This window comes from Microcebus murinus, chromosome 16 (assembly GCF_040939455.1).
Source record: "Microcebus murinus isolate Inina chromosome 16, M.murinus_Inina_mat1.0, whole genome shotgun sequence".
NCBI classification, from domain to species: domain Eukaryota; kingdom Metazoa; phylum Chordata; class Mammalia; order Primates; family Cheirogaleidae; genus Microcebus; species Microcebus murinus.
The window spans coordinates 55,537,577-55,608,482 of NC_134119.1; the positions used below are offsets into that span (position 1 = coordinate 55,537,577).

General features: G+C 55.4%; 1 long non-coding RNA gene, 2 other non-coding genes and 4 pseudogenes across 3 annotated transcripts; all 7 read left to right on the top strand.

Annotated features, from left to right (window-relative positions):
- Window positions 1-8,726: 8,726 nt before the first annotated feature.
- Window positions 8,727-8,845, top strand: LOC142861258 (5S ribosomal RNA). The gene has a single exon (XR_012912625.1). It is a non-coding gene; the product is annotated as a 5S ribosomal RNA (ribosomal RNA).
- A 2,452-nt stretch (window positions 8,846-11,297) lies between these two features.
- Window positions 11,298-11,416, top strand: LOC142861372 (uncharacterized; annotated as a pseudogene).
- A 14,107-nt stretch (window positions 11,417-25,523) lies between these two features.
- On the top strand, window positions 25,524-25,642 carry LOC142861403 (5S ribosomal RNA). Its single transcript, XR_012912644.1, has one exon. It is a non-coding gene; the product is annotated as a 5S ribosomal RNA (ribosomal RNA).
- An 8,724-nt stretch (window positions 25,643-34,366) lies between these two features.
- On the top strand, window positions 34,367-34,840 carry LOC142861170 (uncharacterized). The gene is made up of 2 exons (XR_012912556.1): window positions 34,367-34,593; window positions 34,711-34,840. It is a non-coding gene; the product is annotated as an uncharacterized LOC142861170 (long non-coding RNA).
- Window positions 34,841-40,569: 5,729 nt separating this feature from the next.
- LOC142861399 (uncharacterized) lies at window positions 40,570-40,691 on the top strand (annotated as a pseudogene).
- A 5,098-nt stretch (window positions 40,692-45,789) lies between these two features.
- Window positions 45,790-45,908, top strand: LOC142861326 (uncharacterized; annotated as a pseudogene).
- A 3,377-nt stretch (window positions 45,909-49,285) lies between these two features.
- LOC142861390 (uncharacterized) lies at window positions 49,286-49,404 on the top strand (annotated as a pseudogene).
- Window positions 49,405-70,906: the final 21,502 nt, after the last annotated feature.

Genomic DNA, 70,906 nt, shown 5'->3' on the forward strand with positions numbered 1-70,906 from the left:
GGTTGGGTTTAGGGTTACTGTTAGGGTTGGTGTTAGGGTTAGCTTCAGGTTTAAGGTCAGGGTCAGGGTTGTGGTCCTGGTGAGGTTTAGGTTTGGTGTTAGGGTTAGGTTTGAGGTTAGGGTTAGTGTTGGGGTTAGGCTCAAGGTTAGGGTTTGAGTTGGGGTTAGGTTCAGGGTTAGGGTTAGGGTTAAGTGTTAGGGTTAGGGTTAGGGTTAGGGTTACGATTCGGGTCTAGTTCAGGTTTAGGGTTGGAGTTGGTGTTAGGGTTGGCGTAGGGGTTCGGGTTAGTGTTGGGGTTAGGGTTAGGTTTAGGGTTGGTGTTAGGGAAGGGTTAGAGTTAAGCTTAGAGTTAGGTTTCGGCTTAGGATTATTGTTAGGTTTAGGGTTAGGGTTGCGGTTAGGGTTAGGGTTAGGTTTGGCGTTAGAGTGAGGCTTAGGGTTGGGTTTAGGGTTACGGTTAGGGTTAGGGTTAAGGGTCGGTGTTATGGTTAGAGTTAGGGTTAAGTGTTAGGGTTAGGATTAGAATTAGGGTTTGGTTTAGCGTTGGGGTTAGGTTAAGGGTTGGGATTAGGGTAGCATTAGGGTTAGGGTTGGTGTTAGTGTTAGGGTTTTTTTTCGGGTTAGGGTTAGGGTTGGGGTTAGGGTTAGGGTTGAGGTTAGGGTTAGGTTTAGGTGTAGGGTCAGGGTTAGGTTCAGTGTCAGGTTTTGTGTTGGGGTTAGCGTTAGTGTTGGAGTTAGGGTTAGGTTTGGTGTTAGGGTCAGGGTTAGGGTTGGAGTGTGGGTTATGTTTGGGGTTAGGGTTATGGTTATTGTTGGGGTTAGGTTTAGGGTTAGGTTTGGTGTTAGTGAGGGGGTTAGGGTTAGGGTTAGAGTTAGGGTTGGGTTTAAGGTTAGTGTTAGGTTTAAGGTTAGGGTTGGGTTTAGGGTTAGGGTTAGGGTTAGTGTTAAGGTTATGGTTAGGTTTAAGGTTTGGCGTTAGGTTTAGGGTTAGGTTTAAGCTTTTGTGTTAGGGTTAGGGTTAGAATTAGGGTTAGGCTTAGAATTAGGTTTAGGGTTTGTGTTAGTGTTAGTCTTAGGTTTAGGGTTGGGGTTAGGGTTATGGTTATGGTTAGGGTTTGGCTTACAGTTAGGGTTAGGGTTACGGTTAGCATTAGGGTTAGTGTTAAGTGTTGGTGTTATGGTTAGAGTTAGGGTTAAGGGTTAGAGTTAGGATTAGATTTAGGGTTAGGATTAAGGTTAGAGTTGGGGTTAGGTTAAGGGTTGGGATTAGGGTAGCATTAGGGTTAGGGTTAGGGTTAGGGTTAGGGTTGTTGTTAGGGTTACGCTTAGGGTTGGCGTTAGGGTTAGGGTTGAAGTTAGGGTTAGGTTTAGGTTTAGGGTCAGGGTCAGGGTTAGTGTTGGGGTTAGCGTTAGTGTTGGAGTTAGGGTTAGGTTTGGTGTTAGGGTCAGGTTTAGGCTTGGAGTTGGGTTAGGTTTGGGGTTAGGGTTATCGTTGGGGTTAGGGTTAGGGTTGGTGTTAGCGAGGGGGTTAGGGTTATGGTTAGAGTTTGGGTTGGGTTTAAGGTTAGTGTTCGGTTTAAGGTTAGGGTTGGGTTTAGGATTTGGGTTAGGGTTAGGCTTAGTGTGAGGGTTAGGGTTAGGGTTAGGTTTAGTGTGAGGGTTAGGGTTGGGTTAAGGGTTAGGGTTAGGGTTAGTGTTAAGGTTATGGTTATGGTTATGGTTAGGGTCAGGGTTAGGCTTAGAATTAGGTTTAGGGTTAGGGTTAGGGTTAGGGTTAGGGTTAGGGTTAGGTTTAGGGTTAATTGTTTGGTTTAGGGTTAGGGTTAGAATTAGGGTTAGGCTTAGAATTAGGTTTAGGGTTAGTGTTAGCGTTAGTGTTAGTTTTAGGGTTGGGGTTAGTGTTATGGTTGTGTTTAGGGTTAGGCTTACAGTTTGGGTTAGGGTTACGGTTAGCGTTAGAGTTAGGATTAGGGTTAGGGTTAGGTTTGTTGTTAGAGTTAGGTTTATGGTTGGGTTTAGGGTTAGGATTCGGGTTAAGGTTTAAGTTTGGGGTTAGTGTTAGGGTTAGGGTTAGGGTTAAGGGTTATGATTTGGTTTAATGTCAGGGTTAGGTTTCGAGTTGGGGTTAGGGTTTGGGTAGGGTTTAGGTTTAGCGTTGCGGTTAGGGTTCGGTTTAGGTTTGGTGTTAGGGAGCGGGTTAGAGTTAGGGTTAGAGTTAAGGTTGGGGTTAGGGTCAGTGTTAGGGTTAGGGTTAGGGTTAGAATTAAGGTTAGGGTTAGTGTTAGGGTTGGGTTAGGGTTAAGGGTTCGGATTAGGGTAGCATTAGGGTTATGGTTGGGTTTAGGGTTTTTGTTAGGGTTAGGAGTATGGTTAGGGTTACGTTTGGGTTTAGGGTTAGGGTTAGTGTCAGAATCAGGGTCACGGTCAGGGTCAGGGTTAGGGTTGAGGTTAGGGTTAGGGTTGGGTTTAGGGTTAGGGTTGGTTTTAGGGTCAGGGTTAGGGTTGGGTTTAGCATTAGGGTTGTTGATAGGGTTCGGGTTTGGTTTAGGGTTATATTTGGGGTTAGGGTTAGGGTTAGGGTTGATGTTAGGTATTGGGTTAGGTTTAGGGTTAGAATTAGGTTTGGAGTGAGTGTTAGTTATTTTTAGGGTTATTTTTTGGGTTAGGGTTAGGTTTAGGGTTAGGGTTGGGGTTAGGTTTGGGGTTAGGGTTACTGTTATGGTGAGTGTTTGGTTTGGGTTTAGGGTTACGGTTATGGTTAGGGTTAGTGTTAAGTGTTGGGGTTCGGGTTAGCGTTAGGTTTAACGGTTAGGGTTAGTGTTAGGGTGAGGTTTAGGTTTCGAGTTGGGGTTAGGGTTGGGGTTAGGGTGACGGTTAGGGTTGTGTTTAGGGTTAGGGTTAGGGTTAGGGTTACGGGTTCAGGTTAGGGTTAGGGTTAGGGTTACGGGTTGAGGTTTGGGTTAGGTTTAGGGTTAAGGGTTAGAATTAGGGTTAGGCTTAGAGTTAGGGTTAGGGTTTGCATTATGGTTATGGTTACTGTTGGGGTTAGGGAGGTGTTTAGGGTTAGGTTTAAGGTTAGAGTTGGGGTTAGGGTTAGGTTTAGGTTTGAAGTTATAGTTTGGGTTAGGCATGGGGTTATTTTTAGGGTTATGGTTAGGGTTAGGTTTAGGGTTGGTGTTAGGGTTAGGGTTAGGTTTAGGGTTAGAATTAGGGGTAGGCTTAGAGTTAGGGTTAGGGTTAAGGTTAGCATTAGGGGTAGGGTTAGGGTTGGGGTTAGTGAGGGGGTTAGCGTTTGGTTTAAGGATAGGGTTTCGTTTAGGGTTACGGTTTGGTGTAGCGTTAGGTTTAGTGTTGGGGTTAGGGTTAGGGTTAGGCTTGGTGTTAGGGTTAGGGTTGGGTTTATGATTACGGTTAGGGATAGGGTTAGGTTTAGAATTAGGGTTAGGGTTAGGGTTGGGATTAGGGTTAGGGTTAGGGTTAGGGTTAGGTTTATCCTTAGGGTTAAGGTTTGGTTTTAGGGTTAGGGTTAGAGTTAGGGTTAAGGGTTAGGGTTAGGGTTAGGGCTGTGTCAACTTACTGTCTTAAGAAGGATAGACAGGGCGCTTTGTGAAACTAGTTGTGTCCACTCTCCCACGGAGACAGGCAGGCACAGTGCTTTGTGTAACTGGCTGTGTCCACTCACCCATTGGATAGGGGTAGTCAGGGCGCTATGTGGTACTGGTTGTGTCCACTCACTCACGAGAGACAGGCAGGCTGGGTGCTGTTTGTAACTGGCTGTGTCAACTCCCCCAGGGGAGACGGGCTGGCACGGCGCTGTTTATATCTGGCTGTGTCCACTCACCCATGGGAGACAGGCAGGCAGGGCACTGTGTGCAACTGGTTTTGTCCACTCACCCACGGGAGACAGGCAGGCAAGGCGCAGTGTTGAGCTGTCCGTGTCCCCACAAACATGGGAGATGGGCAGACAGGGCGCAGTGTGGAACTGGTTGTGTCCACTCACCTACGGGAGACAGGCAGGCAGGGCGCAATGTTGAGCTGGCTGTGTCCCCACACCCACATAAGAGGGTCAGACAGGGAGTGGTGTGGATCTGGCTGTGTCCACACACCAACGGGAGACAGGAATTCACGGCACTGTGTGGATCTGACTGTGTCCACTCACCCACGGGAGACGGGCATTCAGGGCGCTGTGTCGAACTGGCTATGTCCACACACCCACTGGAGTCGGGCAGGCAGGGCTCTGTGTGGATCTGGCTGTTTCCACTCACCCATGGGAGACAGGCAGGCAGGGCGCGGTTTGGGACTGGCTGTGTCAACTCACCCACGGGAGATGGGTAGGCTGGGTGCTGTGTTGAAATGGCTGTGTCCACACACCCACGGACAGGCTGGGTGCTCTGTTGAAATGGCTGTGTCCATACACCCACAGAAGAAGGGCAGGGAGTGTGCCCTTCTTCTGGAACTGGTTGTTTCCACTCACCCACGGGAGACGGGCAGGTAGGGTGCTGTGTTGAACTGGCTGTGTCCACTCACCCATGCATGACGGGCCGGCAGGGCGCTGTGTTTAACTGGCAGTGTCCACACACCCAAGGAAGATGGGCAGGTAGAGCGCTGGGTTTAACTAGCTGTGTCCACTCACCCATGCGTGATGGGCCGGCAGGGCACTGTGTGGACCTGGCTGTGTCCACTCACCCACGGGAGACTGGCAGGCAGGCCACTGTGTGGAACTGGCTGTGTCCACACACCCACAGGACATGGGAAGGCACGGCGCTGTATGGAACTGGCTGTGTCTACACACCCACGGAAGACGGACAGGCAGGGCGCGATGTGGATCTGGCTGTGTCGATACACCCATGGGAAACGGGAAGGCAAGGCGCTGTGTGGAACTGTCTGTGTCCTCTCACCCACAGGAGACGGTCAGGCACAGCGCTCTGTGGAACTGGCTGGTTCCACTCACCCACGGGAGATGGGTAGGCAGAGTGCTGTGTGGAACTGGCTGTTTCCACTCCCCCACGGGAGACGAGCAGGCATGGCGCGGTGTGGAACTGGCTGTGTCCACTCACCGATGGGAGATGGGCAGGAGGGAGCTGTGTTGAACGGGATTAGTCCACACACCCTCGGAGGTGGGCATGCTGGGTGCTCTGTGGAACAGGCTGTGTCCAAACACCAATGGGAGACGGAAAGGCAGAGCGCTGTGTGGAACTGACTGTGTCCTGTCACGCAACGGAGACGGGCAGATAGGGTGCTGTGTGGAATTGGCTGTGTCAACACACACATGGGAGATGGGCAGGCAGGGTGCTGTGTGGAACTGGCTGTGTCTACTCTCCCACGGGTGACAGGCAGGCACGGTGCTGTGTTTAACTGGCTGTGTTCCCACGCCCACGGGAGACGGGCAGGAAGGGCGCTGTGTGGAATTGGCTGTGTCCACTCACCCACGGGTGACGGGCAGGTCGGCGCTGTGTGGAACATGCTGTGTCCACTCACCCAAGGGAGACGGGGCAGGCAGGGCGCTGTGTGGAACTGGCTGTGTCCACTCACCCAAGGGAGATGGGCAGGTAGGGTGCTGTGTGGAACTGGCTGTGTCCACTCACCCACGGGAGACGGGCAGGCACGGTGCTGTGTGGAACTTGCTGTGTCCACTCACCCATGGGAGACGGGCAGGCACTGCGCTGTGTTTAACTGGCCCTTTCCTCTCACCCACGGGATACGGGCAGGAAGGGCGCTGTGTGGAACTGGCTGTGTCCCCACACCGATTGGAGATGGCCAGGTAGGGTGCCATGTGGAATTGGCTGTGTCCACTCACCCACGAGAGACAGACAGGCAGAGCGCTGTGTGAAACTGGCTGTGTCCACACACCCACGGGAGACGGACAGATTCGATCTTCTGTTGAAATGGCTGTGTCCACACACCCAAGGGAGACAGACAGGCAGGGCGCTGTGTGGAACTGGCTGTGTCCATTCACCCACGGTAGACGGGCAGGTAGGGTTAGGGTTAGGGTTGGAACTTGCTATGTCCACTCACCCACGTGAGACGGGCAGGCAGGGCGCTGTGTGGAACTGGCTGTGTCCATACACACTTGGGAGACGGGAATGAGTGCGCTGTGTTGAACTGGCTGTGTTCCCTCACCCATAGGAGATGGGCTGGCAGGGTGGTGTGTGGAACTGACTGTGTCCACTCACCCACTGGACACGGGCAGGCAGGGTGATTCGGGAACTTGCTGTGTCCAAACACTCAAGGGACAGTGGCAGGCAGGGTGCTTTGTGGAACTGGCGGTGTCCAGAGACTCATGGGAGACGGGAAGGCAAGGCACTGTGTTGAACTGGCTGTGTCCACTCACCCACTGGACATGGGCAGGCAGGGCGCTGTGTGGAACTGGCTGTGTCCCCTCACCCTTGGGAGACGGGCAGGCAGGGCGCTGTGTGGAACTGGCTGTGTTCCCCGCCATGGGAGACTGGCAAGTAGGGCGCCATGTTGAACTGGCTATGACCACGAGAGCTCAAAGGACGGTCAGGCAGGGAGGTGTGTGGAACTGGCTGTGTCCACTCACCCATGGGAGACGGGCTGGCAGGGCGCTGTGTGGATCTGGCTGTGTCCACACACCCACTGGAGACGGGCAGGCAGGGCGCTGTGTGGATCTTGCTGTGTCCACTCACTCACGGAAGACCGGCCGGCAACGCGCTATGTGGAACTGGCTATGTCTACTCACCCACAGTCGACGGGCAAGCAGTGCGCTGTGTTGAACAGGCTGTGTCCACTCAGCCACGGGAGACGGGCAGGTAGGGCGCCGTGTTGAACTGGCTGTGACCACGAAACTACGAAGGACGGGCAGGCAGGGCGCTGTGTGGAACTGGCTGTGTCCACTCACACACGAGAGATGCGCATGTAGTGCGGAGTGTGGAAGTGTCTGTGTCCACACACTCACGTGATAGTGTAATGCAAGGCGCTGTGTGGAACGGGCTTTGTCCAGACACTCAAGGGAGATGGGAAGTCAGGGCACTGTGTGGAACCGGCTGTGTCCACTTAACCACGGGAGATGGGCAGGTAGGGAGCCGTGTTCAACTGACTGTGACCACGAAACCAAGAAGGACGGGCAGGCAGGGCGCTGTGTGGAACTGGCTATGTCCATCACCCACGGGAGACGGGCAGGCAGCGCGCTGTGAGGAACTGGCAGTGTCCACCTACCCACGGGATACGGGCAGACAGGGTGCTGTGTGGAACTGGCTCTATCCACTCAGCCATGAGAGCCGGGCAGGCAGGGCCCTGTGTGTATATGGCTGTGTCCACACAACCATGGGAGACGGGCAAGAAGGGCGCTGTGTGGAACTGGCTGTGTCCACTCACCCACGGGAGACAGGCAGGCAGCGTGCTGTGTGGAACTGTCTGTTTCCACTCACCCAGGGGAGACGGGCAGGCAGGGCGCTATGTGGATCTGGCTGTGTCCACACAACCACAGGAGACAGGAGGGCAGGGCGTTGTGTGGATCTGGCTGTGTCCACACACCCAATGGCGATGGGCAGGCAGGGCGATGTGTGGAACTGGCTGCGTCTACTCACCCAAGGGTGACCGGCAGGCAGGGCCCTGTGTAGATCTGGCTGTGTCCATACACCCACGGGAAACAGGCAGGCAGGGTGTGGTGTGGAACGGGCTGTGTCCACAAAACCACACGAGATGGGCAAGCAGGGCGCTGTGTTGAACTGGCTGTGTCTACTCACCCATGGGACACAGGCAAGCATGGCGCGGTGTGGATCTGGCTGTGTCCACTCACCAATGGGAGACGAGCAGGCAGCGTGCTGTGTGGAACTGGCTGTGTCCACTCACCGATGGGAGAAGGGCAGGCAGGGCACAGTGTGGATCTGGCTGTGTCCACTCACCCACAGGAGATGGGCAGGCAGCGCGCTAGTGAAATGACCTCAATGAAGCTGGAATCCAATATCTAATCGCCGATTTTTAGCGAGTCCACACGCCAGGGTGGTCGGGGTCCAATGCAGCCCCGGCGAGGCCCAGGCCCCTTGGACTGGGCCACAGGAGGACACAGAGCAGGGTCCCGGCACCCACGATAGCGGTGCGGGCAGTTCCCCAAGGGCTTGGGCGTTTTCCAGAGGTAGGAGATGGAGGGGACTGATTTCTTCAGCGCCCCACAAACCACGCCACCCCACCCCACCCATGGGACACATCCCGAGAGAGAGAGACGCCCCATACACTCGCTCCCCTCCCCCGTGCGCTGTGCCCCAGCCCTGGCCCAGGGGAATAGGCGGCCGCCGGGCCACAGGGTGGGGGTCGCAGCTGAAAGGGGTTGTGGGGGAGGGCGGCCCCTGGCTGGGGTCAAAGGGCGAGCACCCCACGCGCGTAGCATACGCAGTCAGCAGCAGCTGCGCGCTGGGGGTGGGGGGCGGGGAGGTGAAGGAGGCCAGGTGAGGAGAGGAGGAGGGCTGTAATGTCTCCACCTTGGCGGGTCCAGCCGTGGAGGCGCATTTTGTGTGAGTGTGAGTGAGTGAGCGTGAGTGTGAGTGTGAGTGTGAGTGTGAGTGTGTGTGTAGAGAGACAGCCCCCCACCCCGTCCCGCCGCTCCCTGCCCGCCCCGCCCCGCCTGTCACCCCCGTCCCTCCGAGCCTGCCAGACCCAGCCAGCGAACTCAACAGGCCCGGCCCGGCGCGGGGCCTGGGGCGGGAGGAGGCGGCGGGGAAGCGCAGAGAGGCTCGGCTTCTTGAGCGGGGCAGGGGCGCCCTCCGCCGTCCACGGCCACACCACCCCGAACGCGCCCGATCCCGTCTGGTCTCGGAAGCTAAGCAGGGTCGGGCCTGGTTAGTACTTGGATGGGAGACCGCCCGGGAATACCGGGTGCGGTAGGCTTTTTTTTTTTTTTTGCCTCGTGTTCTGTCCCCATTCGGAGAGCGCGGCGGCAGTGGGGGGTGGGGTCACCCCCACCCTCAGCGCCCGCCACGGTGCCTGGCGCCCCAGCCCGCACCGTGGGGCCTCCTCTTGTCCCGAGCCGCAGCACCGCCGCCACGCGGCAGCAGGCGTGGCATCTGGACTGTCCGGTCTCAGACCAAGGGTCTGCTCTGTGGGAACCGACACGCTGGAGGAAACCTTGAGAGTCTGAGAGGGGAGGGAGTTGCAGAAGAAGGCCAGGATGTCATTTTGAGGGAGTTGTGACCAGAACTCGTCCTGTTGATTTTGGCGTTCTATGGGCTACACGTAGGAATATTTGGTGGTGGCACCGGATGTTGGGGGATGCACAGTCACACCCAGACGTGCTCGACAGGCCTCCTTTTCCTTTTCTTTTCGGAGTCATATTTTTTAAAAAAAAATGCCTCTTGGCCGGGCGTGCTGGCTCACGCCTGTAATCCTAGCACTCTGGGAGGCCGAGGTGGGCGGATTGCTCGAGGTCAGGAGTTCGAAACCAGCATGAGCAAGAGGGAGACCCCCATCTCTACTATAAATAGAAAGAAATTAATTGGCCAACTAATATATAGATATATATATACAAAAAAAATATTAGCCGGGCATGGTGGCGCATGCCTGTAGTCCTAGCTACTTGGGAGGTTGAGGCAGCAGGATTGCTTGAGCCCAGGAGATTGAGGTTGCTGTGAGCTAGGCTGACGCCATGGCACTCACTCTAGCCAGGGCAACAAAGCGAGACTCTGTCTCCAAAAAAAAAAAAAAAAAGGCCTCTTACCTCCATTATTGCATTTTTTTTCTCTCTCTTTTCAAGCAGATTATGGGAGTACAAGTATTAAGGTTCCATGTATTGCCCGTGCCCCCCTCCCCACTGTTGTCTTAGCAGCCTATGGTGGGGGTACCAATGTTAAGGTCAGGTACATTGCCCTCTCCCCGCCTCCCCCCTCTGGTCAGAGCTTCAAGTGCGCCCATCCCCCAGTCGGTGCGCAACCACCGCATTCCTAATGGGTGTGTATGCCCATCCCCTCCCCCCACCCGATGAAGGTGATTCCTCTACGTCCACTTAGGTGTCCATGGGTTCCTACCAATTTGTCGGTGAGCACGCGCACGTGGTGCTCCTGTGTCCATTCTTGGGATACCTGGCTTACTGGAACGGGTTCCAGCTCCGGCCAGGAGAACCACGAGAGGTGCCCTCTCACCGCCGTTTCTCATAGCCGAATAGCACTCCGTGGTGTCCACGCGCCACATTTTATTAATCCACTCGTGGATCGATGGGCACTCGGGTCGCTTCCACATCTTTGCAATTGTGAATTGTGCCGCCACAGACACCCGAGCGCAGGTGTCTTTTGCGTAGGCTGCGGCCTGGCTCTTCTGAATGCCGCTAGCTCGCCACCCACCCACGGCTGAACCTGGTCAGGGTACTTTCTCTAAGGAGCAGACTCTGATCCGGGCGGGCTACCGGTGTCTCTGTTTGCTCGTTTCTTTCTTCCATTTCGGGAAAGGCTTCCTTACTGGGTGTGGAAATCTCCTATGCCTTTCCTCGCCTATTCTGTCAGCTTTCAAATTCTCTTTCAGTTGCCACCCTCACAAACGTCTTAGGAACGTCTTTACGGTGATTTCGTTAGTGAAATGACCCTCAATGAAGCTGGAACCAAATCTCTAATCGCCCATTTTTAGCAAGTCCACACCCCAGGGTGGTTGGGGTCCAATCCAGCCCCGGCCAGGCCCAGGCCCCTTGGACTGGGCCACAGGAGGACACAGAGCAGGGTCCCGGCCCCCACGGTAGCGGTGCGGGCAGTTCTGCAAGGGCTTGGGGGGTTTCCAGAGGTAGGAGATGGAGGGGACTGATTTCTTCAGCGCCCCCAAAACCACCCCACCCATGGCACACATCCCGAGAGACGCCCCTACACTCGCTCCCCTCCCCTATGCGCTGTGCCCTGGCCCTGGTCCGGGGCGGATAGGCGGCAGCCCACACGCAGGGCGGGGGCACAGCTGAAAGGGATTGTGCTGGAGGGCGGCCCCTGGGGGCCAAAGGCGACCGCCCGCGCATGCGCAGTCAGCAGCGGCGCACTGGGGTTGGGGGTGGGTAGGTGAGGGAGGCGAGGCCAGGAGAGGGGGGCGGCTGGAGGTCTCCACCTAGGCGGGTCCAGCCGTGGAGGCTGGAGGCGCATCTGGTGTGTGTGAGTGTGTGAGTGTGTGTGTGTGAAGACAGCCCTCCACCCCGCCGAGCCCACCACGCCCCGCACCCCAGTCCCGTGGAGACCTCCGGACCCGGCCAGCGAACTCAACAAGCCCGGCCCGTCCCCGAGTGGGTCAGCGCCGGCGCGGGGCCTGGGGCGGGAGGAGGCGGCGGGGAAGCGCAGAGAGGCTCGGCTTCTTGAGCGGGGCAGGGGCGCCCTCCGCCGTCCACGGCCACACCACCCCGAACGCGCCTGATCTCGTCTGATCTTGGAAGCTAAGCAGGGTCGGGCCTGGTTAGTACTTGGATGGGAGACTGCCTGGGAATACCGGGTGCGGTAGGAATCTTTTTTTTTTTTTGCCTCTTGTTCTGTCCCCATTCGGTGAGCGCCGCGGGAGTCTGGGGGTGGGGCACCCCCATCCTCAACGCCCGCCAGGGTGCCTGGCGCCCCAGCCCGCTCCGTGGGGCCTCCTCTTGCCCTATGCCGCAGCACAGCTGCCGAGCGGCAGCAGGCGTGGCATCTGGACTGTCTGGTCTCAGACCAAGGGTCTGGTCTGTGGGAAGCGACACGCTGGAGGAAACCTTGAGAGTCTGAGAGGGGAGGGAGTTGCAGAAGTAGGCCAGGATGTCATTTTGAGGGAGTATGTGACCAGAACTCGTCCCGTTGATTTTGGCGTTCTATGGGCTACAGGTAGGAATCTTTGGTGGTGGCACCGGATGTTGGGGGATGCACAGTACCTGGGACTACAGGCATGTGCCACCATGCCCAGTTAATTTTTTCTTTTTTTTTTTTTCCCCGCCCCCCCCCAATTTTTTCTATATATTTTTAGTTGGCTAACTAATTCCTATTTTTAGTAGAGATGGGGTCTGGCTCTTGCTCAGGCTGTTTTGGAACTCCTGACCTTGAGGGATCCTCCTGCCTTGGCCTCCAATAGTTCTAGGATTACAGGCGTCAGCCACCGCGCCTGGCCATGTTTTTTTTAACACAAATAGAGTACCTTGTATATACTTCCTCTTTTTCACTTAACAGTAGATCTTGGAGAGATTTCATTATCAGTATACATAAATATTCTTTTCTTTTTTTTTTTTTTTTTGAGACAGAGTCTCACTTTGTTGCCCAGGCTAGAGTGAGTGCCATGGCGTCGGCCTAGCTCACAGCAACCTCAAACTCCTGGGCTCAAGTGATCCTCCTGCCTCAGCCTCCCGAGTAGCTGGGACTACAGGCTTGTGCCACCATGCCTGGCTAATTTTTTCTATATATATTAGTTGGCCAATTAATTTCTTTCTATTTATAGTAGTGACAGGGTCTCGCTCTTGCTCAGGCTGGTTTCGAACTCCTGACCTTGAGCAATCTGCCAGCCTCGGCCTCCCAGAGTGCTAGGATTACAGGCGTGAGCCACCGCACCTGGCCTACATAAATATTCTTAATTAAAAATTTAAAACTTCCATGGCATAACCCATTGTATAGCTATATCATAATTTATTTTTTTTATCAGTTCTCCTCTGATGATCATTTAAGTTGTTTTAAGGTTCTAGTTATCAAAAATGATGCCTCAGTAGACATTCTTTTCTGTCCATTATCATTGCCTCTGTGTGTGAAACTGTCAGATAAATTCCTAGAATTAGAATCACTGAAGCCAAGGCTATGTGTATATATGCATCAATGTATAACATCCGACCAACTTTGTACATATACATTTCTGACATCATTATTATTGCATTTTATTATAATTTTGCAATTTATAGAGAATTAGGAAACAGAAAAACTGTATTTCCAAAACATAGAGTTGATTTGCCAGATGCATGATAATGTTTCAAAGTACAAATACACCTAATTTTAATTAGGTGAATATTGCTAAATGAGGGGGAAAAAATAGTTTCCAAAAATGTATAGGTCTATGAGTTTGTCTGAAATTACAAAACTGGCTAATTTTAAATGGCTAAGCACTTAACTTCAACAAACTGTTTGGAATGCTATTTACAATTTTTTTTTTTAATTGTGGTAACAAGTTTACATAACTGGAACACCATTTTTATTCGTTCCTTTCATTTGCCAACTTCAAGTTTTTGCGAAAGCCACTGAGATGGATTTCACCCCCTGGTACTAAGATGGGAAGTTGCAGGTAATTTTATCCTGGTGAAGTCTCTATGGAAATAAGACAAACTGTCCTTATGAAGCTTGGACCAGCGTGGGGACAGCATTCAGCTACTGGTAATGTGATCACTGCAGGATTGTGGCGTTCTCAGAAGGTGCATTTGTCTTCTGCCTCAGGTCGGGTGGAAACAGGCAGAGTGCTTGGTGTTAAGGATTTGGTGCTAGTCTGTTCTGCTTCTCATTTTATTCATCTCATCTCTGGAGCTATTTTATTTTTTTATATTTTATTTTATTATTTTATTTTTTATTGTATTTATTTTATTTTTATTTTATTTATTTTATTTTATTTTATTTTAATTTAGACAAAGTCTCGCTCTGTTGCCCAGGCTAGAGTGAGTGCCATGGCGTCAGCCTTGCTCACAGCAACCTCCAACTCCTGGGCTCAAGCGATCCTCCTGCCTCAGCCTCCTGAGTAGGTGGGACTACAGGCATGCGCCACCATGCCCGGCTAATTTTTTCTATATATATATTTTTAGTTGTTCAGCTATTTTTTTTCTATTTTTAGTAGAGATGGTGGGGTCTTGCTCTTGCTCAGGCTGGTCTCGAACTCCTCAGCTCAAGCAATCCTCCCACCTTGGCCTCCCAGAGTGCTAGGATGACAGGTGTGAGCCACCACGCCTGGCCTCTACTCTTTTTTTTTTTTTTTTTTTTTTGAGACAGAGTCTCGCTTTGTTGCCCAGGCTAGAGTGAGTGCCGTGGCGTCAGCCTAGCTCACAGCAACCTCAAACTCCTGGGCTCGAGTGATCCTTCTGCCTCAGCCTCCCGAGTAGCTGGGACTACAGGCATGCGCCACCATGCCCGGCTAATTTTTTTTTTATATATATATCAGTTGGCCAATTAATTTCTTTCTATTTATAGTAGAGACGGGGTCTCGCTCTTGTTCAGGCTGGTTTTGAACTCCTGACCTTGAGCAATCCGCCCGCCTCGGCCTCCCAAGAGCTAGGATTACAGGCGTGAGCCACAGCGCCCGGCCTGGCCTCTACTCTTGAACTTGAGTCCATGCTAACCAAGACAGCACCACCACTTCTCTGTAATATCAAGACGTGCTTCTAACTGGCTAAAATTTTTCCTCCCCCCCCCCTTTTTTTCTTTTCAATTAGGAGGAGCTGCTAATCTCTCTTAGCCCAACTGAATGCGACAATTTTTACCAGTAGGAAAAGATGATATTTGCTAGTTGCATAGTTGGCATGTTAACTTTTTCCCCCGTCATCTCCTGTGTCCGTATTCAGATAAATCCTTTGATTTTAGGCTATTCCTTCCCAGGGTCCTGATTGAACCAGTGTGTCTCCATATTTTGTTCCTAGCCCCTTAAGTTATCCTTGGAATCTGAGTCTCACAGCAGGGACACAAAAGTGCCATTTAAAACGAGGGAAAGAACAAGAAATGTAGCAGGAACAATGCAGAGATGTGTAATCATCTCACCGCTTCTCAGACTTGGGACTAATCGTGACCTTCATCCTGGGGACCAAGTCCCTGCACGCAGACCCCAGGGCCCAGGCTGTAAAGACATTTTCCAATCCCACCTCTGCCAATGCGCAATCGGACAACCTGCGACATCAGCTTGCATCTATGCAAAAATAATAACGTTGGGCGTTTTTTTTTTTGTTTGTTTTGTTTTGTTTTTCCTGGAAAGATGACCCGTATGTTTAATCAGTTTCAGTATGGGAACCACAGTCAGGTTGGATGACAAGCCACATAAAAGCTCCACTTAAATGGCGGTTCTCAGTTTTCAGGGCAGAGATTTCCTGAGCTGCATTCTCCGCGTGGCAGCTGTTCCCTGTCTCTGTCCCTCCGATCTGGGCGATCAAGAAATGAGGCCACTTGGAGTCCTGTGTTCTTTCACGTTCTAGGGTTGCGTTTCGTGAGCAGGGTCTTCTCAGACTGAAAGGAACGTTCTTCAGGGTAGAGCTCTGCAGTTTTCTACCTTCTTGGAAAAACCTCTTCAAATTGCATTTTCAGTTTTGACCGCCTACGCCTCAATAATTGAAGCCCATTGGGTTTTGCATTAACAGGCTTCAGTAGTATTTAATTATTAAGTATCTATTTTAAACACCATTGGTTACGTTCCATTTATTAAGCACCATTAAAACAGAAATGCCGCCTGAATACACCCCTGTGGTCTCTCCAGGAATAAGAATAACCTGATACTTGCTCAGGTCTTTAGGGTTTTTAAAAACCTTTTTGCAGGCTGTGCGCGGTGGCTCACACCTGTAATCCTAGCACTCTGTGAGGCTGAGGCGGGAGGATTGCTTGAGGTCAGGAGTGTGAGACCAGCCTGAGCAAGAGCGAGACCCCTGTCTCTACTAAAAATAGAAATTAATTGGGCAACTAAAAAATATATATAGAGAAAATTAGCCGGGCATGGTGGTGCATGCCTGTAGACCTAGCTACTTGGGGAGGCTGAGGCAGGAGGATCACTTGAGCCCAGGAGTTGGAGGTTGCTGTGAGCGAGGCTGATGCCACAGCACTCTCTCTAGCCTGGGCAACAGAGTGAGACTCTGTCTCAAAAAAAAACAAACATAAAAAAAAAACAAAAACAAAACCTGTTTGTATACCTTATCTCATGATATCAGTAGCATGGAATTTTTGGCTTGTTTTCGCTTTTGATTTTTACAATCACCATTTGACAGAGGATGAAATCAGGGCTCAGAAAGAGAAAGGTGAAGTGGCTTGTTCAGAACAGCTGGTATGTTGTAGAGCCGGGTTAAGAATCCGGTTCTGACTCTAAAACCCGATCTCTCACCCCTGCCCCAAATGGTCTCTGCATGGGGCAGCTCAAGTCCATACGGACCAACACATCAGTATGGGATTTCGGGGTGCCTTGCATAACTGAGTAATGCATACAGCACCTCATTTACTATTCCACAACCCTCTTCGGCAACTAGAAATCCCATTCTGCAGATGAGAAAACAGGCTCATAGATGTTAAATATCTTGCATAAGATCGAAAGTTATTAGATTGTAGAGTTTTTTTTTTGTTTTTTGTGGTTTTTTTTTTTTTTTTTTTTGAGACATTGTCTCGCTCTGCTGCCCAGGCTAGAGTGCTGTGGCATCAGCCTCGCTCACAGCAACCTCAAACTTCTGGCCTCAGGCGATCCTGCCTCAGCCTCCTCCCGAGTAGCTGGGACTACAGGCATGCGCCACCATGCCCGGCTCATTTTTTCTATATATATTTGTAGTCATCCAGCTCATTTCTTTGTATATTTTTTTTAGCAGAGACAGGGTCTCACTCTTGCTCAGGCTGGTCTTGAACTCCTGACCTCAAACAATCCTCCTGCCTCAGCCTCCCAGAGTGCCAGGGTTACAGGCGTGAGCCACTGCGCCCGGAGGCTGTAGAGTTTGGACTTATTTCTGCAGAATAATATGTCCTATGTATGCTGCCTTCCAACATGGAAGTCAGAACTGTGGTTATTTGCCCTGCCTGCTAAGGTACAGGCAGGACTGTCACACGTTTGGAACAATTGCAAGCAAAACTGATTAAAGTCGGGCTTCTAAAAAGACAACATGCAAAAGGCTTTTGCAAAAAAGCTCCTATCCATTGGAGTCAAGTGACTGGAATAACAAAAGATGGGGACTCAGCTAATTTGTTTCTTTGCTCCAGCAAAAGACTGAACTTTTGATTAGAGCCAGCAAATAGGAAAGGAGTCACTAGCTTGCACAGAAGCTGGGGGACATGAGAGTGAGGAAGAAATTGCACTGTGCCTGTCATCACTGTCTTTCCCCAAGCCCTAGTGGCATCTGGTCACTCTCTTCTACACTGGGGGACTTCTGCAATTTGAGTCCTGCATCAGCCAGCTGTCATTACCCTAAGGATGTGCAACAATTAACCCCCAAATCTCAGTGGCAGGCAGCACTGAGCACCGACTTCCACAGACTTGCGACTTTGTGGATTGGCTGGGTGGCTTCTCTTGTCTTTCAGCCTCCACTGGGGCCAGTGGGTGAGCCTGGACACGCTCTCAGATCGGATGGGATCTTTTCTTATTTTTTTCCAAAGTGCAAATAGCTTTATCAACTGCTTCGATTGTAAAACAAAGTTTTTTCCAAAGCTCATGGGTTAAAAAAAAAAGAGTCTGTTCTGTGATCATGTTTTCATTGGTTCCTATAAAAAAAAGTGAAGGCTAAAGGTCATGAAGTGCATGCAAGTAAATCCATTCAGTTTCAAAAATCATGACGCTTGGGCCAGGCACGGTGGCTCACGCCTGTCATCCTAGCACTCTGGGAGGCCATGGCGGGAGGATCGCTCAAGGTCAGGAGTTCAAAACCAGCCTGAGCAGGAGCGAGACCCCGTCTCTACTAAAAATAGAAAGAAATTAATTGGCCAACTAAAAATACATAGAAAAAATTAGCCAGGTATGGTGGTGCATGCCTGTAGTCCCAGCCACTTGGGAGGCTGAGGCAGGAGGATTGCTTGAGGCCTGGAGTTTGAGGTTGCTGTGAGCGAGGCTGATGCCACAGCACTCTAGCCCGGGCAACAGAATGAGACTCTGTCTCAAAAAAAAAAAATAATAATGTTTGTCTTTGACTTTTCTGTTAAACAGTTGTTTTTCTAAGAAATCGTGGTGATATTAAACAATGGATTTTTTACAAATGTCTTGAAACTCTATATATAGCTCTGGACGTTTTTCTCATCTGTACAATCTCAGACTCTGCTGAGACTGGTGGTGTAGACCAGCCGCCTTCTGAAGCTGGAATGTTGATGTTTCTCCCCCCCCCCACTCCCCTTCTCTGAGGAATCATCCGGATTCTGTCTGATTACCTGGAGAGATGGAAGCTCATCATCACTGGTCCACTGTGACCTCCGGATTATTGTACACGTCCATCCGGAAGTTTCCTCCCAGCCCTGCATGGCACCACGAGAGACTCAGACCAGCACAGTGTCGTGGTGTGTAGGAGCTTCCAAAGTATTTTTCAATATAGAAAGAGGAGCAGAGGTATCTTGCATCTGCCTGTTGCCGATGGCTTTGGCGTTCTGCAGACTTGGGGAGGGTTTGGAAATGAAGCCTCCCTGCAATAATGAAATCCCCCGGCAGGGGGCAGTCTCTCACGCAGCTCGAGGCATCCTTTGCAGACATGTGGGTTTAAGCAAAGAAGAAGAATGCACGAGAGAAGTCGCTTTAATTAGGCTTCCTAAAGGGGAGCCAACTTCCTGGCTATCCTGCAGGCCGTCCTTTGCCTGCAGGAAGAAGGGTCATTTTGTTCTGGAAGGCGAGATGTCCCTCGTCCCTTTCTCTCCCCACCCCCCCCACGGCCTTTGGGTCTAGTTTGTGAAGTTCAAGGGCAGAAGGGGGTTCATCTTAGAGTTAGCCTTTCTGACTTTTTTTTTCTTTCTCCTTTTTCTTTTTCTTTTTTCTTTTTTTTTTTTAGCCATAACAGACACAGCGGTAGAGACATTCGAACCCAAAGCCGCCAGACTTGGCGACTTTTCAGATTTGTCGAAAGGGCCCCCTGCTCTGAGGATGGGTGAGGCAGGAAAGAAGGATTCATGCCAGACGTCTGTTTTGCTTCCTCCTGTGTCCTGGGCACTGTGATGAGCCTGCTGGGCGCAGTGTTTAGTCGCCGCCAAGCCCTGCAAGGGGCACGGGCCTTTGGTCGCCACTCACAGATGGGGAGATGGAGAAGAGTGAGCTGGAGGTGCTTGCTGTGTGGCCCTGAGCAGGTCGTGGGACCTTTCTGGGCCTTGCCTTGCTCATCTCTGGAACAAGGACGTTACCAAGAGCTCCAAGGTTTTCCCTTGCCTGAGGGCAAAGTCAAACCAAAGGCCGTGGAGCCGCTGCCTCAGTGGGGCTGGGTGGGGGTGGCAGTGTTGGTGTCATCGTCATTGTTGATGTCATTGTCACTGTTGGTGTCATTGTCGATGTCATTGTTGCTGTTGATCTCATTGTCACTGTCAATGTCACTGTCGATGTCATTGTCACTGTCATCTTGTCACTGCCTATGTCATTGTCACTGTCATTGTCATTGTCACAGTCATTGTCATTGTCACTGTCGATGTCATTGTCACTGTTGTCAGTGTCACTGTCGTTATCATTGACACTGCCGATGTGATTGTCACTGTTGTCATTGTCACTGTCGATGTAATTTTCACTGTCATTGTCACTGTCGATGTCATTGTCATTGTCACTGTTGATGTCATTGTCATTGTCACTGTCGATGGCATTGTCATTGTCACTGTCGATGGCATTGTCACTGTTGGTGTCATTGTCATTGTCACTGTTGATGTCATTGTCATTGTCACTGCAGATGTCATTGTCACGGCTATCATTGTCACTGTTGATGTCATTGTCACTGCCGATGTGATTGTCACGGTCATTGTCACTGTCAATGTCACTGTCAATGTCATTGTCACTGTCGATGTCACTGTAGATGTCATTGTCACTGTAGATGTCATTGTCACTGTCATTGTCACTGTCGATGTCACTGTAGATGTCATTGTCATTGTCACTGTCATTGTCACTGTTGATGTCATTGTCACTGCCGATGTCATTGTCACTGTTGTCATTGTCACTGTAGATGTCATTGGCACTGTCATTGTCACTGTCGATGTCATTGTCATTGTCACTGTCGATGTCATTGTCACTGTTGTCATTGTCACTATAGATGTCATCGTCACTGTCATTGTCACTGTCGATGTCATTGTCACTGTGGATGTCATTGTCACTGTGAATGTCATTGTCACTGTCATTGTCACTGTTGTCATTGTCACTGTCATTGTCATTGTCACTGTTGATGTTATTGTTACTGTCGATGTCATTGTCACTGTCATTTTCACTGTCGATGTCATTGTCACTGCCTATGTCATTGTCATTGTCATTGTCACTGTCGATGTAACTGTCACTGCCGATGTCATTGTCACTGTTGTCATTGTCACTGTCGATGTCATTGTCACTGCCGATGTCACTGTCACTGTCATTGTCACTGTCGATGTCATTGTCACTGCTGATGTCATTGTCACTGTCGATGTCATTATCACTGCCAAAGTCATTATCACTGTTGTCATTGTCACTGTCATTGTGATTGTCACTGTTGATGTTATTGTCACTGTAGATGTCATTATTAATGTCATTGTCATTGTCACTTTTGATGTAATTGTCACTGCCGATGTCATTGTCACTGTCATTGTCATTGTCACTGTTGATGTAATTGTAACTGCCAATGTCATTGTCACTGTTGTCATTGTCACTGTCGATGTAATTGTCACTGCCGAAGTCATTGTCACTGTTGTCATTGTCACTGTCGATGTCATTGTCACTGCCGATGTCACTGTCACTGTCATTGTCACTGTCGATGTCATTGTCACTGCCGATGTCATTGTAACTGTCAATGTCATTGTCACTGTCGATGTTATTCTCACTGTCGATGTCATTCTCAATGCCAATGTCATTATCACTGTTGTCATTGTCACTGCTGATGTCATTGTCACTGCCGATGTCATTGTCACTGTTGTCATTGTTACTGTCGATATCATTGTCACTGCCTATGCAATTGTCACAGTTGTCATTGCCACTGTAGATGTCACTGTCGATGTCATTGTCACTGTCGATGTCATTGTCACTGTCATTGTCACTGTTGATGTCACTGTCAATGTTATTGTCACTGTCATTGTCACTTTCATTGTGATTGTCCCTCTTGATGGTATTGTCACTGTCAATGTCATTGTCACTGTAACTGTCGATGTTATTGTCACTGTCGATGTCATTGTCACTGCCAATGTCATTATCACTGTTGTCATTCTCACTGTCGATGTCATTGTAACTGCCGATGCGATTGTCACAGTTGTCATTGTCACTGTAGATGTCACTGTCGATGTCATTGTCATTGTCACTGTCGATGCCATTGTCACTGTCATTGTGATTGTCCCTCTTGATGTTATTGTCACTGTCGATGTCATTGTCACTGTAACTGTCGATGTCATTGTCACTGCCGATGTCATTGTTACTGTTGTCATTGTCACTCGATGTCATTGTCACTGCCAATGTCATTATCACTGTTGTCATTGTCACTGTCGATGTCATTGTCACTGTCATTGTAATTGTCATTGTTGATGTCATTGTCACTGTAGATGTCATTGTAACTGTTGATGTAATGATCACTGTCATTGTCAATGTTGATGTCATTGTCACTGTCATTGTCACTGTTGTCATTGTCACTGTTGATGTTATTGTCTTTGTCACTGTTGGTGTCATTGCCACTGTCATTGTCATTGTAGATGTCATTGTCACTGTCGATGTCATTGTCATTGTCACTGTTGTCATTGTCACTGTCGATGTCTTTGTCACTGTCATTGTCACTATCGATGTCATTGTCACTGTTGATGTCGTCACTGTCGATGTCATAGTCACTGTTGATGTCATTGTCACTGTCATTGTCACTGTCAATGTGATTGTCACTGTTGATGTTATCGTCATTGTCGATGTCATTGTCACTGTCATTGTCATTGTCACTGTTGATGTTATTGTCACGGCTGATGTCATTGTCACTGTTGTCATTTTCACTGTCGATGTCATTGTCACTGCCAATGTCATTGTCACTGTCGATGTCACTGTCACTGTCATTATCACTGTCGATGTCATTATCATAGTTGATGTCATTGTCATTTTCAATGTTGATGTCATTGTCACTGTCATTGTCACTGTCGATGTCATTGTGACTGTGGTTGTCGTGGCCACTGCCGATGTCATTGTCACTGTTGTCATTGTCACTGTTGATGTCATTGTCACTGTCGATGTCATTCTGACTGTGGATGTCATTGTCACTGTCATTGTCACTGTTGATGTCATTTTCACTGTCATTGTCACTGTCATTGTCATTGTCATGGCGATATTGTCACTGTTGACGTCATTGTCACTGTCGATGTCACTGTCGATGTCACTTGTTCTGTCCCCATTCGAAGAGCGCGGTGACGGTCCAGGGGGTCACCCACACCCTAAAAGCCCGTCGCAGTGCCTGAGGCCCCAGCCCGCACCGTGGGGCCCCTTCTTGTCCCAAGACGCGACACCGCCGCCACGCGGCAGCATGCGTGGCATCTGGACTGTCAGGTCTCAGACCAAAGGTCTCTCTGTGGGAACCGACATGCTGGAGGAAAGCTTGAGAGTCTGAGAGGGGAGGGAATTCCAGAAGAAGGCCAGGATGTCATTTTGAGGGAGTATGTGACCAGAACTTGTCCCGTTGCTTTTGGGGTTCTATGGGCTACACGTAGGAATCTTTGGTGGTGGCACCTGATGTTGGGGGATCCGGAGTCACACCCAGACCTGCTCCACTGGCCTCCTTTTACTTTTCTCTTCGGATTCATTATTTTTAAAAAGTGTCTCTTATCTCTATTATTGCATTTTCTTTTCTCTCTCTTTTCAAGCAGATGATGGGAGTACAAGTATTAAGGTGACATGTGTTGCCCGTGCCCCCCTCCCCCCTGTGTTCTTATTCATTTACCTCTCATGTGGTTCCAGCGTATTGTGGGGGTACCAATGTTAAGGTCGGGTACATCACCCTCTCCCTGCCTCCTCCCTCGGGTCAGAGCTGCAAGTGCACCCATTCCCCAGTTGGTGCGCACCCTCCCCATTCCTAATGGGTGTGTATGGCCATCCCCTCCCGCCACCCGCCCGACACCCACGCGATGAAGGTGATTCCTCTGTGTCCACTTAGGTGTCCATCGGTTCGTACCAATTTGCTGGTGAGTGCGCGCACGTGGTGCTCGTGTGTCCATCCTTGGGATACTTGGCTTACTGGAACGGGTTCCAGCTCTGGCCAGGAAACCATGAGAGGTGCCCTTTCACCGCTGTTCCTCATAGCTGAATAGCACTCCGTGGTGTCCATGCACCACATTTTATTTACGCACTCGTGGGTCGATGGGCACTCGGGTCGCTTCCAGGTCTTTGCGATTGTGACTTGTGCCCTGACTCTAACCCTAACCCTTAGCCAGCCCATCTCCTACTCAGCCCCTGCCTGACTGACTCCTTCCCGCCCAGCCAGTCACCTGTCACTGTCCTCTGCCCCTGCCTGACACGCTCCTCCCCACCCGGGCCGTCACCATCCTCGGCCCCTGCCTGACGGGGCTCCTCCATCGCCTGGGCCTTCCAAGGGCTTGGTGTGGACGCTGGTTCCAGGACGCCCTCCCAGGAACCCGGTAGCAGGGCGGCCGCAGCGTCTCGCGCAAGCCAACCGTCCGCCAGCCGCCATCGCTAAGTGGCCTGTGGGGGACGTGCTCCCACTGTGCCTCGGGGGCCCAGCCTGGTGTCTTCTCTGAGGCCCTGCGGCTGCTGCTCCTAGCAAGGGGAGAGCCGCTGAGGTGGGGACCGCCTCCTCATGGGGACGTACACCCAGCTCTCCACGTCGGATTCCGGGGCTCTCTGTCCTGCCAGAAGGCCCAGCTGGCCTGCGGGTCCTTAGAGTGGCAAAAACATCCAAAAACTGAGATTGAGGGTCCGGTGGGTGTCTGTACTTTTGTGCTGGGCACCCCAGGGAGGCCCGGGGGCTGGCCGGACAACGCGGTCTGCTAGGCGTGGGGGGGGGTTTGGAGGAGCAACTGATGCCCTTTGCATTTTGGGTAGCAGCGTCTGAGGTGTCTCTGAGCCCTGCGCCATGTGGGGGGGTGGAAGGAGGAGGGGGAGGAGGTGGAGGGGTCGTGGCCTGCAGTCCTGTTCCCGGGGTGGCTCGGCATGTGGCTTCTTCCACAGGCTGCTCGGCCTGGGCTCCCTGTACCTGGGCCTTTGGAGGACTGGCCCTGTGCTTGCCAACACTTCCTGCAGGGACCCAGAGCTGGGAGGTTGCATCTCTCAGCCCTGGGTCGGGCAGAGCCCCAGCGGGCCATGCCCACAACCTCTCTCAGCACGGGTCCCCCAGAAGGCTCCTTTGGGACCAGGATTCTCCTGCGGGTGACTTTTTAAAGTCTGTCCCCTGGATGGAGGGGCACCAGGAGTAGAGGAGCCGGAAGGGGAAGGGGGTGCCCATGCGAGGGGACGTTTTCAGGCCAAGTCCCAGCTTCAGCCTGATCCTCCTGGGAACCCTGGGGTGGACATCACACCTCCTGGTTGTCCCGCTCTGAGACAAGGAGCCGGGCTTCGCATTCCCACAGCAGCCAGTCCTGGGCTGAGGACACCTGGGGCGCTGGGAACTCCCAGGCTTCTCTTTGGATTACCATCGGGAGCTGCTTGTGAATTGTGCCGCCACACACACCGGAGTGCAGGTGTCTTCCGCACAGACTGCGGGCCTCACTCTTCTGAATGCCGCTAGCTCGCCACCCACCCACGGGTGAACCTGGTCAGGGTACTTTCTCTCAGGGGCAGACTGTGATCCGGGCGGGCTACCGGTGTCTCTGTTTGCTCGTTTCTTTCTTCCATTTTGGAAAAGTCTTCCTTACTGTGTTTGGAAATCTCCTATGCCTTTCCTCGCCTATTCTGTCAGCTTTAAAATTCCCTTTCAGTTGCCACCCTCACAGATGGATTAGGAAACTCTTTTCGGTGCATTCATTAGTGAAATGTCCTCAAGGAAGCTCTAATCCAATATCTAATCGCCGACTTTTAGCAAGTCCACACCCGAGGGTGGTTGGGGTTCAATCCACCCCGGGCCAGGCCCAGGCCCCTTGGACTCGGCCACAGGAGGACACAGAGCAGGGTCCCGGCCCCCACGGTAGCGGTACCGGCAGGTCTCCAAGGGCTTGGGGGTTTTCCAGAGGGAGGAGATGGAGGGAACTGATTTCTTCAACGCCCCCCAAACAACCCCGTCCCACCCCACCCATGGGACACATCCCGAGAGACGCCCCTACACTAGCTCCCCTCCCCCACGTGCTGTGCCCCAGCCCTGGCCCTGGGGAATAGGTGGCAGCCCACCCACGGGGCGGGGGGCGCAGCTGAAAGGGGTTGTTGGGTAGAGCGGCCCCTGGATGGGGTCAAAGGGCGAGCGCCCCGCGTGTGTGCAGTCAGTTGTAGTGACGTGCTGGGGGTGGGGGTGGGGGGCGGGGAGGTGAAGGAGGCCAGGCGAGGAGAGGAGGGGGGCTGGAAGGTCTCCACCTTGACGGTTCCAGCCGTGGAGGCGCATCTTGTGTGAGTGTGAGTGTGTGTGTGTGTCTGTGTGTGTGGAGAGGGCCCCCCACCCCGGCCCACCTCTCCCTGCCCGCCCCACCCTGCCCCGCCCCTCACTCCCATCCTGCGGAGCCCGCCAGACATGGCCGGCAAACTCCACAGGCCCAACCCGGCCAGGCCCGGCGCTGGTCAGCGCCCGCGTGGGGCCTGGGGCGGGAGGAGTCGGCGGGGAAGCGCAGAGAGGCTCGGCTTCTTGAGCGGGGCAGGGGCGCCCTCCGCCGCCGTCTAGGGCCACACCACCCTGATCGCCCCCGATCTCGTCTGATCTCGGAAGCTAAGCAGGGTCGGGCCTGGTTAGTACTTGGATGGGAGACCGCCTGGGAATACCGGGTGCCGTAGGCTTCTTCCTTTTTTTTTTTGCCTCTTGTTCTGTCCGCTTTCTGGGATCGCGGCGGCGGCCTGGGGTGGGGGTCACCCCCACCCTCAGCGCCCGCCGCGGTGCCTGGCGCCCCAGCCCGCACCGTGGGGCCTCCTCTTGTCCCAAGCTGCGACACCGCCACCACGCGGCAGCATGCGTGGCATCTGGACTGTCAGGTCTCAGACCAAAGGTCTGCTCTGTGGGAACCGACACGCTGGAGGAAACCTCGAGAGTCTGAGAGGGGAGGGAGTTCCAGAAGAAGGCCAGGATGTCATTTTGAGGGAGTATGTGATGAGAACTCTTCCCGTTGCTTTTGGGGTTCTATGGGCTACACGTAGGAATCTTTGGTGGTGGCACCTGATGTTGGGGGATCTGGAGTCATACCCAGACCTGCTCCACAGGCCTCCTTTTACTTTTCTCTTCAGATTCATTTTTTTAAGAAGTGTCTCTTATCTCTATTATTGCATTTTCTTTTCTCTGTCTTTTCAAGCAGATGATGGGAGTCCAAGTATTCAGGTGACATGTGTTGCCCGTGCCCCCCTCCCCCCTGTGTTATTCATTTACCTCTCATGTGGTTCCAGCATATTGTGGGGGCACCAATGTTAAGGTCGGGTACGTTGCCCTCTCCCAGCCTCCCCCCTCGGGTCAGGTCTTCAAGTGCGCCCATCCCCCAGTCGGTGCGCACCCACCCCATTCCTAACGGATGTGTATGCCCATCCCCTCCCCACCCGCCCGACACCCACCCGATGAAAGTGGTTCCTCTGTGTCCACTTAGGTGTCCATCAGTCCGTACCAATTTGCTGGTGAGCGTGCTCACGTGGTGCTCGTGTGTCCATTCTTGGGATACTTGGTTTACTGGAACGGGTTCCAGCTCTGGCCAGGAGAACCCCGAGAAGTGCCCTCTCACCGCTGTTCCTCATAGCCAAACAGCACCTCGTGGTGACCAAGCGCCACATTTTATTTACGCACTCATGGGTCGATGGGCACTCGGGTCGCTTCCAGGTCTTTGCAATTGTGACTTGTGCCCTGACTCTTACCCTAACCCTTACCCAGCCTGTCTCTTCCTCACTGGCTCCTTCCCTCCAGGCCTGTCACTGTCCTCTGCCCCTGCCTGACATGCTCCTCCCCGCCCGGCCCGTCACCTCAACCCCTGCCTGACGGGGCTCCTCCGTCGCCTGGGCCTCCCAAGGGCTTGGTGTGGACGCTGGTTCCAGGACGCCCTCCTTCCTGGGGCTCCTCTTTTATCCTCCACTTTTCTAGTTTTTATTTTATTTTATTTTTTGAGACAGAGTCTCACTCTGTCACCCGGGCTAGAGTGAGTGCCATGGCATCAGCCTAGCTCACAGTAACCTCAATCTCCTGGGCTCAAGCGATCCTCCTGCCTCAGCCTCCCTAGTGGCTGGGACTACAGGCATGTGCCACCATGCCCGGCTCATTTTTGTGCTTTATATTTTTAGTTGGCCAATTAATTTCTATGTATTTTTTTAGTAGAGACGGGGTCTCGCTCTTGCTCAGGCTGGTCTTGAACTCCTGAACTGGAGCTATCCTCCCGCCTCGGCCTCCCAGAGTGCTAGGATGACAGGTGCGAGCCACCACGCCCGGCCTGTCCTCCACTTTTTTAAAGACAAGGAAACAGGGAAGTTAGATAACATGCCCTGGTCCACACAAGACTAAATAGTGGAGTCAAGGCATGAAATCGGGTTTTTGGGGGTTCAAGATGGCAAGTTCTTGGTTCTCGGTTGCGACAGAGATCTGGCATTTTTTTTTACTCTCCTGGGTGTAAATAGAAAACTGTAGCTTGGGGGAAATATAGTCTTGCATTCTGTATGGCTTGGGCATGAGATTGGACCAGTGTCTGCCAGGAACAGGGTGTCTGAAGACCCCTGGGCTAGTTGGTTTATTTGAGGCTGGGGTCTTAAGAGTGAAATGCCTGTCTCTCAAATCAGAGTACATGGTGTCCAGCTTACCGAGGTATCAGAAAGATGCAGCATAGTAAGAAAGCGAATCAAATGCAACTCGATTTCCGGTTACTCAGGAGGCCACTTGCAGTTTTCTAATCAGATCTTCCAAATCCTCTGTTCACCATGCAAAAAAATGTGGCGTTAAATTGGGCCAAATGGGACAGATCGTGAAAGGAGCTGCTGTTTTTTTTTTTTGAGACAGAGTCTCACTCTGTCACCCAGGTGTGAGTGAGTGCCGTGGCGTCAGCCTCGCTCACAGCAACCTCCAACTCCTGAGCTCAAGCCATCCTCCTGCCTCAGCCTCCCGAGTGGCTGGGACTACAGGCATGTGCCACTATGACCGGCTGATTTTTTCTATGTATTTGTAGTTGGCCAATTAATTTCTTTCTATTTTTAGTAGAGACGGGGTCTTGCTCTTGCTCAGGCTGGTTTGAACTCCTGACCTTGAGCGATCCTCCCTTCTCGGCCTCCCAGAGTGCTAGGATGACAGGTGTGAGCCACCGCGCCCGGCTGGGGGCTGCTTCTTTGGAAATGCCATTCGCCTAACGTTCCCTAGAAGAAAACACCCCAAAAGGGATCAGTGGAGGGATGGAGTTTGCAGTTCATCCAACCGCGGCCAACTGCACATCAACAAGCATAAAAACAAACAAGAAGGTCATCATCCGGACTTTGGACCCAAGCGTTTGAACATGCGACCCCCAATGCTTTAGGGTTATTGCTGCCACCCACGTTGGCAAAAGAGACTCGAGCAAAAGCACTTTTGGCCGTTGGAAGGCGTTTAACGAGGGCGTTTTTTGATTTTATGTTTGGTAAACCTCTTGGTGATGCGGAAATTGCTTTCACAGTTCTTAAAACATTGGCTCGTTATGTGATTGTGCGTGTGCATGTGACACCCAGAGTGGCCCCTCCAACTTGGAGTTTGAATTGGGCCTCCGGGGGACCTATTAGAAGAATGCAGGGGTTTTCTTTCTTCAAGGATGCTACAAAATTACCCTGATGACACAATTTCTCTGGCGTTTGTCCCACAGTCAGGCGCCCAGGAGTGATCCTGGTATTGTCATCCCCGACCACTGGGCCGTTGGACCTTCTCCACCCATTTATTCAATTGTTGGGAGATCCCAACGACAGACTGCTCTCATCTTCTTGAAGTCCCAAATCTGGAGACAGTAGGGCACGTGTCTGTCATCTCGGGCCTGGAATATCTGTAGCCACCGGGAAGGGGACAGACATATGTTTTCCTGGGTTCCGAGAAGGTGGAATGACCTCATAGATGTGTCCCACTGCTTGGCATTGCAGATTTTTAAAACAGAGTTTCAACATCTTGGTGATAACAGCCGTTTTATTTGTTTATTTATCTTTTATTTTTGTTCATGTAGAATGGGTGAACTTTTTTTTACTTTTTCTTTTTTCTTTTTTTTTGATAACAGCATTTTTAACCCTTTGCACTCGCTTGCTTTTTTCTCATTTTCCACTCTACATTATCCACATTCGACATCCGAGTGCAAAGGGGTAAGGCAGGTTTACTTCTTATTTTATTTTATTTTATTTTATTTTATTTTATTTTTGAGACAGAGTCTCGCTTTGTTGCCCAGGCTAGAGTGAGTGCCGTGGCGTCAGCCTCGCTCACAGCAACCTCCAACTCCTGGGCTCAAGCAACCCTCCTGCCTCAGCCTCCCGAGTAGCTGGGACTACAGGCATGCGCCACCACGCCCAGCTAATTTTTTCTATATATATTTGTTGGCCAATTAATTTCTTTCTATTTATAATAGAGATGGGGTCTCGCTCTTGCTCAGGCTGGTTTCGAACTCCTAACCTTGAGCGATCTGCCCGCCTCGGCCTCCCAGAGTGCTAGGGTTACAGGCGTGAGCCACCACGCCCAGCCCACTTCTTATTTTAAATTAATTTTGATGCACTTGTTGGATAATAAATGTCCGGCTTAGACAATTTGGAAAATGCGGCAAACTCAAGTGATTTCTGGAAAAAAAATAGCATAATTCCATCGTCTAGTAATGAATACTCTTAGCGTTATGTTGTGATTTCCTTCTAGTCTGTTTTTCTTGCCGTGGAGTTTTACACGGTTGTGTGGGTTTCCTAGAATTGCTGGAACAAATTACTGTCAACTGGGTGACTTAAAATGACAGAAGCTTATTTTTCTCACATTTCTGGTGGCTTGAGGCCACAAATCAAGGTGTCTGCAGGATCGATTCCTGCCTGAGGCTCCAAGGGCCATCTTTTCTGTGTTGCCGTCCTAGTTTCTTGTGGCTGCTGGCATCTTTGGTGTTCTGGGCCGTGGACACGTCACTCCTGTCTCTGGCTCTACCGTCACTTGGCGTGTTCTTTGTGTCTCTCTGCTTCTTCCTGTCTCTTATAAGGACTTACTGAATTTAGACCCACCCTAATCCAGCCTGCTCTCATCTCAAGATCCTTAACCTCATTACATCTGCAAAGACTTTTTTCCAAATGAGGTCACATTTGGAGGTGACATATCTTTTGGGGGAACCACTATTTAATCCATTGTAATAGTTATGACAATAAAGCATAAAGCACATGTGGGTTTCTTTTTTTTTCTTCTTCTTTGAGACAGGGTCTTGCTCTGTGGCCCGGGCTGGAGTGCAGTGGCGTCAGCATAGCTCACTGCAGCCTCTAACCCCTGGGCTCAGGTGATCCTCCTGCCTCAGCCTCCCAAGTAGCTGAGACTACAGGCACATGCCGCTGCACCTGGCTAATTCTTTTTTTTTTTTTTTTTTTTTGAGACAGAGTCTCACTCTGTCGCCCAGACTAGAGTACCATGTGGTCAGCCTCGCTCACAGCAACCTCAGACTCCTGGGCTCATGTGATCCTCCTGTCTCAGCCTCCCGAGTAGCTGGGACTACAGGCATGTGCCACCATGCCCAGCTAATTTTTTCTATATGTTTTTAGTTGGCCAACTAATTTCTTTCTATTTTTAGTAGAGATGGGGTCTTGCTCTTGCTCAGGCTAGTCTTGAAGTCCTGGCCTCAAGAGAGCCTCCCGCCTCGGCCTCCCACAGTGCTAGGATTACAGGTGTGAGCCACTGAGCCCAACCCAAACACAGTTTTATATTCTAAAGCAGTGTGCACAAGCAGGACTTCCTGCATATATTACCTGTGAAAGGTGGTGGCACTGGTTAAGTTAAGGGCGGGGCCTTAACCTTGGGGCAGCCACGTGAGGAATATGCTTTGCATGCTTGCAACAGGAAGCGATTGCACAAGCTGCTACAAATGCATGGAATTATGTGATGGAATTTGCTGCCCCCTGTATTGATGAGGTCAGCTCTCTGAATCAGCTGAGCCCAGGCCACTCTACTGAGTCCATTCATCTTCTCTTTGCTTTTGTTGAACCTTGCCAGGGCGATGGATAAGAAATGAACTGGTAGTGTGTGCACGGTTATTTGGAGGAAGAGCTTTCGGCCCTGGGGCCTTTCAATTAATGTCTGGGTAATAAATCCACTTTCAAAGGAAAAGAACAGGCTTCCTCAGAAAAGGAAATGCTTAGTAATTTTAGAAATGGGTCCCATCTCCACAAAATCCTGCCAAAGCTGGCTCATTCCACCTCCCACTTCTCTGTAAATACAACCAGAAAAAAATGTATATCATTAATTGTACTTTCTACTCTCTGATTTCTTTAAATCCAGTGGGAAAGGATCTAGGTTTATCAGAATATAAATGATCTGAAGTAATAACAGATCATGATTTTTTTTTTCTTATTTAAGACAGAGTCTTGCTTTGTTGTCCAGGCTAGAGTGAGTGCCATGGCGTCAGCCTCGCTCACAGCAACCTCAAACTCCTGGGCTCAAGCGATCCTCCTGCCTCAGCCTCCCGAGTAGCTGGGACTACAGGCATGCGCCACCACACCCGGCTAATTTTTTCTATATATATCAGTTGGCCAATGAATTTCTTTCCATTTATAGTAAAGACGGGGTCTTGCTCTTGCTCAGGCTGGTTTTGAACTCCTGACCTCGAGCAATCCGCCTGCCTCAGCCGCCCAGAGTGCTAGGATGACAGCTGTGAGCCACCCGGGCTGGGCCCAGATTATGAATTTTATCATCATCCTATTAGCTATCTTTAATTGAACATTTACAATATGCCAGGGATATCATAGTCTAAGCACGTTCTTGCATTTTTGTATTAAATTCTTAAAGCATTTATGAGATAGACATCATTATTCACATGAGGAAACTGGGGTTGCTGCAAATGTTTAAGTGACAGGGAGACTTCAGAAACACTGGAGGGTCACTTCTAGACCACTGCAATAAAGTGAATGTTGCAATAAAAGCAAGTCACACAAAGTTTTTGGTCTTCCAGTGCAGATATAAAAGTTATGTTTATATTATACTGTAGTGTATTAAGTATGCAATAGCATCTTGTCAGAAAAAATAATGTACATACCTTGATTTAAAAATACTTTATTGGCCGGGTGCAGTGGCTCACACCTGTCATCCTAGCACTCTGGGAGGCCGAGGCAGGCAGATTGCTCGAGGTCAGGAGTTCAAAACCAGCCTGAGTAAGAGCGAGACCCCATCTCTACTATAAATAGAAAGAAATTAATTGGCCAACTAAAAATACATAGAAAAAATCATCCGGGCATGGTGTTGCATGCTTATAGTCCCAGCTACTTGGGAGGCTGGGGCAGGAGGATCGCTTGAGCCCAGGAGTTGGAGGTTGCTGTGAGCGAGGCTGACCACATGGTACTCTAGTCTGGGCGACAGAGTGAGACTCTGTCTCAAAAAAAAATTAAAAAATTAAAAATATAACTAAATAAAAATACTTTATTGCTAAAAAGTGGTAATGACCATCTCAGCCTTCCGCTGAATCTTAATGGTTTTTTTTTTTTTTTTGCTGATCAAAGGTCTTGCCTGCATATTGGTGGCTACTGATTGATTAGGGTGGTGGTCACTGGAGGTTAAGGTAGCTGTGGCAATTGCTTAAGATAAGAGACCTGTGCGGGTTGCCTCTTCGATGGACTCTTCCTTCGGCAAAAGGTTTCTCTTGAGCACGTGATACTATTTGATCAGCCACAGGACAACTCCTTTCGACATTGGAGTCAGTCCTTTCCAAGGCTGCGGCCGCTTTACTCACTAAGTTGCTGGAAAGTTCTAAATCCTTGGTAGCCATTTCAGCAATACTCACAGCATCTTCACCAGGAGTAAATTCCATCTCAAGAAACCACTTTCTTTGGTCACCCATAAGAAGCAACTCCTCCTCTGTTCAAGTTCCATCATGAGATTGGATCGAGTTTAGTCGCATCTTCGAGCTCCACTTCTAGCTCTCTTGTTATTTCCACCTTTGTGGTCATTCCCTCTGCTGAAGCCTGAAGTCCCCAAAGTCATCCACGAGGGTTGGAATCCACTGATTGCAAGCTCCTGTTCACCTGGCTATTTTGACCTCCTCTCATGAATCACAGGGGTTCTTAATGGCATCTAGAATGCCGAATCCTTTCCAGAGGGTTTTCAGTCGACGTTGCCCAAATCTATCAGAAGATTCGCTATCTATGGCAGCTGTAGCCTTACAAATTATACTTATTAAATAATAAGACTTGAAAGTCAGAGTTACAACTTGATCCATGAGTTGCAGAATGGAGCATGAAAGTAACATTCATCTGTGTGTATATCTCCATTAGAGCTCTTGGGTGACCAGGTACCTTGTCAACAAGCTGTAATAAATTTTATATATATATATTTTTTTAGACAGAGTCTTGCTCTGTCACCTGGGCTAGAGTGCCGTGGCATCAGCCTAGCTCACAGCAACCTCAAATTCCTGGGCTCAAGCGATCCTCCTACCTCAGCCTCCTGAGTAACTGGGACTACAGGCATGCGCCACCACACCTGGCTAATTTTTTCTATATATATTAGTTGGCCAATGAATTTCTTTCCATTTATAGTAGAGACGGGGTCTTGCTCTTGCTCAGGCTGGTTTCGAACTCCTGACCTCAAGTGATCCTCCTGCCTTAGCTTCCCGAGTAGCTGGAACTATGGGCATGTGCCATCATGCCTGGCTAATTTTTTTTTCTATATATTTTTAGTTGGCCAATTAATTTCTTTCTATTTTTAGTAGAGACGGGGATCTCGCTCTTGCTCAGTCTGGTTTCGAACTCCTGACCTTGAGTGATCCTCCCGCCTCGGCCTCCCTGAGTGCTAGGATTAACAAGCTGTTCATATTTGAAAGAAATCTTTCTTCTGAGCAGCAGGTCTCAGCAGTGGCTGAAGATATTTGGTAAACCATTCTGGAAACACACACGCTGTCATCCAGGCTTTGTTTAGCCGTTTATAGAGCACAGGCAGAATAGAGATTTAGCAAGATTCTTTGAAGGGCCCCAGGTTTTCCAGAATGGTCAGTGAGCATTGGCTGAGAGTTATCAGCTGCATCGGCCCCTAACGAGAGTCAGCCTGTCCTTTGAACCTTCAAATTCAGGCATTGACTTTTCCTCTCTCTTACGTCTCTTTGCAACTAGCAAGAGCAGATTCTAATAAAGAGCTTTGGAATCGGGGCAGCTGTAGCTTCTGTAAAAGGGGAAAACCAGGAAATATTTTTTTTTAAAAAAAAACTTATCCACTATCATGGCATGAAATATTTTTTTTAATGGTGGTACAATATTTATACCATAAACTTTGGCACCTTACCCATTTATAAGTGTGTTGGTTAGTGGCACTGAGCACATGCACAATGTGGTGCAGCCATGATGGCTGAGTTCTCAGGAATCACCCGTCTGGCATCTTCAAGGCCACCTAGAGAAGCCTGTGCTGCATGGAAGTGAGGGCGAGCTTTGGAATCAGCTCTGGGTCAGACGTCCCCTCTCTCCTCGAAGCCACTAGCTGTGTGGCTTTCGGCCAGTCAGCAACCTCTCTGAGCTGCAGTGTTACTTCCCTGTAAAATGGTGAGAAGCCTGCTCCTTCAACAGACTGTTCTCCAAGACCGAACTGAACCGAGAGCCTTCTCTAAATGCCTTGCGCAGTGCTGGTGAGTAGCCCATAAAATGTTGGGTCCCTCTCTTCTTTCTTCTCCTTTTTCAGTGTGATTTTTTTTCTTGGTGCAAATGCTAGAGCAATTCAACTCTCCCCATCCCCATCTTCACAGCCTAGAAATTTGTCCGGGAGTCCCAGGAATAAATCTGGGAGTCAGGAAAAAGAAGAAAGCAAGCCCATGACCATGCATTTTGCCAGTTGGCCTGCCTCTGCCTTTTCCAGTTAGAGTCTTAAGTAGCGAAGTGGTTATTTCTTTTTCTTACCCGTGCGCGTGCGTGCGTGTGTGTGTGTGTGTGTGTGTGTAGGATAGTGTTTGGCATGCATTGTTGTGTGCATGTGTGTGGGTGTGCCAAAATATAGAGAAAAATGACAGAAAGAGGCCCACTTGAGACATCACTTCTCTGCGCTGCAAGCTAGAGCTGACGAGGAAACCCCCTCTGAAGACCCCAGTGGATTTGGGGAACATCTTGGATCGGAGAGAGGCACCAACGGTCCAGGATGCCATTCTTGTCCCACGAGAAAAGTATTTGAGGCTCAGCGAAAAGACAGGAGGCTACGCTGTCACACGGGAGCGGTTGGTTATTTTCAGCTCTGTAGAAAATCATATTGTGACAATATTGTGACAATGTGACGTTGTGAAAATCATATAGTGACAATATTATGAGATATTGTGACATGTTGTGAAAATCATATTGTGACAATATTGTGACATTATGACATGTGAAAATCATATTGTGACAATATTGTGACATGTTGTGAAAACCATATTGTGACAATATTTTGACATTATTGTGACATATTGTGAAAATCATATTGTGACAATATTGTGAAATGTTTTGAAACCCATATTGTGACAATATTGTGACATGTTGTGAAAAACATGTGACAATATTGTGACATACTGTGAAAATCATATTGTGACAATATTGTGATAATATTGTGACACGTGAAAATCATATTGTGACAATATTGTGACATGTTGTGAAAATCATGTGACAATATTGTGACAAACAAGTGACAATATTGTGATAATATTGTGACAAACGTGACAATATTGTGACAATATTGTGACAAACATGTGACAATATTGTGTGACAATATTGTGACAATATTGTCACATGTGAAAATCATATTGTGACAATATTGTGACATGCTGTGAAAATGATGTAACAATATTATGACATGTGAAAATCATGTAACAATATTGTGACAAATATGTGACAAACGTGACAATATTGTGACAAACGTGACAATATTGTGACAAAAATGTGACAAACATGTGACAATATTGTGACAAACATGTGACAATATTGTGACAAACAAGTGACAAAAATGTGACAAACGTGACAAACATGAGACAATATTGTGACAAACATGTGACAATATTGTGACAAATATGTGACAATTTGGTGACAATATTGTGACAAAATTGTGACAATATTGTGACAAACATGTGACAATATTGTGACATGTGACAATTTGGTGAGAATATTTTGACATGTGACAATTTGGTGACAATAATGTGACAACATGTGACAATATGGTGACAAAATTCTGACAAACATGTGACAATATGGTGACAACATGAGACAATATGGAGACAAACATGTGACAATATTGTGACATGTGACAATTTGGTGACAATAATGTGAAAACATGACAATTTGGTGACAATATTGTGACAGAATGTGACAATTTGGTGACAATAATGTGACAACATGTGACAATTTGGTGACAACATGATGACAATTTGGTGACAATATGAGAAAATTTGGTGACAATATGGTGACAACATATGACAATTTGGTGATAATTTGGTGACAACATGGTGACAATTTGGTGACAATAGGTGACAACAGGTGAAAATTTGGTGACAATATGGTAACAACAGGTGACAATATGGTGACAACAGGTGACAATTTGGTGACAATATGGTAACAACAGGTGACAACAGGTGACAATATGGTGACATGTGACAATATTGTGACAATTTGGTGACAACATGTGACAATTTGGTGACAATATGGTGGAAACAGGTGACAACATGGTGAAAACATGTGACAATTTGGTGACAATATGGTGACAACATGTGACAATTTGGTGACAATTTGGTGACAACAGGTGACAACAGGTGACAATTTGGTGACAACAGGTGACAACAGGTGAAAATATGGTGACAATATGTTGATATCATTGTTGTCACTGTCGATGTCATTCATCATTGTCGATGTCATTGTCACTGTCGATGTCACTGTTGTCATCACTGTTGTCATCATCACTGTTGATGTCGTCACTGTCGATGTCACTGTCAATGTCATTGTCACTGTCGATGTCATTGTAACTGTTCATGTCATTGTGACTATCATTGTCACTTTGATGTCATTGTCATTGTCGATGTCATTGTCATTGTCACTGTCGATGTCATTGTCACTGCCGATGTCATTGTCACTGCCGAAGTGATTGTCATTGTCGATGTCATTGTCACTGTTGATGTCATTGTCACTGTTGATGTCATTGTCACTGTCATTGTCATTGTCACTGTCGATGTCATTGTCACTGTCAATGTCATTGTCACTGTTGATGTCATTGTCACTGTTGATGTCATTGTCACTGTCGATGTCGTCACTGTCGATGTCTTTGTCACAGTCGATGTCATTGTCACTGCCGATGTCATTGTCACTGTTGTCATTGTCACTGCCGATGTCATTGTCACTGTTGTCATTGTCACTGTTGATGTCACTGACGATGTCATTGTCACTGTCGATGTCATTGGCACTGTGGATGTCATTGTCACTGTCATTGTTACTGTCGATGTCATTGTAACTGTCGATGTCATTGTCATTGTCAATGTTGATGTCATTGTCATTGTCACTGTCGATGTCATTGTCATTGTCACTGTTGTCATTGTCATTATTGTCATTGTCACTGTCATTGTCATTGTTACTGTTGTAGTCATTGTCACTGACGATGTCATTGTTATTGTCACTGTTGATGTCATTGTCATTGCCGATGTCATTGTCACTATTGTCCTTGTCACTGTTGATGTTACTGTCGATGTCATTGTCACTGTCATTGTCACTGTCGATGTCATTGCCACTGTCATTGTCACTGTTGATGTCATTGTCACTCATTGTCACTGTCATTGTGATTGTCACTGTTGATGTTATTGTCACTGTCGATGTCATTGTCACTGTCATTGTCATTGTCACTGTCAATGTCCTTGTAACTGTCAATGTCACTGACACTGTCATTGTCACTGTCGATATCATAATCACTGTTGATGTCATTGTCATTTTCACTGATGATGTCATTGTCACTGTCATTGTCACTGTCGATGTCATTGTCACTTTTGTCATTGTCACTGTTGATGTCATTGTCACTGTTCTCATTGTCACTGTCGATGTCATTGTCACTGTTGTCATTGTCACTGTCATTATGATTGTCACTGTCGATGTTATTGTCACTGACGATGTCATTGTCACTGTCATTGTCATTGTCACTGTCGATGTCATTGTCACTGTTAATGTTATTGTCACTGTCGATGTCATTTGTTCTGTCACCATTCGGAGAGCGTGGTGGGGGTCCAGGGGGGTGACCCCAACCCTCAGCACCCACCACCATGCCTGGCACCCCAGCCTGCTCCGTGGGGCCTCCTCTTGGCCCAAGCTGCAGCAACACCGCCACGTGGCAGCAGGCGTGGCATCTGCACTGTCGGGTCTCAGACCAAGGGTCTCGTCTGTGGGAACCAACACGCTGGAGGAAACCTTGAGATTCAGAGAGGGGAGGGAGGTGCAGAAGGCCAGGTTGTCATTTTGAGGGAGTAGGTGACCAGAACTCGTCCCATTGATTTTGGTGTTCTATGGGATACACGTATCTTTGGTGGTGGCACCGGATGTTGGGGGATGCACAGTCACACCCAGACGTGCTTGACAGGCCTCCTTTTACTTTTCATTTTGGAGTCATTTTTTTTTAAAAAAAAATGCCTCTTGGCCGGGCGTGGTGGCTCACGCCTGTAATCCTAGCACACTGGGAGGCCGAGGTGGGTGGATTGCTCGAGGTCAGCAGTTCGAAACCAGCCTGAGCAAGAGCGAGACCCCATCTCAACTATAAATAGAAAGAAATTAATTGGCCAACTAATATATATATATATATAAAAAATATTAGCCGGGCATGGTGGCGCATGCCTGTAGTCCCAGCTATTTGGGAGGCTGAGGCAGCAGGATTGCTTGAGTCCAGGAGATTGAGGTTGCTGTGAGCTAGGCTGACGCCATGGCACTCACTCTAGCCAGGGCAACAAAGCAAGTCTCTGTCTCCAAAAAAAAACTGCATCTAACCTACATTATTGCATTTTCTTTTCTCTCTTTTTTCAAGCAGATTATGGGAGTACAAGTATTAACGGTGCATGTATTGCCCGTGTCCCCCTCCCCCTGTTGTCTTATTCATTTATCTCTCATACTTTAGCAGCATATTGTGGGGGTACCAATGTTAAGGTCGGGTATATTGCCCTCTCCCCACCTCCCCCCTCTGGTCAGAGCTTCAAGTGCACCCATCCCCCAGTTGGTGCGCACCCACCCCATTCCTAATGGGTGTGTATGCCCACCCCCTCCCCACCCCCGACCAACCTCCACCCGATCAAGGTGATTCCTCTACGTCCACTTAGGTGTCCATGGGTTCCTACCAATTTCCCAGGGAGAATGCACGTGGTACTCCTGTGTCCATTCTTGGGATACTTGGCTTAATGGAACGGGTTCCAGCTCCGGCCAGGAGAACACGAGAGGTGCCCTCTCACCGCTGTTCCTCATAGCCGAATAGCACTCCGTGGTGTCGACGTGCCACATTTTATTAATCCACTCATGGATCAGTAGGAATTCGGGTCTCTTCCACATCTTTGCAAATGTGAATTGTGCCGCCACAGACACCTGAGCGCAGGTGTCTTTTGCATAGGCTGCAGGCCTGGCTCTTCTGAAAGCCGCTCGTGACCCACGGGTGAACCTGGTCAGGGTACTTTCTCTAAGGAGCAGACTCTGATCCGGGCGGGCTACCGGTGTTTCTGTTTGCTCGTTTCTTTCTTCCATTTCGGGAAAGTCTTCCTTACTGGGTTTGGAAATCTCCTATGCCTTTCCTCGCCTATTCTGTCAGCTTTCAAATTCTCTTTCAGTTGCCACCCTCACAGATGGATTAGGAAACTCTTTTCGGTGCATTCCTTAGTGAAATGACCTCAAGGAAGCTCGAATCCAATATCTAATGGCCGACTTTTAGCAAGTCCACACCCGAGGGTGGTTGGGGTCCAATCCAGCCCCGGGCCAGGCCCAGGCCCCTTGGATTGGGCCACAGGAGGACACAGAGCAGGGTCCCGGCCCCCACGGTAGCGGTGCCGGCAGGTCTCCAAGGGCTTGGGGGTTTTCCAGAGGTAGGAGATGGAGGGGACTGATGTCTTCAGCGCCCCCCAAACCACCCCGCCCCACCCCACCCATGGGACACATCCCGAGCGACGCCCCTACACTCGCTCCCCTCCCCCATGCGCTGTGCCCCAGCCCTGGCCCTGGGGAATAGGCGGCAGCCCACCCACGGGGCGGGGGGGGCAGCTGAAAGGGGTTGTGCGGGAGGGCGGCCCCTGGCTGGGGTCAAAGGGCGAGCGCCCCGCGTGCGCATGCGCAGTCAGCAGCTGCGCGCTGGGGGTGGGGGCGGGTAGGTGAAGGAGGCGAGGTGAGGAGAGGAGGGGGGCTGGAAGGTCTCCACCTTGGCGGGTCCAGCCGTGGAGGCGCATCGTGTCTGTGTGTGTGTGTGTGTGTGTGTGTGTGTGTGTGTAGACTTCCCCCCACCCCACCCCACCCCGCCCCGTCCCTCACTTCAGTCCTCCGGAGTCCGCCCGACCGGGCCGGCGAACTCCACAGGCCCGGCGCGGGTCAGCGCTATCGCGGGGAAGCGCGGTGAGGCTGGCCTCTTGAGCGGGGCAGGGGCGCCCTCCGCCGTCTAGGGCCACACCACCCTGAACGCGCCCCATCTCGTCTGATCTCCGAAGCTAAGCAGCGTCGGGCCTGGTTACTACTTGGATGGGAGAAGACCGCCTGGGAATCCCGGGTGTCGTAGGCTTTTTTTTTTTTTTTTTTTGCCTGTTGCTCTGTCCCCTTGCTGGGAGCGCGGCGGGGCGGCGGTCCGGCGGATCACCCCCACCCTCAGCGCCCGCCGCGGTGCCTGGCGCCCCAGCCCGCACCGTGGGGCCTCCTCTTGTCCCAAGCCGGGACACCGCCGCCACGCGGCAGCATGCGTGGCATCTGGACTGTCAGGTCTCAGACCAAAGGTCTGCTCTGTGGGAACCGACACACGCTGGAGGAAACCTTGAGAGTCTGAGAGGGGAGGGAGTTCCGGAAGGATTCCAGGATGTCATTTTGAGGGAGTATGTGACCAGAACTCGTCCCGTTGCTTTTGGGGTTCTGTGGGCTACACGTAGGAATCTCTGGTGGTGGCACTGGAGGTTGGGGGATCCGGAGTCACACCCAGACCTGCTCGACAGGCCTCCTTTTACTTTTCTTTTCGGATTCATTTTCTTAGAAAGTGTCTCTTATCTCTATTATTGCATTTTCTTTTCTCTCTCTTTTCAAGCAGATGATGGGAGTACAAGTATTGAGGTGACATGTGTCGCCCGTGCCCCCCTCCCCCCTGTTTCCTTATTTATTTCTCATTTTCTCCCAGCGTATTGTGGGGGTACCAATGTTCAGGTCAGGTGCATTGCTCTTTCCCCGCCTCCGCCCTCGGGTCAGAGCTCCAAGTGCGCCCATCCCCCAGTCGGTGGTGCGCACCCACCCCCTCCCTAATGGGCGTGTATGCCCACTCCCTCCCCCCGCCCGCCCGACACCCAACCGATGAAGGTGATTCCTCTCTGTCCACTTAGGTGTCCATCCGTTCTTACCAATTTGCCGGTGAGCCCGCGCACGTGGTGCTCGTGTGTCCATTCTTGGGCTACCTGGCTTACTGGAACGGGTTCCAGCTCTGGCCAGGAGAACACGAGAGGCGCCCTCTCGCCGCTGCTCCTCACAGCCGAATGGCACTCCGTGGTGTCCACGCGCCACATGTTATTAATGCACTCCTGGATGGATGGGCACTCGGGTCGCTTCCACATCTTTGCGATTGTGAATTGTGCCCTAACTGTCACCCTACCCCTTACCCAGCCTGTCTCCTCTGCCCCTGCCTGACGCGCTCCTCCCCCGCCAGGCCCGTCACTGTCCTCGGCCCATGCCCCTGCCTGACCGGTTCCTTCCCGCCCCGGCCCCTCACGTCACCGTCACCGTCCTCTGCCCCTGCCTGACAGGCTGCTCCCCGCCGGGCCCACCACCTCGGCCACTGCCTGACTCACTCCTCCCCGGCCAGGCCTGTCACCGTCCTCCTCGGCCCGTGCCTGACACGCTCCTCCCCGCCCCTCACCGTCCTCGGCCCCTGCCTGAGGGGGCTCCTCTGTCGCCTGGGCCTTCCAAGGGCTTGGTGTGGACGCTGGTTGCAGGACGCCCTCCCAGGAACCCGGTAGCAGGGCGGCCGCAGCGTCTGGCGCAACCCAATCGTCGGTCTGCCAGCCGCCATCGCTAAGTGGCCTGCGGAAGACGTGCTCCCGCTGTGCCACGGGGGCCCAACTGGTATCTTCTCTGAGGCTTGTGGCTGCCACTCCCCGCAAGGGGAGAGCCGCGGAGGTGGGGACCACCTCCTCATGGGGACGTACACCCTGCTCTCCATGTCGGATTCCGGGGCTCTCTGTCCTGCCAGAAGGCCCAGCTGGCCTGCGGGTCCTTAGAGTGGCAAAAACATCCGAAAACTGAGATTGAGGGTCCGGTAGGTGTCTGCACTTTTGTGCTGGGCACCCCAGGGAGGCCCGGGGGCTGGCTGGACAACCCGGTCTGCTGGGCGGGGGGTTTGGAGGAGCAACTGATGCCCTTTGCACTTTGGGTAGCAAGTGTCTCAGGTGTCCCTGATCCCTGCACCATGTGGGGGGGGGCGCGGTGGAGGAGGAGGAGGAGGGGGGGGAGGCCGTGACCTGCAGTCGTGTTCCCGGGGTGGCATGGCATGTGGCTTCTTCCACGGGCTGCTTGGCCTGGCTCCCTGCACCTGGGCCTTTGGAGGACTGGCCCTGTGCTTGCCAACACTTCCTGCAGGGACCCAGAGCTGGGAGGTTGCATCTCTCAGCCCTGGGTCGGGCAGAGTCCCAGCGGGCCATGCCAACAACCTCTCTCAGCACGGGTCCCCCAGAAGGCTCCTTTGGGACCAGGATTCTCTTGCGGGTGACTCTTTAAGGTCTGGCCCCTGGATGGAGGGGCACCAGGAGTAGAGGAGCAGGAAGGGGAAGGGGGTGGCCATGCGAGGGGACACTTTCAGGCCAAGTCCCAGCTTCAGCCTGATCCTCCTGGGAACCCCGGGGTGGACGTCACACCTCCTGGTTGTCCCGCTCTGAGACAAGGAGCCGGGCTTCGCATTCCCACAGCAGCCAGTCATGGGCTGAGGACACCTGGGGCATTGGGAACTCCCTGGCTTCTCTTTGGATTACCATTTGGAGCTGCTTGGGAATTGTGCCGCCACACACACCCGAGTGCAGGTGTCTTCTGCACAGATTGCGGGCCTCGCTCTTCTGAATGCCGCTAGCTGGCGACCCACCCACGGGTGAACCTGGTCAGGGTACTTTCTCTCAGGGGCAGACTGTGATCCGGGCGGGCTACCGGTGTCTCTGTTTGCTCCTTTCTTTCTTCCACTTCGGGAAAGGCTTCCTTACTGGGTGTGGAAATCTCCTATTCCTTTCCTCGCCTATTCTGTCAGCTCTAAAATTCTCTTTCAGGCCGGGCGCGGTGGCTCAAGCCTGTAATCCTAGCCCTCTGGGAGGCTGAGGCAGGCGGATTGCTCGAGGTCAGGAGTTCGAAACCATCCTGAGCAAGAGCCAGACCCCCGTCTCTACTGTAAATAGAAAGAAATTAATTGGCCAACTAATATATATAGGAAAATGAGCCAGGCATGGTGGCGCATGCCTGTAGTCCCAGCTACTTGGGAGGCTGAGGCAGAAGGATTGCTTGAGCCCAGGAGTTTGAGGTTGCTGTGAGCTAGGCTAACGCCACGGCACTCACTCTACCCTAGGCAACAAAGCGAGACTCTGTCTCAAAAAAAAAAAAAAAATTCTCTTTCAGTTGCCACCCTCACAGATGGATTAGGAAACTCCGGTGCACTCATTAGTGAAATGACCTCAATGAAGCTGGAATCCAATATCTAATCGCCGATTTTTGGCGAGTCCACACGCCAGGGTGGTTGGGGTCCAATGCAGCCCCGGCCAGGCCCAGGCCCCTTGGACTGGGCCAGAGGAGGACACAGAGCAGGGTCCCGGCCCCCACGGTAGCAGTGCAGGCAGTTCCCCAAGGGCTTGGGCGTTTTCCAGAGGTAGGAGATGGAGGGGACTGCTTTCTTCAGTGTCCCACAGACCAAGCCACCCCACCCCACCCATGGGACACATCCCCAGAGAGAGACGCCCCATACACTGGCTCCCCTCCCCCATGCGTTGTGCCCCAGCCCTGACCCGGGGGAATAGGCGGCCGCCCACCCACAGGGCCGGGGGCACAGCTGAAAGGGGTTGTGGGGGAGGGCGGCCCCTGGCTGGGGTCAAAGGGCGAGCGCCCTGTCATTGGGTGGCGGCTGAGAGGTGCTGGGGGTGGGGGCTGGGGGCGGGGAGGTGAAGGAGGCCAGGCTAGGAGAGGAGGGAGGCTGGAAGGTCGCCACCTTGGCCAGTCCAGCCCTGGAGGCGCATCTTGTGTGAGTGTGAGTGAGTGAGTGTGAGTGTGAGTGTGTGTGTTGTCTGTGTGTCTGTGTGTCTGTGTGTGTAGAGAGACAGCCCCGCACCCCGGCCCGCCCCTCCCTGCCCGCCCCGCCCCGCCCGTCACCCCCGTCCCTGGGAGCCCGACCAACACGGCAGGCAAACTCAACAGGCCCCCGCGGGGCCTGGGGTGGGAGGAGGCAGCGGGGAACCGCAGAGAGGCTCCGCTTCTTGAGCGGGGTAGGGGCACCCTCCGCCGTCTACCACCACACCACCCCGAATGCGCCCCATCTCGTCTGATCTCGGAAGCTAAGCAGGGTCGGGCCTGGAAATACCGGGTGCCATAGGCTTCTTCTTTTTTTTGGCTTCTTCCTTCCCACCCGGCCTGTCACCTGTCACCTGTCACCGTGCCCGGCCCCTGCCTGACAGGGCTCCTCCGTCGCCTGGGCCTTACAAGGGCTTGGTGTGGACGCTGGTTCCAGGACGCCCTCCCAGGAACCCGGTAGCAGGGCGGCCGCAGCGTCTCGGGCAACCCAACCGTCCACCTGCCACCCTCGCTAAGTGGCCTGCGGGGGACGTGCTCCCGCTGTGCCGCGGGGGCCCAGCCTGGTGTCTTCTCTGAGGCCCCTCGGCTGCCACTCCCCGCAAGGGGAGAGCCGCGGAGGTGGGGACCGCCTCCTCATGGGGACGTACACCCAGCTCTCCACATCGGATTCCGGGGCTCTCTGTCCTGCCAGAAGGCCCAGCTGGCCTGCGGGTCCTTAGAGTGGCAAAAACATCCGAAAACTGAGATTGAGGGTCCGGTGGGTGTCTGCACTTTTGTGCTGGGCACCCCAGGGAGGCCCGGGGGCTGGCTGGACAACGCGGTCTGCTGGGCGGGGGACTGATTTCTTCAGCGCCCCACAAACCACGCCACCCCACCCCACCCATGGGACACATCCCCAGAGAGAGACGTCCCATACACTGGCTCCCCTCCCCCTTGGGCTGTGCCCCAGCCCTGGCCTGGGGGAATAGGTGGCAGCCCACCCACAGGGCGAGGGGGGGGCAGCTGAAAGAGGTTGTGGGGGAGGGCGGCCCCTGGCTGGGGTCAAAGGGCGAGCGCAGTCAGCGGTGGCGACTCGCTGGGGGTGGGCAGCGGGTAGGTGAAGGAGGCCGGGGGAGGAGACGAGGGGGGCTTGAAGGGCTCCACCTTGGCGAGTCCAGCCGTGGAGGCGCATCTTGTGTGAGTGTGAGTGTGTGTGTGTGTATAGAGAGACAGCCCCCCGCCCCGCCCCGCCCGTCACCCCTGTCACTTGGAGCCCACCAGACCAGGCAAACTCAACAGGCCCGGCCCGGCGCGGGGCCTGGGGCGGGAGGAGGCGGCGGGAAAGCACATAGAGGATCGGCTTCTTGAGCGGGGCAGGGGCGCCCTCTTCTGTCTAGGGCCACACCACCTTGAACGCGCCCGATCCCGTCTGGTCTAGGAAGCTAAGCAGGGTCGGGCCTGGTTAGTACTTGGATGGGAGACCGCCTGGGAATACCGGGTGCCACAGGCTTCTTCTTTTTTTTTTGCCCCTTGTTCTGTCCCCTTTCTGGGAGCGCGGCGGCGGCCCGGGGTGGGGGTGACCCCCACCCTCGGCGCCCGCCGCGGTGCTTGGCGCCCCAGCCCGCACCGTGGGGCCTCCTCTTGTCCCGAGCCGCGACACCGCCGCCACGCGGCAGCATGCGTGGCATCTGGACTGTCAGGTCTCAGACCAAAGGTCTGCTCTGTGGGAACCGACATGCTGGAGGAAACCTTGAGAGTCTGAGAGGGGAGGGAGTTGCAGAAGAAGGCCAGGATGTCATTTTGAGGGAGTGTGTGACCAGAACTCGTCCCGTTGCTTTTGGGGTTCTATGGGCTACACCTAGGAATCTTTGGTGGTGGCACCTGATGTTGGAGGATCCGGAGTCACACCCATACCTGCTCCACAGGCCTCCTTTTACTTTTCTCTTCGGATTCATTATTTTTAAAAAGTGTCTCTTACCTCTATTATTGCATTTTCTTTCCTCTCTCTTTTCAAGCAGATGATGGGAGTACAAGTATTCAGGTGACATGTGTTGCCCGTGCCCCCCTCCCCCCTGTGTTCTTATTCATATACCTCTCATGTTGTTCCAGCGTATTGTGGGGGTACCAATGTTAAGGTCGGGTACGTTGCCCTCTCCAAGCCTCCCCCCTCGGGTCAGAGCTTCAAGTGCGCCCATCCCCCAGTCGGTGCGCACCCACCCCATTCCTAATGGATGTGTATGCCCATCACCTCCCCCCACCCGCCCGACACCCACCCGATGAAGGTGATTCCTGTCCGTCCACTTAGGTGTCCATCCGTTCGTACCAATTTGCCGGTGAGCCCGCGCACGTGGTGCTCGTGTGTCCATTCTTGGGATACCTGGCTTACTGGAACGGGTTCCAGCTCTGGCCAGGAGAACACGAGAGGTGCCCTCTCACCGCTGCTCCTCACAGCCGAATAGCACTCCGTGGTGTCCACGCGCCACATTTTATTAATGCACTCCTGGATGGATGGGCACTCGGGTCGCTTCCACATCTTTGCGATTGTGAATTGTGCCCTAACTGTAACCCTAACCCTTACCCAGCCCGTCTCCTCTGCCCTTGCCTGACGCACTCATCCCCGGCCAGGCCCGTCACTGTCCTGGGCCCCCACCTGACCGGCTCCTTCCCGCCCGGCCTCTCACCGTCCTCGGCCCCTGCCTGACCGGCTCCTCCGTCGCCTGGGCCTTCCAAAAGCTTGGTGTGGACGCTGCTTCCAGGAAGCCCTCCAGAAACCCGGCAGCAGGGTGGCTGCAGCAGTCTCCAGCAGCTGTCCCTAAGTCGCATGCGGGGGACGTGCCCCCGCTGTGCCGCGGGGGCCCAGCCTGGTGTCTTCCCTGAGGCCCTGAGGCTGCCTGCTGCCGCTCCCCGCAAGGGGAGAGCCGCGGAGGTGGGGACCGCCTTCTGATGGGGACGTACACGCAGCTCTCCACGTCGGATTCCGGGGCTCTCTGTCATGCCCAAAGGCCCAGCTGGCCTGCGGGTCCTTAGAGTGGCAAAAACCTCCGAAAACTGAGACTGAGGGTCCGGTGGGTGTCTGCACTTTTGTGCTGGGCACCCCAGGGAGGCCCGGGGGCTGGCTGGACAACGTGGTCTGCTGGGCGGGGGGTTTGGAGGAGCAACTGATGCCCTTTGCACTTTGGGTAGCAAGAGTCTGAGGTGTCTCTGAGCCCTGTGCCATGTCGGGGGGGGTGCAGGGGGGAGGAGGAGGAGGAGGAGGTGGGAAGGGCCGGGGCCTACAGTCCTGTTCCCGGGGTGGCACGGCAAGTGGCTTCTTCCACAGGCTGCTTGGCCTGGGCTCCCTGCACCTGGGTCTTTGGAGGACCGGCCTTGTGCTTGCCAACACTTCCTGCAGGGACCCAGAGCTGGGAGGTTGCATCTCTCAGCCCTGGGTCGGGCAGAGCCCCAGCAGGCCATGCCCACAACTTCTCTCAGCACCGGTCCCCCAGAAGGCTCCCTTGGGACCAGGATTCCCTTGGGTGACTTTTTAAGGTCTGGCCCCTGGATGGAGGGGCACCAGGAGTAGAGGAGCAGGAAGGGGAAGGGGGTGGCCATGCGAGGGGACACTTTGAGGCCAAGTCCCAGCCTCAGCCTGATCCTCCTGGGAACCCCACTCTGAGACAAGGAGCCGGGCTTCACATTCCCACAGCAGCCAGTCGTGGGCTGAGGACACCTGGGGCGTTGGGAACTCCCTGGCTTCTCCTTGGCTTAACATCTGGAGCTGCTTGTGAATTGTGCCGCCACACACACCCGAGTGCAGGTGTCTTCCGCACAGACTGCGGGCCTCGCTCTTCTGAATGCCGCTAGCTCGCCACCCACCCACGGGTGAACCTTGTCAGGGTATTTTCTCTCAGGGGCAGACTCTGATCCGGGCGGGCTACGGGTGTCTCTGTTTGTTCGTTTCTTTCTTCCATTTCGGGAAAGTCTGCCTTGCTGGGTGTGGAAATCTCCTATGCCTTCCCTCGCCTATTCTGTCAGCTTTCAAATTCTCTTTCAGTTGCCACCTTCACAGATGGATTAGGAAACTCTTTCCGGTGCACTCATTAGTGAAATGACCTCAATGAAGCTGGAATCCAATATCTAATCGCCGACTTTTAGCGAGTCCACATGCCAGGGTGGTCGGGGTCCAATGCAGCCCCGGCCAGGCCCAGGGCCCTTGGACTGGGCCACAGGAGGACACAGAGGAGGGTCCCGGCCCCCACGAAGCGGTGCCGGCAGTTCTCCACGGGCTTGGGCGTTTTCCAGAGGTAGGAGATGGAGGGGACTGATTTCTTCAGCGCCCCACAGACCACGCCACCCCACCCCACCCATGGGACACATCCCCAGAGAGAGACGCCCCATACACTGGCTCCCCTTCCCCTTGGGCTGTGCCCCAGCCCTGGCCTGGGGGAATAGGCAGCAGCCCACCCACAGGGCGAGGGGGTCGCAGCTTAAAGGGGTTGTGGGGGAGGGCGGCCCCTGGCTGGGGTCAAAGGGCGAGCGCCCCGCGTGGGCAGTCAGCGGTGGCGACCCGCTGGGGGTGGGCAGGGGGTAGGTGAAGGAGGCCGGGGGAGGAGACGAGGGGGGCTGGAAGGGCTCCACCTTGGCGAGTCCAGCCGTGGAGGCACATCTTGTGTGAGTGTGAGTGAGTGTGAGTGTGTGTGTGTGTATAGAGAGACAGCCCCCAACCCTGCCCCGCCCCGCCCCGCCCATCACCCCCGTCCCTTGGAGCCCGCCGGACCTGGCCGGTGAACTCAACAGGCCCGGCCCGGCTCGGGTCAGTGCCCGCGCGGGGCCTGGGGCGGGAGGAGGCGGCGGGGAAGCGCAGAGAGGCTCAGCTTCTTGAGCGGGGCAGGGGCGCCCTCCGCCGCTGTCTAGGGCCACACCACCCTGAACGCGCCCGATCTCGTCTGATCTCGGAAGCTAAGCAGGGTCGGGCCTCGTTAGTACTTGGATGGGAGACAGCCTGGGATTACTGGGTGCCACAGGCTTCTTCTTCTTTTTTTTTTTTTTTTGCGTCTTGTTCTGTCCCCTTTCTGGGAGCAAGGCGGCGGCCCGGGGTGGCGGTGACCCCCACCCTCAGGGCCCACCGCGGTGCCTGGCACCCCAGCCCGCACCGTGGGGCCTCCTCTTGTCCCAAGCTGCGACACCTCCGCCACGCGGCAGCATGCGTGGCATCTGGACTCTCAGGTCTCAGACCAAAGGTCTGGCACTCTGTCTGACCATCCCCCATGGGTGTGTGGACACACCCAGATCGACACAGCGCACGGTCTGCCCATCTCCCATGGGTGTGTGGAAACAGCTAGATCCACACAGAGCCCTGCCTTCCTGTCACCCATGGGTGAGTGGACACAGCCTGATCCACACTGCGCCCTGCCTGCCTGTGTCCCTTTGGTGTGTGGACACAGCCAGTTCCACACTGCGCCCTGACTGCCCATCTCCCGTGGGTTAGTTTACACAGTCACATCCACACTGCGCCCTGTCTGCCTGTCTCTGCTGGGTGTGTGGACACAACAAGTTCCACACAGCGCCCTGCCACCCGTCTCCCGTGGGTGAGTGGACACAGCCACGTCCACACAGCGTCCTGCCTACCCGACTCTGTTTGATGTGTGGACACAGCAAGTTCCACACTGCTCCCTGTCTGCCCGTGTCCCGTGGGTATGTGTACAATGACAGTTCCACACATAGCCCAGCCTGCATGTCACCCATGGGTGAGTGGATACAGCAAGTTCCACACTGCGCCCTGTCTGCCCGTTTGCCATATGTCTGTGGACACAGAAAGTTCCACACAGAGCCCTACCTGCCCGCCTCCCGTTGGTTTGTGGACACAGCCAGTTCCACACTGCACCCTGACTGCCTGTCTCAGGTGGGTGAGTGGACACAGCCACATCCACACAGCACCCTGCCTGCCCATCACCCGTGGGTGAGTGGACACAGCCACATCCACACAGCGCCCTTCCTGCCCATCTCCGGTGGGTTAGTGGACACAGCCACATGCACACTGCGACCTGCCAGCCCGTCTCCCGTGGGAGAGTGCACACTGCCAGTTCCACACTGCACCCTACCTGACCGTCTCCTGTGGGTGTGTGGACACAGCCACATCCGCACAGCACCCTGGCTGACCGCCTCCCATGGGTGTGTGGACACAGACAGTTCCACACTGCGCCCTGTCTGCCCATCTCCTGTGGGTGAGTGGACACAGACAGATCCCCACATCGCCCAGCCTGCCCGTCTCCCATCGGTGAGTGGACACAGCCAAATCGTCACGGTGCCCAGCCTGCCCATCTCCGGTGGGTGAGTAGACACAGCCACATCCACACAGCACCCTGCCTGACAGTCTTCCATGGGTGTGTGGACACAGCCAGTTCCACACTACGCCCTGCCTGAACGTATCCCATGGGTGTGTGGAAACAGGCAGATCCACACAGCGCCCTGCCTGCCTGTCACCCGTGGGTGAGTAGACACAGCCAGTTCCACACTGCGCCCTGCCTGCCCTTGTCCTGTTGGTGTGTGGACACAGCCAGATCCACACGGCGCCCAGCCTGCCCTTGTCCCATTGGTGTGTGGACACGGCAAGATCCACACTGCGCCCTGCCTGCCTGTCTCCCGTGGGTGAGTGGACACAGCCAGATCCACACAGCGCCATGCCTGCCCGTCTCCCGTGGGTGTGTGAACACAGCAAGATCCACACTGCGCCCTGCTTGCCCATCTCGCGTGTGTGAGTGGACACAGCCACATCCACACTGCGCCCTGCCTGCCCGTCTCCCATGGGTGTGTGGACACAGCCAGTTCCATAATGCTCCCTGTCTGCCTGTCACCCATGGGTGAGTGGACACAGCCAGTTCCACACTGCGCCCTGCCTGCCCGTCTCCCGTGGGTGTGTGGACAAGCAAGATCCACACTGCGCCTTACCTGCCGGTCATCCATGGATGAGTGGACACTGAAAGTTCCACACTGTGCCCTACCTTCCCGTCTCTTGTGGGTGAGTAGATACAGCCACATCCACACTGCGCCCTGCCTGCCTGTCTCACGCAGGTATGTGGACACGGCAAGATCCACACTGCACGCCGCCTGCCCGTCTCCCGTGGGTGAGTGGACACATTCATTTCCACACTGCGCCCTATGTGCCCGACTCCCGTGGGTGAGTGGACACAGTCAAATCCAAACTGCGCCCTACCTGCCCGTCTCCCCTGGGTGAGTGGACACAACCACATCCATACTGCCCCCTGCCTGCCCATCTCCCGTGGGTGAGTGGACACAGTCATTCCACAAAGCGCAATGCCTGCCCGTCTCTCATGGGTGTGTGGACACAGACTGATCCACACCGCGCCCAGCCTGCAATTCTCCCGTGCGTGAGTGGACACAGCCAAATTCACTCTGCGCCCTGCTTGCCCATCTCCCGTGGGTGTGTGGACACAGCCAGTTCCACACTGCACCCTGCCTGTCCATCACCCCTGTGTGAGTGGACACAGCCAGAATCACACTGCGCCGTGCCTGCCCGTCTCCCATGGGAGTGTGGACTCAGCAAGATCCACACTGCACCCTGCCTGCCCGTCTCCCCTGGGTGTGTGGACACAGCCAGTTCCACACTGTGCCCTGCCTGCCCTTCTCCCGTTGGTGTGTGGACACGGCAAGATACACACTGCGCCCTGCCTGCCCATCTCCCATGGGTGATTGGACACAGCCACATCCACACTACGCCCTGCCTGCCCATCTCCCATGGGTGAGTGGACACAGCCAGATCCACACTGCGACCTGCCTGCCCGTCTCCCATGGGTGAGTGGACACAGCCAGATCCACACTGCGCCCTGCCTGCCTGTCTCCCATGGGTGAGTGGACACAGCCACATCCACACTGCACCCTGCCTGCCCGTCTCCCGTGGGTGTGTGGACACAGCCAGTTCCACACAGAGTCCTACCTGTACGTCTCCGGTGCGTGTGTTGACACAGCCAGTTCCACACTGTGCCCTGCCTGTTCATCACCCATGGGTGAGTGGACACAGCCAGATCCACACTGCGCCCTGCCTGCCCGTCTCCCGTGGGTGAGTGGACACAGCCAGATCCACTCTGCGCCCTGGCTGCCCGTCTCCCGTGGGTGAGTGGACACAGCCAGATCCACACTGCACCCTGCCTGCCCGTCTCCCATGGTTGAGTGGACACAGCCACATCCACACTGCGCCCTGCCTGACCGTCTCCCTTGGGTTTTTGGACACAGCCACATCCACACGACGCCCTGCCTCCCCGTGTCCCGTGAGTAAGTGGACACAGCCAGTTCCACACAGAGCCCTGCCTGCCCATCTCCCTTTGGTGAGTGGACACCAACACATCCGTACTGCGCCGTGCATGCCCGTCTCCCATGGGTGAGTGGACACAGCCAGTTCCACACTGCACCTAGCCTGCCCGTCACCCATGGGTGAGTGGACACAGCAAGATCCACACTGCGCCCGGCCTGCTCGTCTCCCGTGCTTATGTGGACACAGTCAGTTCCACACAGAGCACTGCCTGACCGTCTCCCGTATGTGTGTGGACATAGCCAGTTCCACACTGCGCTCTGCCTTCTCGTCACCCATGCGTGAGTGGACACAGCCAGATGCACACTGCGCCCTGCATGCCCGTCTCCCGTTTGTGTGTGGACACAGCCAGATCCACACGGCTCCCAGCCTGCCCGTCTCCCGTGGCTGTGTTGACACAGCCACATCCACACAGCACCCTGCCTGACCGTCTCCCGTGGGTGAGTAGACACAGCCAGTTCCACACTGCGCCCTGCCTGCCCGTCTCCCATGGGTGTGTGGACACGGCAAGATCCAAACTGCGCCCTGCCTGCCCGTCTCCCGTGGGTGTGTGGACACAGCCAGTTCCACACAGAGTCCTACCTGTGCGTCTCCGGTGCGTGTGTTGACTTAGCCAGTTCCACACTGTGCCCTGCCTGTTCATCACCCATGGGTGAGTGGACACAGCCACATCCACACTGCGCCCTGCCTGCCCATCTCCTGAGGGTGAGTGGACACAGCCAGATCCACACGGCGAACAGCCTGCCCGTCTCTCATGGTTGAGTGGACACAGCCACATCCACATTGCGCCCTGCCTGACCGTCTCCCTTGGGTTTTTGGACACAGCCACATCCACACGACGCCCTGCCTGCCCGTGTCCCGTGAGTAAGTGGACACAGCCAGTTCCACACAGAGCCCTGCCTGCCCATCTCCCTTTGGTGAGTGGACACCTCCACATCCGTACTGCGCCCTGCATGCCCGTCTCCCATGGGTGAGTGGACACAGCCAGTTCCACACTGCGCCTAGCCTGCCCGTCACCCATGGGTGAGTGGACACAGCTAGATCCACACTGCGCCCGGCCTGCTCATCTCCCGTGCTTGTGTGGACACAGTGAGTTCCACACAGAGCACTGCCTGACCGTCTCCCGTAGGTGTGTGGACATAGCCATTTCCACACTGTGCCCTGCCTGTTCATCACCCATGGGTGAGTGGACACAGCCAGATCCACACTGCGCCCTGCCTGCCCGTCTCCCGTGGGTGAGTGGACACAGCCAGATCCACACTGCGCCCTGCTTGACCGTCTCCCTTGGGTTTTTGGACACAGCCACATCCACACGACGCCCTGCCTGCCCGTCTCCCATGAGTAAGTGGACACAGCCAGTTCCACACAGAGCCCTGCCTGCCCATCTCCCTTAGGTGAGTGGACACCTCCACATCCGTACTGCACCCTGCATGCCCGTCACCCATGGGTGAGTGGACACAGCCAGTTCCACACTGCGCCTAGCCTGCCCGTCACCCATGGGTGAGTGGACACAGCTAGATCCACACTGCGCCCGGCCTGCTCGTCTCCCGTGCTTGTGTGGACACAGTGAGTTCCACACAGAGCACTGCCTGACCGTCTCCCGTAGGTGTGTGGACATAGCCAGTTCCACACTGCGCTCTGCCTTCTCGTCACCCATGCGTGAGTGGACACAGCCAGATGCACACTGCGCCCTGCATGCCCGTCTCCCGTTTGTGTGTGGACACAGCCAGATCCACACGGCTCCCAGCCTGCCCGTCTCCCGAGGCTGTGTTGACACAGCCACATCCACACAGCACCCTGCCTGACCGTCTCCCGTGGGTGAGTAGACACAGCCAGTTCCTCACTGCGCCCTGCCTGCCCGTCTCCCATGGGTGAGTGGACACAGCCACATCCACACTGCGCCCTGCCTGCCCGTCTCCCGTGGGTGTGTGGACACGGCAAGATCCAAACTGCGCCCTGCCTGCCCGTCTCCCGTGGGTGTGTGGACACAGCCAGTTCCACACAGAGTCCTACCTGTGCGTCTCCGGTGCGTGTGTTGACTTAGCCAGTTCCACACTGTGCCCTGCCTGTTCATCACCCATGGGTGAGTGGACACAGCCAGATCCACACTGCGCCCTGCCTGACCGTCTCCCTTGGGTTTTTGGACACAGCCACATCCACACGACGCCCTGCCTGCCCGTCTCCCGTGAGTAAGTGGACACAGCCAGTTCCACACAGAGCCCTGCCTGCCCATCTCCCTTTGGTGAGTGGACACCTTCACATCCGTACTGCGCCCTGCATGCCCGTCTCCCATGGGTGAGTGGACACAGCCAGTTCCACACTGCGCCTAGCCTGCTCGTCACCCATGGGTGAGTGGACACAGCTAGATCCACACTGTGCCCGGCCTGCTCATCTCCCGTGCTTGTGTGGACACAGTGAGTTCCACACAGAGCACTGCCTGACCGTCTCCCGTAGGTGTGTGGACATAGCCATTTCCACACTGTGCCCTGCCTGTTCATCACCCATGGGTGAGTGGACACAGCCAGATCCACACTGCGCCCTGCCTGCCCGTCTCCCGTGGGTGAGTGGACACAGCCAGATCCACACGGCGAACAGCCTGCCCGTCTCCCATGGTTGAGTGGACACAGCCACATCCACACTGCGCCCTGCCTGACCGTCTCCCTTGGGTTTTTGGACACAGCCACATCCACACGACGCCCTGCCTGCCCGTCTCCCATGAGTAAGTGGACACAGCCAGTTCCACACAGAGCCCTGCCTGCCCATCTCCCTTAGGTGAGTGGACACCTCCACATCCGTACTGCACCCTGCATGCCCGTCACCCATGGGTGAGTGGACACAGCTAGATCCACACTGCGCCCGGCCTGCTCGTCTCCCTTGCTTGTGTGGACACAGTCAGTTCCACACAGAGCACTGCCTGACCGTCTCCCGTAGGTGTGTGGACATAGCCAGTTCCACACTGCGCTCTGCCTTCTCGTCACCCATGCGTGAGTGGACACAGCCAGATGCACACTGCACCCTGCATGCTCGTCTCCCGTTTGTGTGTGGACACAGCCAGATCCACACGGCTCCCAGCCTGCCCGTCTCCCGTGGCTGTGTTGACACAGCCACATCAACACAGCACCCTGCCTGACCGTCTCCCGTGGGTGAGTGGAGACAGCCACATCCACACATGCCCTGCCTGCCCGTCTCTGGTGGGTGTGTGGACACAGCCATTTCCACACTGCGTCCTGCTTGCCCGTCACCCATGGGTGAGTGATCACAGCCAGATCCACACTGCACCCTGCCTGCCCGTCTCCCGTGGGTGAGTGGACACAGCCAGATCGTCATGGTGCCCAGCCTGCCCATCTCGTCTGGGTGAGTGGACACAGCCACATCCACACAGCACCCTTCTTGCCAGTCTCACGTGGTGAGTGGACACAGCCAGATCCACACAGAGCCCTGCCTGAAAGTATCCCATGGGTGTGTGGAAACAGCCAGATCCACACTGCGCCCTGCCTGCCCGTCTCCCGTGGGTGTGTGGACACGGCAAGATCCAAACTGCGCCCTGCCTGCCCGTCTCCTGTGGGTGTGTGGACACAGCCAGTTCCACACAGAGTCCTACCTGCACGTCTCTGGTGCGTGTGTTGACACAGGCAGTTCCACACTGTGCCCTGCCTGTTCATCACCCATGGGTGAGTGGACACAGCCAGATCCACACTGCGCCCTGCCTGCCCATCTCCCATGGGTGAGTGGACACAGCCAGTTCCAGAATGCCCCCTGCCTGCCCCTCACCAATGGGTGAGTGGACACAGACACGTCCACAGAGAGCCCTGCTGGCCCATCTCCCAGGGGTGAGTGGACAAAGCCACGTCCACACTGCGCCCTGCCTGCCCGTCACCCATTGGAGATTGGACAAGCCAGATCCAAACTGCACCCTGCCTGCCCGTCTTCTGTGGGTGAGTGGACACAGCCAGATCCACACGGCGCCCAGCCTGCCCATCTCCTGTGGGTGTGTGGACACAGCCAGTTCCACACGGCTCCCTTCCTGCCTATCTCCCATGGGTGAGTGGACACAGCCAAATCCACACTGCACCCTGCCTGCCCGTCTCCCGTGGGTGTGTGGACACAGCCAGTTCCACACTGTGCCCGGCCTGCCCATCACCCATGGGTGAGTGGACACAGCCAGATCCACACCGCACCCTGCCTGCCCGTCTCCCGTGGGTGTGTGGACACAGCCAGTTCCACAATGCGCCCTGCCTTCCCGTCTCCCATGAGTGTGTGGACACAACCAGATCCACATGGCGCCCAGCCTGCCCGTCTCCCGTGGGTGAGTGGACACAGCCAGATCCACACTGCGCCGTGCCTGCCCGTCTCTCATGAGAGTGTGGACATAGCAAGATCCACACTGTGCCCTGCCTGCCCGTCTCCCATGGGTGAGTGGACACAGCCAGTTCCAGAATGTGCCCTGTCTGCCCGTCTCCCGTTGGTGAGTGGACACAGCCAAATCCACACTGCACCCTGCATGCCCCTCTCCCGTGGGTGTGTGGACACAGCCAGTTCCATACTGCGCCCTGACTGCCCATATTCCGTGGGTGTGTGGACAAGGCAAGATCCACACTGCGCCCTACCTGCCCATTGCCCATGGGTGAGTGGACACAGCCAGAATCACACTGCGCCATGCCTGCCCGTCTCCCATGGGTGTGTGGACAGAGCAAGATCCACACTGTGCCCTACCTGCCGTTCTCCCGTAGGTGAGTGGACACAGCCAGTTCCACAGAGAGCCTTGTCTGCCCGTCTCCCGTGGGTGAGTGGACTGAGCCGGTTCCAGACTGTGCCCTGTCTGCCCATATCCCGAGGGTGAGTGGACACAGCCACATCCACACAGCGCCATGCCTGCCAGTCTCCCGTGGGTGAGTGGACACAGCCAGATCGTCACGGTGCCCAGCCTGCCCATCTTTGGTGGGTGAGTGGACACAGCCATATCCACATAGCACCCTGCCTGTCCATCTCCGGTGGGTGTGTGAACACAGCCAGATCCACACAGCGCCCTGCCTGCCCGTCTCCCTTGGGTGAGCAGACACAGCTAGTTCCACACTGCGCCCTGCCTGCTCATCTTCCGTGGGTGAGTGGAGACAGCCACATCAACACAGCGCCCTGCCTGCCCGTCTCTGGTGGGGGTGTGGACACATCCAGGTCCTCACTGGGCCCTGCCTGCCCGTCATGCATGGGTGAGTGGACACATCCAGATGCACACTGCGCCCTGCCTGCAAGTCTCCTGTGGGTGTGCGGACACAGCCAGTTCCACAGTGTGCCCTGCCTGCCCATCACCCATGGGTGAGTGGACACAGCCACATCCACACTGCGCCCTGCCTGCCTGTCTCACGCGGGTGAGTGGACACAGCCAGTTCCACACAGAGCCCTGTCTGCCCGTCTCCCGTGGGTGAGTGGACACAGCCACATCCACACTGTGCCCTGCCTGCCCATATCCCGAGGGTGAGTGGACATAGCCACATCCACACAGTGCCCTGCCTGCCCGTCTCCCATGGGTGAGTGGACACAGCCAGATCGTCACGGTGCCCAGCCTGCCCATCTCAGGTGGGTGAGTAGACACAGCCACATCAACACAGCACCCTGCCTGGCAGTCTCCCATGGGTGTGTGGACACAGCCACTTCCACACTATGCCCTGCCTGCCTGTCTCCAGTGGGTGTGTGGACACAGCCAGATCCACACAGCGCCCTGCCTGAACGTATCCCCTTGGTGTGTGGAAACAGCCAGATCCACACACGCCCTCCGTGCCCGTCTCCCGTGAGTGTGTGTACACGGCAACATCCACACGGCGCCCAGCCTGCCCGTCTCCCGTGCGTGAGTGGACACAGCCACATCCACACAGCGCCCTGCCTGCCCATCTACCGTGGGTCAGTGGAAACAGCCAGATCCACACGGCGCCCTGCCTGACCGTCTCCCATGGCTGTGTGGACACAGGAAGTTCCACACAACGCACTACCTGCCCCTCTTCGGTGGGTTTGTGGACACAGCAAGTTCCACACTGCGCCCTGCCTGCCCGTCTCCCATGGGGGAGTGGACACAGCTATATGCACATTGCACCCTGCCTGCCCGTCTCCCGTGTGTGAGTGGACACAGCCACATCCACACTGCACCGGGCCATCCCGTCTACAGTGGGTGTGTGGACACGGCAACATCCACACTGCGCCCTGCCTCCCCGTTTCCCGTGGGTGTGTGGACACGGCAAGATCCACACTGCGCCCTGCCTCCCTGTCTCCCATGGGTGAGTGGACACAGCCAGTTCCACACAGCACCCTGCCTGACCGTATCCCATGGGTGAGTGGACACACCCAGATCCACACAGCACCCTGCCTTCCCGTCTCCGGTGGGTGTGTGGACAAAGCCAGATCCACACAGAGCTCTGCCTGCCCATCACCCATGGGTGAGTGGACACAGTCAGATCCACACTGTGCCCTGCCTGCCCGTCTTCCGTGGTTGAGTGGAAACAGCACGATCCACACTGCGCGCTGCCTGCCCATCTCCCGTGGGTGAGTGGACAGAGCCAGATACACACGGTGCCCAGCCTGCCCGTCTCCCATTGGTGAGTGGACACAGCCACATCCACAGAGCACCTTTCCTGACCAACTCCCATGGGTGTGTGGACACAGCCAGTTCCACACAGTGCCCTACCTGCCCGTCTCCGGTGGGTGTGTGGACACAGCAAGTTCCACACTGCGTCCTGCCTGCCCGTCTCCCATGGGTGAGTGGACACAGCCACATCCACACTGCGCCCTGCCTCCCGTCTACCGTGGGTGTGTGGACACGGCAAGATCCACACTGTGCCCTGCCTGCCCGTCTCCCGTGGGTGAGTAGACACAGCCAGATCCACACAGCACTGCGCTCTGCCAGCCCGTCTCCCGTGGGTGAGTGGACACAGCCAGATCCACACAGCGCCCTGCCTGCCCGTCTCCCATGAGTGTGTCGACACAACCAGATCCACACAGCGCCCTGCCTGCCCGTCTCTCATGAGTGTGTCGACACAACCAGATCCACCCGGCGCCCAGCCTGCACGTCTCCCGTGGGTGTGTGGACACAGCCAGATCCACACAGCGCCCTGCCTGCCCGTCTCCCTTGGGTAGTGGACACAGCCACATCCACACAGTGACCTGCCTGCCTGTCTACCGTGGGTGAGTGGACACAGCCAGGTCCACACAGCGCCCTGCCTGACCATATCCCATGGGTGTGTTGACACAGCCAGATCCACACTGCACCCTGCCTGCCCGTCTCCCATGGGTGTGTGGACACAGCCAGAACCACAGTGCACTCGCCTGCCCATCTCCCGTGGGTGTGTGGACACAGTGAGTTCCACACAGAACCCTGCCTGGCAGTCTCCCATGGGTGTGTGCACACAGCCAGATCCACACGACGCCCAGCCTGCCCGTCTCCCATGGGTGTGTGGACACAGCCAGATCCACACAGCGCCCTTCCTGCCCGTCTCCCGTGGGTGTGTGGACACAGCCAGATCCACACAGCACCGTGCCTGACCGTATCCCATGGGTGTGTGGAAACAGCCAGATCCACGCAGCGCCCTGCCTGCCCGTCTCCCGTGGGTGAGTAGACACTGCCATTTCCACACGGCGCCCTGCCTGCCCATCTTCCGTGGGTGAGTGAAGACAGGCACATCCACACAGAGTCCTGCCTGCCCATCTCTGATGGTGGTTGTGGACACTGCCAGTTCCAAACTGCGCCCTGCCTGCCCGTCACTGATGTGTGAGTGGACACAGCGAGATCAACACGGCGCCCAGCCTGCCTGTCTCCCGTGAGTGAGTGGACACAGCCAGATCCACACCGCTCCCAGCCTGCCCATCTCCCGTGGGTGTGTGGACACGGCTACATCCACACTGCGCCCTGCCTGCCAGTCTCCCGTGGGTGTGTGGATACGGCAAGATCCACACTGCGCCCTGCCTGCCCGTCTCCCGTGTGTGAGTGGGCACAGCCACATCTATACTGCGCCCTGTCTGCCCGTCACCCATGGGTAAGTGGACATAGCCAGTTCCACACTGCGCCCTGCCTGCCCGTCTGCCATGGGTGTGTGGACATGGCAAGATCCGCACAGCACCCTGCCTGACCGTCTCCCGTGGGTGAGTGGACACAGCCACATCCACACAGCACCCTGCCTGACAGTCTCCCATGGGTGTGTGGACACAGCCAGTTCCACACTACGCCCTGCCTGCCCGTCTCCAGTCGGTGTGTGGACACAGCAAGTTCCACACAGCGCCCTGCCTGAACGTATCCCATTGGTGTGTGGAAACAGCCAGATCCACACAGCGCCCTGCCTGCCCGTCTCCCGTGGGTGAGTAGACGCAGCTAGTTCCACACTGTGCCCTGCCTGCCCATCTTCCATGGGTGAGTTGAGACAGCCACATCCACACAGCGCCCTGCCTGTCTGTCTCCGTTGGGGGTGTGGACACAGCCAGTTCCACACTGGGCCCTGCCTGCCCGTCATGCATGGGTGATTGGACACAGCCAGATGCACACTGCGCCCTGCCTGCAAGTCTCCCGTGGGTGTGTGGACACAGCCAGATCCACATGGCGCCCAGCCTTCCCTTCTCCCATTGGCGTGTGTACACGGAAAGATCCACACTGCGCCCTACTTGCCCGTCTCCTGTGGGTGAGTGGACACAGCCACATCCACACTGCGCCCAGCCTGCCCGTCTCCCGTGGGTGAGTGGACACAGCCAGTTCCACACTGCGCCCTGCCTGCCCGTCACTCATTGGAGATTGGACAAGCCAGATCCACACTGCACCCTGCCTGCCCGTCTTCCGTGGGTGAGTGGACACAGCATGATCCACACGGCGCCCAGCCTGCCCGTCTCCCGTGGTTGAGTTGTCACAGCCAGTTCCACACTGCACCCAGCCTGCCCGTCTCCCGTGGGTGAGTGGACACAGCCAGTTCCACACTGCGCCCTGCCTGCCAGTCTCCTGTGGTTGAGTGGAGACAGCCACATCCACACAGCGCCCTGCCTGCCCGTCTCCCGTGGGTGTGTGTACACAGCCATTTCCACACTGCGCCCTGCTTGCCCGTCAACCATGTGTGAGTGGACACAGCCAGATCCACTCAGGGCCCTGCCTGCCCATCTCCAGTTGGTGTGTGGACACAGCCATATCCACACAGCGCCCTGCCTGCCCGTCTCCCATGGGTGAGTGGACACAGCCAGATCCACACAGCGCCCTGCCTGCCCGTCTCCCGTGGGTGTGTGGACACAGCCAGATCCACACAGCGCCCTGCCTGCCCGTCTCCGGTGGATGTGTGGACACAGCCAGATCCACACAGCACTGCGCCCTGCCTGCCCGTCTCCTGTGGGTTAGTGGACACAGCCAGATCCACACAGTGCCCTGCCTGCCCGTCTCCCATGAGTGTGTCGACACAACCAGATCCACCCGGCGCCCAGCCTGCATGTCTCCCGTGGGTGTGTGGACACAGCCAGATCCACACAGCACCCTGCCTGACCGTCTCCCATGGGTTTGTGGACACAGCCACTTCCACACTACGCCCTGCCTGCCTGTCTCCAGTGGGTGTGTGGACACAGCAAGTTCCACACAGTGCCCTTCCTGCCCGTCTCACGTGGGTGTGTGGACACAGCCACATCCCCACAGCGCCCTGCCTGCCCATCTACCGTGGGTCAGTGGAAACAGCCAGATCCACACGGCGCCCTGCCTGACCGTCTCCCATGGCTGTGTGGACACAGGAAGTTCCACACAACGCACTACCTGCCCCTCTTCGGTGGATTTGTGGACACAGCAAGTTCCACACTGCGCCCTGCCAGCCCGTCTCCCGTGTGTGAGTGGACACAGCCACATCCACACTGCACCGGGCCATCCCGTCTCCCGTGGGTGTGTGGACACGGCAAGATCCACACTGCGCCCTGCCTCCCTGTCTCCCGTAGGTGAGTGGACACAGCCATTTCCACACAGTGCCCTGCCTGACCGTATCCCATGGGTGAGTGGACACACCCAGATCCACACAGCGCCCTGCCTTCCCATCTCCGGTGGGTGTGTGGACAAAGCCAGATCCACACAGAGCTCTGCCTGCCCATCACCCATGGGTGAGTGGACACAGTCAGATCCACACTGCGCCCTGCCTGCCCGTCTCCCCGTGGGTGTGTGGACACAGCCAGATACACACGGCGCCCAGCCTGCCTGTCTCCCATTGGTGAGTGGACACAGCCACATCCACAGAGCACCTTTCCTGACCATCTCCCATGGGTGTGTGGACACAGCCAGTTCCACACAGTGCCCTACCTGCCCGTCTCCGGTGGGTGTGTGGACACAGCAAGTTCCACACTGCGCCCTGCCTGCCCGTCTCCCATGGGTGAGTGGACACAGCCACATCCACAGTGCGCCCTGCCTCCTGTCTACCGTGTGTGTGTGGACACAGCCAGTTCCACACTGTGCCCTGTCTGCCCGACACCCCTGGGTGAGTGGAACCAGCCAGTTCAACACTGGGCCCTGCCTGCCCATCACCCATGGGTGTGTGGACACGGCAAGATCCACACTGTGCCCTACCTGCCCGTCTCCCGTGGTTGAGTGGACACAGCCAGTTCCACACTACGCCCTGCCTGCCCGTCTCCAGTCGGTGTGTGGACACAGCAAGTTCCACACAGCGCCCTGCCTGAACGTATCCCATTGGTGTGTGGAAACAGCCAGATCCACACAGCGCCCTGCCTGCCCGTCTCCGTGGGTGAGTAGACGCAGCTAGTTCCATACTGCGCCCTGCCTGCCCATCTTCCATGGGTGAGTTGAGACAGCCACATCCACACAGCGCCCTGCCTGTCTGTCTCCGTTGGGGGTGTGGACACAGCCAGTTCCACACTGGGCCCTGCCTGCCCGTCATGCATGGGTGATTGGACACAGCCAGATGCACACTGCGCCCTGCCTGCAAGTCTCCCGTGGGTGTGTGGACACAGCCAGATCCACACGGCGCCCAGCCTTCCCTTCTCCCGTTGGTGTGTGTACACGGAAAGATCCACACTGCGCCCTACTTGCCCGTCTCCCGTGGGTGAGTGGACACAGCCACATCGACACAGCGCCCTGCCTGCCCATCTCCCTTGGGTGTGTGGACACGGCCAGTTCCACACGGCGCCCAGCCTGCTCATCTCCCGTGGGTGAGTGGACACAGCCACATCCACACTGCACCCTGCCTGCCCATCTCTCATGGGTGTGTGGACACAGCCAGATCCACACGACACCCAGCCAGCCCTTCTCCCCATGGGTCAGTGGACACAGTCAAATCCACACTGCGCCCTACCTGCCCGTCCCCTGTGGGTGAGTGGACAAAGCCACATCCACACTGCGCCCTGCCTGCCCATCTCCCGTGGGTGTGTATACACAGCCAGTTCCACAGGGCACACTGCCTGCCCGTCTCCCGTGGGTGTGTGGACATGGAAAGATCCACACTGCGCCCTGCTTGCCCATCTCGCGTGTGTGAGTGGACACAGCCACATCCACACTGCACGCTGCCTGCCCATCTCCCTTGGGTGAGTGGACACAGCCATTTCCACACTGCGCCCTTTGTGCCCGTCTCCCGTGGGTGAGTGGACACAGTCAAATCCACACTGCGCCCTACCTGCCTGTCTCCTGTGGGTGAGTGGACACAGCCAGTTCCACACAGAGCCTTGTCTGCCCATCTCACGTGGGTGAGTGGACACAGCCAGTTCCAGAATGCCCCCTGCCTGCCCCTCACCCATGGGTGAGTGGACAGAGACACGTCCACAGAGAGCCCTGCCGGCCCTTCTCCCAGGGGTGAGTGGACAAAGCCACATCCACACTGCGCCCAGCCTGCCCGTCTGCAGTGGGTGCGTGGACACAGCCAGTTCCACACTGCGCCCTGCCTGCCCGTCACCCATTGGAGATTGGACAAGCCAGATCCACACTGCACCCTGCCTGCCCGTCTTCCGTGGGTGAGTGGACACAGCCAGATCCACACAGCGCCCTGCCTGCCCGTCACCCATTGGAGATTGGACAAGCCAGATCCACACTGCACCCTGCCTGCCCGTCTTCCGTGGGTGAGTGGACACAGCCAGTTCCACACTGCACCCTGCCTGCCCGTCACCCATTGGAGATTGGACAAGCCAGATCCACACTGCACCCAGCCTGCCCGTCTCCCGTGGTTGAGTGGACACAGCCAGTTCCACACTGCACCCAGCCTGCCCGTCTCCCGTGGGTGAGTGGACACAGCCAGTTCCACACTGCGCCCTGCCTGCCCGTCTCCCGTGGGTGAGTAGACACTGCCATTACCACACTGCGCCCTGCCTGCCCATCTTCCGTGGGTGAGTGGAGACAGGCACATCCACACAGAGTCCTGCCTGCCCATCTCTGATGGTGGTTGTGGACACTGCCAGTTCCAAACTGCGCCCTGCCTGCCCGTCACTGATGTGTGAGTGGACACAGCGAGATCAACACGGCGCCCAGCCTGCCTGTCTCCCGTGAGTGAGTGGACACAGCCAGATCCACACCGCTCCCAGCCTGCCCATCTCCCGTGGGTGTGTGGACACGGCCACATCCACACTGCGCCCTGCCTGTCAGTCTCCCGTGGGTGTGTGGATACGGCAAGATCCACACTGCGCCCTGCCTGCCCATCTCCCATGGGTGATTGGACACGGCCACATCCACACTGCGCCCTGCCTGCCAGTCTCCCGTGGGTGTGTGGATACGGCAAGATCCACACCACGCGCTGCCTGCCAATCTCCCATGGGTGAGTGGACACAGCCACATCCACACTGCGCCCTGCCTGCCAGTCTCCCGTGGGTGTGTGGATACGGCAAGATCCACACTGCGCCCTGCCTGCCCGTCTCCCGTGTGTGAGTGGCCACAGCCACATCTATACTGCGCCCTGCCTGCCCGTCTCCAGTGGGTGTGTGGACACAGCACGTGCCATACTGCGCCCTGTCTGCCCGTCACCCATGGGTGAGTGGACGTAGCCAGTTCCACACTGTGCCCTGCCTGCCCGTCTGCCGTGGGTGTGTGGACATGGCAAGATCCACACAGCACCCTGCCTGACCGTCTCCCGTGGGTGAGTGGACACAGCCATATCGTCACAGTGCCCAGCCTGCCCATCTCGGGTGGGTGAGTGGACACAGCCACATCCACACAGCACCCTTCCTGACAGTCTCCCATGGGTGTGTGGACACAGCCAGTTCCACACAGAGCCCTGCCTGCCCGTCTCATGGGTGAGTGGACACAGCCGGATCCACACCGCGCCCGGCCTGACCGTCTCCCATGGGTGTGTGGACACAGCCAGTTCCACACAGCGACCTTCCTGACCGTCTCCCATGGGTGAGTGGACACAGCCACATCCACACTGCACCCGGCCTGCCCGTCTCACTTGGGTCATTGGACACAGCCAGTTCCACACTGCGCCCAGCCTGCCGGTCTACCGTGGGTGAGTGGACACAGTCACATCCACACTGTGCCCTACCTGCCCGTCTCCCTTGGGTGTGTGGACTCAGCCCGATCCACTAGGCGCACAGCCTGCCCGTCTCCCATGGGTGTGTGGACAAGCCACATCCACACAGCATTCTGCCTGACCGTCTCCCATGGGTGTGTGGATACAGCCACATCCACACTGCGCTCTGCCTGCCCGTCTCCCGTGGGTGAGTGGACACAGCCACATCCACACTGCGCCCTGCCTCCCGTTTCCCGTGGGTGTGTGGACACACCAGTTCCACACTGCGCCCTGTCTGACCGACACCCCTGGGTGAGTGGAACCAGCCAGTTCAACACTGGGCCCTGCCTGCCCGTCTCCCATGAGTGTGTGGACACGGCAAGATCCGCACTGCGCCCTACCTGCCCGTCTCCTGTGGTTGAGTGGACACAGCCAGTTCCACACTGTGCCCTGCCTGCCCGTCTCCCGTGGGTGAGTAGACACAGGCAGATCCACACAGCGCCCTGCCTGCCCGTCTCCCGTGGGTGAGTAGACACAGCCAGATCCACACAGTGCCGCGCCCTGCCTGCCCGTCTCCCGTGGGTGTGTGGACACGGCCACATCCACACTGCACCCTGCCTGCCTGTCTCCCATGGATGTGTGGACAAGGCCACATCCACACTGTGCCCTGCCTGCCCATCTCCCGTGGGTGAGTGAACACGGCCAGATACACACAGCGCCTGCCTGCCCATCTCCCATGGGTGTGTGGACAGAGCCAGATCCACACAGCGCCCTGCCTGCCCGTCCCCCATGGGTAGTTGGACACAGGCAGACCCACACAGCGCCCTGCCTGCCCATCTCCCGTGGCTGTGTGGACACAGCAAGATCCACACAGCGCCCTGCCTGCCCATCTCCCGTGGGTTAGTGGACACAGCCAGATCCACACTGCGCCCTGCCTGCTTGTCTCTCGTGAGTGTGTGGACACAGCAAGTTCCACACAGCGCCCTGCCTGACCGTCTCCCATGGGCTGTGTAGACAGCCAGTTCCACACAGAGCCCTGCTTGCCCGTCTCCCGTGGGTGAGTGGACACAGCCAGTTCCACACTGCGCCCTGCCTGCCCGTCTCCCGTGGGTGTGTGGACACACCCAGATCAACACAGCGCACGGCCTACCAGTCTCCCATGGGTGTGTGGACACACCCAGATCAACAGCGCACGGCCTGCCCGTCACCCATGTGTGTGTGGACACAGCCAGTTCCACACTGCACCCTGCCTGCCCGTCACCCATGGGTGAGTGGACACAGCCAGATCCACAATGCTCCCTGCTTGCCCATCTCCCTTTGGTGTGTGCACACAGCCTGTTTCACACTGCGCCCTGACTGCCCGTATCTCATTGGTGAGTGGACACAGCCAGTTCCACACTGCCCCCTACCTGCCGGTCTCCCGTGGGTGAGTGGACACAGCCACATCCACACTGTGCCCAACCTGCCCGTCTCCCTTGGGTGTGTGGACTCAGCCCAATCCACTAGGAGCCCAGCCTGCCCGTCTCCCATGGGTGTGTGGACAAGCCACATCCACACAGCATTCTGCCTGACCGTCTCCCATGGGTGTGTGGATACAGCCACATCCACAGTGCGCCCTGCCTTCCCATCTCCCATGGGTGAGTGGACACAGCCAGTTCCACACAGAGCCCTGCCTGCCCGTCTCCCATGGGTGAGTGGACACAGCAACATCCACACTGAGTCCTGCCTGCCCGTCTCATGGGTGAGTGGACACAGCCGGATCCACACTGTGCCCGGCCTGACCGTCTCCCATGGGTGTGTGGACACAGCCAGTTCCACACAGCGACCTTCCTGACCGTCTCCCGTGGGTGAGTGGACACAGCCACATCCACACTGCACCCGGCCTGCCCGTCTCACTTGGGTTATTGGACACAGCCAGTTCCACACTGCGCCCAGCCTGCCGGTCTACCGTGGGTGAGTGGACACAGTCACATCCACACTGTGCCCTACCTGCCCGTCTCCCTTGGGTGTGTGGACTCAGCCCGATCCACTAGGCGCCCAGCCTGCCCGTCTCCCATGGGTGTGTGGACAAGCCACATCCACACAGCATTCGGCCTGACTGTCTCCCATGGGTGTGTGGATACAGTCACATCCACACTGCGCCCTGCCTGCCCATCTCCCATGGGTGAGTGGACACAGCCAGTTCCACACAGAGCCCTTCCTGCCCGTCTCTCATGGGTGAGTGGACACAGCAACATCCACACTGAGTCCTGCCTGCCTGTCTCGTGGGTGAGTGGACACAGCCGGATCCCCACCGCGCCCGGCCTGACCGTCTCCCATGGGTGTGTGGACACAGCCAGTTCCACGCAGCGACCTTCCTGACCGTCTCCCGTGGGTGAGTGGACACAGCCAGATCCACTCAGCGCCTTGCCTACCCATCTCCTGTGGGTGAGTGGACACAGCCAGATTCACACAGTGCCCGGCCTGCCTGTCTCCCGTGGATGTGTGGACACGGCCAGATACACACAGCGCCTGCCTGCCCATCTCCCGTGGGTGTGTGGACAGGGCCAGTTCCACACAGCGCCCTGCCTGCCCATCTCCCGTGGCTGTGTGGACACAGCAAGTTCCACACAGCGCCCTGCCTGCCCGACTCCCGTGGGTGTGTGGACACAGCCAGATCCACACACTGCCCTGCCTGACCGTCTCCCATGGGCTGTGTAGACAGCCAGTTCCACACAGAGCCCTGCTTGCCCATCTCCCGTGGGTGAGTGGACACAGCCAGTTCCACACTGTGCCCTGCCTGCCCGTCTCTCGTGGGTGAGTGGACATGCCAGATCCACAGAGCACCCTGTCTGCCCATCTACCGTGAGTGAGTGGACACAGCCAGATCCACACAGTGCCCTGCCTGACCGTATCCCTTGGGTGTGTGGAGACAGCCAGATCTACACTGCGTCTGCCTGCCCGTCTCCGGTGGGTGTGTGGACTCAGGCAGATCCACACAGAGCTCTGCCTGCCCGTAACCCATGGGTGAGTGGACACAGTCAGATCCACACTGCGCCCTTCCTGCCCGTCTCCCGTGGGTGAGTGGACACAGCCAGATCCACACGGCGCCCAGCCTGCCCACCTCCCGTGGGTGAGTGGACACAGGCACATCCACAGAGCACCCTGACTGACCGTCTCCCATGGGTGTGTGGACACAGCCAGTTCCACACAGCAACCTTCCTGACCGTCTCCCGTGGGTGAGTGGACACAGCCAGATCCACACAGTGCCCTGCCTGCTCGTCTACCGTGGGTGTGTGGACCCGGCCACATCCAGACTGCCCCCTGCCTGTCCGTCTCCCGTGGGTTTCTGGACACGGCCAGATCCACACTGCGCCCTGCCTGCCCGTCTCCTGTGGGTGATTGGACACAGCCAGATCCACACAGCGCCCTGCCTGCCCGTCTCCCGAGGGTGTGTGGACACAGCCATTTCCACATTGCGCCCTGCATGCCGGTCTCCCGTGGGTGTGTGGACACGACAAGATCCACACTGCGCCCTGCCAGCCCATATCCCATGGGTGAGTGAACACAGCCAGATCCACACTGTGCCCTGCCTGCCCTTCTCCCGTGGGTGAGTGGACACAGCCACATCGACACAGCGCCCTGCCTGCCCATCTCCCTTGGGTGTGTGGACACGGCCAGTTCCACACGGCGCCCAGCCTGCTCATCTCCCGTGGGTGAGTGGACACAGCCACATCCACACTGCACCCTGCCTGCCCATCTCTCATGGGTGTGTGGACACAGCCAGATCCACACGACACCCAGCCAGCCCTTCTCCCCATGGGTGAGTGGACACAGTCAAATCCACACTGCGCCCTACCTGCCCGTCCCCTGTGGGTGAGTGGACAAAGCCACATCCACACTGCGCCCTGCCTGCCCATCTCCCGTGGGTGTGTATACACAGCCAGTTCCACAGGGCACACTGCCTGCCCGTCTCCCGTGGGTGTGTGGACATGGAAAGATCCACACTGCGCCCTGCTTGCCCATCTCACGTGTGTGAGTGGACACAGCCACATCCACACTGCACGCTGCCTGCCCATCTCCCTTGGGTGAGTGGACACAGCCATTTCCACACTGCGCCCTTTGTGCCCGTCTCCCGTGGGTGAGTGGACACAGTCAAATCCACACTGCGCCCTACCTGCCTGTCTCCTGTGGGTGAGTGGACACAGCCAGTTCCACACAGAGCCTTGTCTGCCCATCTCACGTGGGTGAGTGGACACAGCCAGTTCCAGAATGCCCCCTGCCTGCCCCTCACCCATGGGTGAGTGGACAGAGACACGTCCACAGAGAGCCCTGCCGGCCCTTCTCCCAGGGGTGAGTGGACAAAGCCACATCCACACTGCGCCCAGCCTGCCCGTCTGCAGTGGGTGCGTGGACACAGCCAGTTCCACACTGCGCCCTGCCTGCCCGTCACCCATTGGAGATTGGACAAGCCAGATCCACACTGCACCCTGCCTGCCCGTCTTCCGTGGGTGAGTGGACACAGCCAGATCCACACAGCGCCCTGCCTGCCCGTCACCCATTGGAGATTGGACAAGCCAGATCCACACTGCACCCTGCCTGCCCGTCTTCCGTGGGTGAGTGGACACAGCCAGTTCCACACTGCACCCTGCCTGCCCGTCACCCATTGGAGATTGGACAAGCCAGATCCACACTGCACCCAGCCTGCCCGTCTCCCGTGGTTGAGTGGACACAGCCAGTTCCACACTGCACCCAGCCTGCCCGTCTCCCGTGGGTGAGTGGACACAGCCAGTTCCA